Source organism: Passer domesticus, chromosome 29, assembly GCF_036417665.1.
Source record: "Passer domesticus isolate bPasDom1 chromosome 29, bPasDom1.hap1, whole genome shotgun sequence".
Lineage (NCBI taxonomy): Eukaryota > Metazoa > Chordata > Aves > Passeriformes > Passeridae > Passer > Passer domesticus.
The window spans coordinates 1,132,200-1,202,697 of NC_087502.1; the positions used below are offsets into that span (position 1 = coordinate 1,132,200).

General features: G+C 53.7%; 1 protein-coding gene across 1 annotated transcript; it reads right to left on the minus strand.

The window, feature by feature from the left end:
* Positions 1 to 46,362: 46,362 nt before the first annotated feature.
* Positions 46,363 to 54,622, minus strand: LOC135287251 (uncharacterized). The gene is made up of 19 exons (XM_064400607.1): positions 54,302 to 54,622; positions 53,760 to 53,839; positions 53,520 to 53,645; positions 53,323 to 53,402; positions 53,103 to 53,220; positions 52,729 to 52,803; positions 52,268 to 52,372; positions 51,720 to 51,885; positions 50,487 to 50,584; positions 50,242 to 50,391; positions 49,922 to 50,073; positions 49,483 to 49,627; positions 49,210 to 49,359; positions 48,890 to 49,066; positions 47,846 to 48,001; positions 47,359 to 47,460; positions 46,996 to 47,098; positions 46,794 to 46,853; positions 46,363 to 46,714 (listed from the first exon to the last, which is right to left on the minus strand). The coding sequence occupies exons 1-19, from the start codon at positions 54,417 to 54,419 to the stop codon at positions 46,578 to 46,580; spliced, it is 2,298 nt and encodes a 765-aa protein (XP_064256677.1). The 5' UTR covers positions 54,420 to 54,622; the 3' UTR covers positions 46,363 to 46,577.
* Positions 54,623 to 70,498: the final 15,876 nt, after the last annotated feature.

Genomic DNA, 70,498 nt, shown 5'->3' on the forward strand with positions numbered 1-70,498 from the left:
GGTAACAGAGGTGCCCTGTGAGGAGCAGGGGTGTTGGTCCCTTATCAGCATCTCGGACAAGCCCTGTTTACCCAGGCCCTGAGGCAGCAGGAAGTCATTCAGATATCTTGGACTTTCTGGGACTGCCTGGTGCATGGTGGTCTGTGCATGGGGGAGCTGAGACCAGATGGATCCCTGGTGGGGACAACCCCCACTCCAACACAATCCATCCTCCAACAGCCCCCAGAGCCACATACCCCCATCTCCTGCTGCCCCCTCACTACCAGAGCTTTCCCTGTGGGACACCCCAGCGCTGAGCCCATCCCAAAATCTGTTGGGCCCCAGCAGAATTGTCCCTCTTCCTGCTCTGGCACTTGGAGGAAACAGTGGTGAGCACTGACCGTTCTTCCAGGGGCATCAGGACCCCAGACTCAGGGAAAGCAGGAATGTGGCAGGACTTTGAGTCAAGGGCAGGCAGGTGATTGGGATCTGCAGCCCCTGGAGACAATGGGAGCACTGGGCAGTGTTGATCACCTGTTGATCACCTTGCAGACAAGGCTGAGCCTTGGGCAATGCTTCAGGTGTGCTTGTTCTCTCAGCCAGACCACTCCATTTCCCTTTCCCTGCTGGCCCCAAACCAGTCCCATCTCCAGCCCCAGAGCAGAGTGCAGAGGCCAATGTCCCCTGCCCTGCCCCTCAGCCTGTCCCACCCACGGCCACCGTGCCCACCCAGAGCACCCGTGTCCCGCTCTGCACAGCTGCCACATGCAGGGTGCCAGGGACCCCATCCCCAGCGAGGCTCAAACTCCAGCCCTGGCCCTGGCTGCCATGGGCTGCAGCTCCCCAGGGCCCTTGGCCCCACACAGGGTCTCTGCAATGCCCTGGCCCTGAACTGAGGCCAGTGCTGGCCCTGAGCAGGATGTGCCCATCCCAGGGGACATGGGGAAGGGGGCACCTGTCCCCAGGCAGCCACTCGCAGCTAATTGGGGTAACAGAGGTGCCCTGTGAGGAGCAGGGGTGTTGGTCCCTTATCAGCATCTCTGACAAGCCCTGTTTACCCAGGCCCTGAGGCACCAGGAAGACATTCAGATATCTTGGGCTTCCAGGAAAGAAAAGCCATGGTGAAGTGATTCCCGAGAGCTGTCCTTGGCAGTGACTCCTGTTTGACATTCCAGGACATTAGTGAAGGGTTGTGCACCTCTCTTTCCCCAGGGACAATGTGGATCCATCCCAGACGTGTTGTAGCCCAGCTTTGAAAACATTTCAGGCCACTGCCTTAACTGTTTGCTCTGGAACTTGCCCAAGGAGCTGCAGGGTCCAGGAAGATTTTCCTGTGGAGTGCCCCAGGACTCAGAGACCAGAGTGTCCCCATGGGGGATCCTTGACCAGAGGCACAAGTGCTGTGACATCACTGCTGTGCTGACATGCTCTTGGGATGGAATTGATGAAGTGTCCACAGGGTTCCAATTGCAGAATAATGGCCAAGGAGAGATGCAGACCTCCTTGGAGATCAGCGCCAGTCACGGGGGTGGCAGTGGACAGCCACTGACCACGTGCTAACAGCCCGGGCAGAAGGAAGTGGACATGGCCAGAGGCTCCCAGTGTGGGCAGATTGGCCCTGCAGCTTCAGGAACCCCATGGGAATGTCCCTGCCCCCCTCGGGGCTGTGGATGAGCTGTGCAGAAACTGTCCCTCCAGCTCTCAGCAGCATTTCAGCAATGAGGTTATTTCCCCTCCATTGTATCCACTGTGATCCCCATGGCAGGAGAAATGATGAAGAGGACTCCTTGGCTATCAGAAGGGTAATTAATTACTATATTATACTACGATATTACATACTATATTACACTATATTACACTACATCTAAACTGAATCTGCCAAGCACTCAACTCTGCTCTCAACTGCCGACAATCCCGACACACACACACGCTTGGCCCTGATAGGCCAGGGAAACAAAACACCATCACTTTGGGTAGACAGTCTGCATATTGCATTCAACTTCTGCACAAACACAGGCACAGCAAATGAGATAAGAATTGTTTTTCCTTTTTCTGAGGTTCAAAGAATGTGGATCTCAGAAATATTCTTGGGAAGTTGTGCCTTGCTTTTCTCTGTGAAGAGACATGTCTGCTGCTTTTGCATCAACCTTTTACAGTGGGGTCCTCAGCACAGGAAAGGCTCAGACTTCGTGGAGCAGTTCCAGAGGAGGCTGAGATGCTCCAAATGCTTGCAGCACCTCTGTGACAGAGGCAGGCTGTGGGAGTTGGGGCAGTTCAGCCTAGATCAGAAAAGGCCATGGGAAGACCCCACAGTGACCTTGCAGGACTTGAAGGAACCTCACAGGAAACGTGGGGAGAAATGTTTTAGTAGGGTCTGTCTCAGCTGGAGAAGAGGAAATGGTTTTAAAGCAGAAGAGGATAAATTCAGACTAGCGATAAGGAAGAAATCTTTGATGCTGTGGTTGGTGAAACACTGGCACAGGTTTCCCAGACACCTGGTGCATGCCCCATCCTTGGAAATATTCCTGGTTGGATGAGCTCTGAGCAACATGATGGAGGAAAAGATGTCTCTGCTCCCACCCCCCAGGAGGCCCTGTGGTGTCAGCTACAGGAGTGGTCGGTGTCTCTTGTAGGATTCAATTCCCCCCGGGGAGCGGAGGGAACACACAGCAGCACAGATGGCAGGAACGTCCTCCCATGGAGAAGGGAATATTCTGGATCAACAGGCTCAGGCTGCCCAGTTTTGTGTCTCTGTAGATGGACTCAAGTGTCAGAAGAGACTGAGAACCAGGAGGCCCTGCGGTGTCTCTGAGTCTCCTTGGTTCCAGGAGGCCCCACAGAATCCCGGGGTGTAGTAGTAAGTTCCTTTGTTATGAAACTGTTGTGTTATAAGTGAAAGTAGTTTGTTCTGGTTGTTCCCCATGCATACTGGTTTGCACCGGAGATGTACCTTCCCATCCCCTGGTCCATCTACCTCAAGACCTACCCCTTATTCCAGACCCTTCCCTGCCACTCAGGAAACCCTGTCCACCTCCCTTGTCCATTACAGAAACCACACCTTGAGCTCTAGAATCTTCTGTGTCCATCTTGTATCCCTCGAATACCTATTGGTATGCTCAGTCTGCTCTCCTGCCCTGTTGTTCCCCATTGGTTGTCATAATGTGGACGCTGCCCTGTGCTCCTGCCCAGGTTTCCTGCCATTGGTCCTGGTTTGTATCCACCCCATGTTCTCTCCCCCGTACTGCAGCTGTTGTAACCCTGGACTTGCTGTCAGTTGTCCCTGGACCCTGTCAGATATTAAAGCCTCTTGGGAACCTACACAAGCGACCCCTCTCTTTCCTTCGCTCTGGATTTCTCGGCTCGGGACATCAGTAGCTGCACAGAGCAGCCTGCTGCTTCTGGGAGACAAGCAGCCCTGCTTGTACCAGCAGCCAAACGGGCCCAAAGGGCAGATAGGGAGTGGCCACTCTTGGCACGGGCCAGGAGACAGGGCTAGCCACAGACATCGCCGAGCAGCCACCGTGTCACCAGGGCCCCTTTGGTTCCATGAGGCCCCACAGAATCCCAGGGCCCCTTTGGCTCTATGAGGCCCCACAGAATCCCAAGACCCCTTTGGTCTCATGACGTCCCACAGTGTCGCAAGGACCCCTGGACTCCACAAGGCCCTGAGGTATCCCAATGGATCCTTGATGATTCCAACTGGCCTGGCTGTGTCACGAGGGCCCCTGGATTCCCTGAGACGCCATAGTGTCGCAGTGTCCCCTTGTTTCCACAAGCCACAGGGTCACAACGGCGCCTGGGCATCTTTAGGCACCAGAGTGTCACAGCATCCCCTCAGTTCCATGAACTCCACAGTGTCACAATGTCCCCTTGGTTCCATTCAGTCCTACAGAGTCACAATGGTTCCTGGGAACCATGAGGCCCTGAGTGATCACAGTGGATGGTTTCATGAAGCCCCACAGGTTGGCAGACTCCTCTTGACTCCATGAGGGCCCATGGCCTTAAAGTGGCCTCTGGATTCTAATAGGGCCTGGAGTGTCACAGGGCCCCTGTGATCTCATCAGTCTCAGCAGTGTCACCATGTCCCCAGGAGGCCCTGTGGTGTCACCATGTCTCCATGAATCTCTGCAGTTTCACAGTGTCCCCAGGAGGCCCTGCAGTGTCACAATGTCCCCAGGAGGCCCTGCAGTGTCACAGAGGAGCAGCACTGGAGTGGGCACAGCACCAGGGGAGGTTTGGCAGTGTTCTCTGCTCTGTGAGACCACAGCAGTGGCAATTCCAACATTTCCCTCTCTGTGAGACCACAAGGGTGGCAGTTCCAAAATTCCACTCTTTATGACCCCACATCAACGGCTGCCCCAACATTTCCTTCTCTGTTACACCAGAGCAGTAGCAGCACCAGCATTCCCCTCTCTGTGACGCCACAGTGGTGGCAATCCCAACATTCCTCTCTCTATGACACCACAGCAGTTACAGCCCCCACGTTCCCCTCTCTGTGACAACACAGCTGTGGCCCTCCCCCTAGTCCCCCTCTCTCTGACACCATAGGTGGCACCCCCAGCGTTCCCCTCTGTCTGACACCAGCACAGTGGCAAACCAAAGATTCCCCTCTCTATGAGAAATCAGTGGTGACAGACCCAAGGTTCCAATTTCTCTGACACCACATGGGTGGCAGACCCAACGTTCCCTAGTCTATGAAAACACAGAAGTAGCAGCTCCAGCGATCACCTCTCTGTGACACCACAGCACTGGCAGTCCCAGTGTTCCCCTGTCAGTGACACTATAGTGTTGTCAAGCTCGGTGTTCCACCTTTGTGACACGACAGCAGTGGCAATACCAGTGTCACCTTGTCTGTGACACTGAAGCAGTTGTAAGCCCAGTGTTCCCTTCTCTGTGAAACCCCAGTGGTGGCAGCCCCAAAGTTCCCCTCTCTGTGACACTGCAGGGGTGGCCATCCAAAGTTCTACTCCCTATGACAGCACCACAGTGGCAGTTCCAACATTCCCCTCTCTGTGACACCTCAGCATCTGCAGCCCCAGTGTTCCCCTGTCAGTGACATGACAGCAGTAGCAATACCCTGTCTATGACACCAAAGCAGTTGCACCCGCAGCGTTCCCCTCTCTGAGACACCACAGAGGTGGCACTCCCAGCATTCTCCTCTCTATGACAGCATTGCAGTGGCAGCCCCAACACTCCCCTCTCTATGACACCGCAAGGGAGGCAGCCCCAAATGTTCCCCTGTTTGTGACAGCACAGCAGTGGCAGCCCCAGCGTTCCCTTCTATGACACCACAGCAGCTGCCCCAACCTTCCTCTCTCTGTGACACCACAGCTGTGGCAGTTCCCTTGTCTTAGTCTCTGTGACACCACAGTGGGTGATGCCTGAACGTTCCCCTCTCCGTGACACTGCAGCTGTGGCAGCAGCACTGGAACAGAAGCAGCAGCCATGGAACAACAGGGGAGCAGGGGAGGAGCAGAGACAGAGCTCTGGAAGAGCAGGAGATGAGCAGTGCTGGAGCAGTGGTGGAACTGTGGTGGAACTGTGGTGGACAAGCAGAGGAACTGTGCTCAGAGTTCAGAGGAAGATCCCCAGAGCAGCACTGGAGCAGCTTTTGAGCAGCAGTGGAGTAACCATGGAAAAGGTGGAACAGTGGTGGAACAGGAACCATAGCCATGAACTGTTGCTACGTTTCCTTTCATAGAGAAAAGCAAGGCACAATTCTTTCCAAGGATTTCTGAGATTAACATTCTCTGAAGCTCAGAGAAAGGGAAGACACAATTCTTATCTCATTTGCTGTGTGTGTGTTGTGCCAAAGTAGAATGCAATATGGAGATTGTTTACCCAAAGTGAGGATGTTTTGTTTCCTGGGCCTATTAGGGCCAAGAGAGTGTGTGTGTCGGACTGTCGGCTGCCAGTCAGGGGAGAGTCACGAGATGAGTGCAGTTCTGTGCAGTTGTGTGAAGAGATGAGTGCTTGGCAGATTCAGTTTAGATGTAATGCATACAGTATAGTATAATAAAGTAATAAATTAGCTTTCTGATATTAATGGAGTCCACCTCTTCATTCCCTCAGCAACATCAGAGACACCTTTGATTTACAGTAATGAACATTGGTAGCTCAGCCATGGACAGTGGTGGCAGATAGGTGGCACACTGGTGGCACAATGGTGGAACATTGGTGGCACATTGCAGGCTCATTGGTGTCACATTGGTGGCACATTGGTGGCACAGGCCCCACGGCCGTGGAGCGGCACAGGAGATGCCGACGCTGCGGGACACAGAGCGGCTCCGAGCGCTTTGTCCTGCAGGGACTGGCTCTGCACACCAGAGCGATCCCAGCAGGCTGACCCAGAGCGGGGGAAGCAGCAGGAATTGCTGCTGGACTCTGGAAGGCAGGGATGGAGAGCATTGAATGGTGACCTGGAGGTTTGATCCTGCTCATTGTGGCCGCTTTTGGGGTGCCAGGACCGTTCCAGTCGATCTGAAGTCATGAACTCAAGAGATACTCAGGACAAAGGCAATCACACTGCCTTCTTTACTGCAGGGAAACACAGCTTGGGAGAAGTTTCATGATTCTGATTTAGGAACCAAAGTGGGTCAATTATTGGCCTGTGGTTTGTTCTAGTCCTGGAACTATTCCCAAAGTGCTGCGTTTTGGCGTTAAAAAGGAGCACTGGGCCTCATCACCTGGATACTGCACAAGGAGTACAGAGCTATTTGTGGTTGTTATGACTGAGAAAACAACTGGAATTTTTTCCCGATTTCACTCTTCCTTCCTCTCTCTCTCTCTCTGGGATGAGGACTCCGAGACTCCCTGCAGGTCTGCTTTCCAGAGTCTGCTCTTCTGGAGTTGGGATGGAAGAAACAAGCATTGGGAAGTGGGAGGAAAATGGACCATTCAAACTGCAAACTCTGTTGTTGTAGCCTCTGCATTTCCAGTGTTTAGAAACTGTCATGTGTTCAACTCTCAGATCAACTTCCACATTTCTCCCTTTTGCCCTGGCAGAAAACCTTCCTTTGGCCCTATTTAGGATCTGACCCTCAGAAACACCTCAGTGCAGATGCTTTTTGGTTGGTTTTGCTAACAGATCACGAGAAAATCAGCACAAGGGGAGGGATGAGGGAGAGGGCAGAAACAATTCCTTTCTTTTCTCTTCCAGGTGCAAAGTCTCCTGTGCAGGTTGTGCTGCAGCCAGAGACTTCCCAGGCCAAGGGCTGAGGGAAGCGATTCAGCTGAGGCAGCTGAGACATCTCCTCCCTGCTTTGCAGCCCTGGGGCTGGCAGGGGACACAGCTGCCCCCTGTGCACCCCACACAGCCCCTGGAATGGGGGATTCTTCCTCCCTCTGCCAGATGCTCCTTCTCCATTCCTGGCCTGACTGCTCCTGCTCTGAGCTCCCTGCCATGGTCATTGCTGGGGCTGGGGAGCAGGAGGGAGGAGCTCAGCGCCAACCTGGGAGGTGCCAGCGGGGTCAGAGATGTGTGGAGGTGACAGTGACACTATGATGGGATGAGCACATGGACACAGAGACAAGAGAACATCTCTGGAGAAAACCTCTTCAAAATCTGGGGCATTTTTGTTTGTAAAATACCTATAGATATGGATACACACACACACAGTGTGACTTTGCTGAAAGGGTTTATTGATTATTGATTATTGAAGGGAAATGGCCCAGGGCTCCCAGGGGATCAGAGGGTTCCTCCAGGGATGATCATCTCCTCATGCCACCAGAGGGGATCGGGACACCGGTGTCCCCACAGCTTCCAATCCTAAAAGACAAACGCCAGAACGTGACTCTGGAGCACACTGGGCCATGGATGGGCTTTGTCTCCACCCCTGTCCCTGCAGGCACGGCTCACCTAGGCATCCAGAGAGGCAGCCAGGCGCTTCAAACGCAGAAGATCCCGCACGTTTTCATACAGGGGGGGCTGTGGACAAAGGCAGCATGAGAGACCCACTGGGGGCACTGGGCTGGACTGGGAGGCAGGGGAGAGCAGGGGGCCCTTGGGGAAGGGGCTGCAGGAGCAATGGGCTGCAGGAGCTGCTGTGCTCCTGCCCAGAAGCACTGGGCTCCTGGCCAAGAGGCACAGCTGGGGCAGGGGCTGCGTCCTGGCTCATGCAGGGGGTCCTGGGGTGACAGGGACGGGAATGCAGCAGGGGCCCTGGGCAAAGGCTTCCCTGGCGAGGAGCCATGGGGCAGGGCGTTGTCTGGGCTGTCAGTAGGGGTGCACTGGGCTGTGCTGGGACAGACTGGGATGGCCTGGGCTGTGGTGGCCATGCAAGGGGAGGATCTGACACCGGCAGAACTCATGGTACCCACCAGAGGCGTCTCCAGGACCACGACGTTGTCTAAATCCAACTGCAGAGAGAGCAGGAGACCTGGCTGGTCACTGGGATGTCCCCAGTGCCAGCGAGGGATGGGGGGACTGAACTGCCACCCAGTTCCCTGAGGGGATGCCCTCCAATGCCAGCAGCCCACTCACCTCCCGGAGGTCATCTTGGGTTCCTTCCAGGAGTGCCTGGAAAGGAGAACAAAGGCTTGGTCTGGACTGGCCCTTGTGGGGTTCTGGGGGGACACGGGTGCAGGGAGCAGGGCCCAGGCAGAGGGATGGGAATTCAGGGCCTCCAAGAAAATCTGTGTGAGGTGGGGGGAGACCCAAAGACACTGATCTGGGGTCAACTGAGGGCCCATGAGACAGGGCTGGGGGCGTGGAAGGAGCAGGGTGTGAGGTACAGGGGAGGAGAAAGGAATTGCAGTGTAGGGACATGGGAGTGCAAGAGAGGGGCTTGGTAGGGACAGAAGAATGAGGACGGGTAGGGACAAAAGCAACAGGACAGAGAGATGGTGTGGGAGTGGGGAGTGAGTCAGGGAATTGTACAGGGAGACCCACCTGCATTGGACAGGAAGAAATGCAAAGGACTGAGGGGAAACACGGAAGGAAAGGCCTCAGGTATGGTCAGGGGCACAGAGAGAGGTACAAAGAGGTGGGATGGGAGGGCAGAAAGGGCAGGATGTGGGGACAGCGTTTGGCTGGTGCCGCACCTTGGCCTGTGCCGGGGGGCACAGCAGGATGCAGAGGAGCAGGGCCACACTGAGCACAGCCACCTTCATCTTCCTCTGGCTCTGGGCAGCGCTGCCTGAGGCTGCAGCAGGTGAGGAGCACCTTTATCCCCGCTGGGACTCCTCCCTGCACCCTCCCTGCCAGCCCCCAGGCCAAAGCCAGGCTTGGCACAGCCCCCTGCCCTGGCCACAAGCCCAGCCCTGGCACAGAGTCCACCCCACCTGTGGCACGGATCCAGCCCCCTTGCCCGGCATCCCTCCAACTTCCTGCATGGGGCAGCTGCCCCTGGAAGGGCCCAGGCACCTGGGGGGCCAAGGTGGGTAGGCAGGGAGCCAAAGGCTTCTGGGGACCCTGTGGGGACAACCCCCAGTCCAACACAATCCATCCTCCAACACCCCCAGTGCCAGATCCCCCATCTCCTGCTGCCCCTCTCCTCCCAGAGCTTTCCCTGTGGGACAGCCCAGAGCTGAGCCCAGCCCCAAACCCAACATGTGGGAGAACAAGGGGAACAAGGGACAAGTGATCAGCTGGGTGATTGGCATCTCCAGTCACTGCAGACACTGGGAGCACTGGGCAATGCTGATCACCGGCAGACAAGGCTGAGGGTTGGGGAATGGCTCAGGCATGGCAATTCCCACATGCACACAACCTGATATCCCATTCCCTGCAGATGCCAATCCCATCCAATCTCCATGCCCAGAGCACTGTCCAGAGGGGAATATGCCCTGCCCTGACCCTCATCCTGTCACACCTGCAGCCACTGAGCCCTCCCAGAGCACCGGGGGCATGGCCCTGGCTCTGGGCCCAGGCCAGCACTGGCCCTGAGCAGGATGTGCCCATCCCAGGGACATGGGGAAGGGGGCACCTGTCCCCAAGCAGCCACTCGCAGCTAATTGGGGTAACAGAGGTGCCCTGTGAGGAGCAGGGGTGTTGGTCCCTTATCAGCATCTCTGACAAGCCCTGTTTACCCAGGCCCTGAGGCACCAGGAAGATATTCAGATATCTTGGGCTTCCAGGAAGGAAAAGCCATGGTGAAGTGATTCCCGAGAGCTGTCCTTGGCAGTGACTCCTGTTTGACATTCCAGGCCATTAGTGAAGGCTTCTGCACCTCTCTTTCCCCAGGGACAATGTGGATCCATCCCAGATGTGTTGTGGCCCAGCTATGAAAACATTTCATGCCACTGCCTTAACTGTTTGCTCTGGAACTTGCCCAAGGAGCTGCAGGGTCCAGGAAGATTTTCCTGTGGAGTGCCCCAGGACTCAGAGACCAGAGTGTCCCCATGGGGGATCCTTGACCAGAGGCACAAGTGCTGTGACATCACTGCTGTGCTGACATGGTCTTGGAATGGGATTGAGGAAGTGTCCACAGGGTTCCAATTGCAGAATAATGGCCAAGGAGAGATGCAGACCTCCTTGGAGATCAGCACCAGTCAGGGGGGTGGCAGTGGACAGCCACTGACCACGTGCTAACAGCCTGGGCAGAAGGAGCTGGACATGGCCAGAGGCTCCCAGTGTGGGCAGATTGGCCCTGCAGCTTCAGGGACACCATGGGAATGTCCCTGCCCCCCTCGGGGCTGTGGATGAGCTGTGCAGAAACTGTCCCTCCATCTCTCAGCAGCATTTCAGCAATGAGGTTATTTCCCCTCATTGTATCCACTGTGATCCCCATGGCAGGGGAAATGATGAAGAGGACTCCATGGATATCAGAAGGGTAATTAATTACTATATTATACTACAATATTATATACTATATTATACTATATTACATTACATCTAAACTGAATCTGCCAAGCACTCAACTCTGCTCTCATCTGCCGACAGTCCCGACACACACATACACATACTTGGCCCTGATAGGCCAGGGAAACAAAACACCATCACTTTGGGTAGACAGTCTGCATATTGCATTCAACTTCTGCACAAACACAGGCACAGCAAATGAGATAAGAATTGTGTTTCCTTTTTCTGGGGTTCAGAGAATGTGAATCTCAGAAATATTCTTGGGAAGTTGTGCCTTGCTTTTCTCTGTGAAGAGACATGACTGGTGCTTTGCATCAACCTTTTACAGTGGGGTCCTCAGCACAGGAAAGGCTCAGAGTTTGTAAACACTTCCGGAGGAGGCTGAGATGCTCCAAATGCTTGGAGCACCTCTGTGACAGAGACAGGCTGTGGGAGTTGGGGCAGTTCAGCCTAGATCACAAAAGGCCATGGGAAGACCCCACAGTGACCTTGCAGGACTTGAAGGAACCTCACAGGAAACGTGGGGAGAAATGTGTTAGTAGGATCTGTCTCAGCTGGAGAAAAGGAAATGGTTTTAAAGCAGAAGAGGATAAATTTTAAAGCAGATGGAGATAAGGAAGAAATCTTTGATGCTCTGGTCGGTGAAAGACTGGCACAGGTTTCCCAGACACCTGGTGCATGCCCCATGCTTGGAAACATTCCTGGTTGGATGGGCTCTGAGCAACATGATGGAGGAAAAGATGTCTCTGCTCCCACCCCACAGGAGGCCCTGTGGTGTCAGCTACAGGAGTGGTCGGTGTCTCTTGTAGGATTCAATTCCCCCCGGGGAGCGGAGGGAACACACAGCAGCACAGATGGCAGGAACGTCCTCCCATGGAGAAGGGAATATTCTGGATCAACAGGCTCAGGCTGCCCAGTTTTGTGTCTCTTTAGATGGCCACAAGTGTCAGAAGAGACTGAGAACCAGGAGGCCCTGCAGTGTCTCTGAGTCCCCTTTGGCTCCATGAGGCCCCACAGAATCCCAAGGCCCCTTTGGTCTCATGAGGTCTCACAATGTCACAAGGACCCCTGGACACCACAATGCCTTGAGGAATCCCAATGGATCCTTGCTTCCAACTGGCCTGGCTGTGTCACAAGGGCCCCTGGATTCCCTGAGACCTCACAATGTCACAATGTCCCCTTGTTTCCACAAGCCACAGGGTCACAACAGCCCCTGGTCATCTTTAGGCACCAGAGTGTCACAGCATCCCCTCAGTTCTATGAACTCCTCAGTGTCACAATGTCCCCTTGGATCCATTCAGTCCTGCAGTGTCAGAGTGTCCCCCTGGTTCCATTTAGTTCTGCAGAATCACAGTGCTCCCTTGCTTCCATTCAGTCCTGCAGAGTCACAATGGTTCCTGGGAACCATGAGGCCCTGAGTGATCACAGTGGAAGTTTTCATGAAGCCCCACAGATTGGCAGTCTCCTCTTGATTCCATGAGGGTCCATGGCCCCAAAGGGGCCTCTGGATTCTACAAGGTGTAGAATGGAGTGTCACAGGCCCCCTGTGATCCCATCAGTCTCAGCAGTGTCTCCTTGACCCCAGGAGGCCCTGTGGTGTCACCATGTCTCCATGAATCCCTGAGATGTCACAGTGTCCTCAGGAAACACCGCAGTGTCACCATGTCCCCAAGAATCCCTGCAGTTTCACAGTTTCCCCAGGAGGCCCTGCAGTGTCACAGAGGAGCAGCACTGGAGTGGGCACAGCACCAGGGGAGGTTTGGCAGCGTTCCCCTCTCTGTGACATCACAGCAGTGGCAATTCCAATATTCCCCTCTCTGTGAGACCACAAGGGTGGCAGTCGCAAAATTCCACTCATTATGACCCCACAGCAATGGCTGCCCCAACATTCCCTTCTCTGTCACACCAGAGCCATAGCAGCACCAGCATTCCCCTCTCTGTGACGCCACAGTGGTGGCAATCCCAACATTCCTCTCTCTATGACACCACAGCAGTTACAGCCCCCACGTTCCCCTCTCTGTGACAACACAGCTGTGGCACTCCCCCTAGTCCCCCTCTCTCTGACACCACAGCTGGCACCCCCAGCGTTCCCCTCTGTCTGACACCAGCACAGTGGCAAACCAAAGATTCCCCTCTCTATGAGAAAACAGTGGTGGCAGCCCCAAGGTTCCAATCTCTCTGACACCACATCGGTGGCAGACCCAACGTTCCCTGGTGTATGAAAACACAGAAGTAGCAGCTCCAGCCTTCGCCTCTCTGTGACACTGCAGCACTGGCAGTCCCAGTGTTCCCCTGTCAGTGACACTACAGTGTTGGCAAGCTCAGTGTTCCCCCCTTTGTGACATGACAGCAGTGGCAATACCAACATCACCTTGTCTATGACACTGAAGCAGTTGTAAGCCCAGTGTTCCCTTCTCTGTGAAACCCCAGTGGAGGCAGCCCCAAAGTTCCCCTCTCTGTGACACTACTACAGGGGTGGCCATCCAAAGTTCTACTCTCTATTGACAGCACCACAGTGGCACTTCCAACATTCCCCTCTCTGTGACACCTCAACATCTGCATCCCCAGTGTTCCCCTGTCAGTGACATTACAGCAGTGCCAATACCAATGTAACCCTCTCTATGACACCAAAGTGATTGCAACACCAGTGTTACCCCCTCTGTAACACCACCGAGGTGGTGGTGTCATCTTATTGCAGGAGTTCCATACTGTTGTCTTTTTATCACAAAAGTATCATACCTTCTCGGTGCTTTCTCATGGGCAGCTCCTCAGAGCACACTTTCTTCCTTTTGAAGCAGCCAGTAGACTCCATTCCCTCACCAAGTAGCCAATGACTCTAGCTTCCTTTACAACCAGCCAACCCACCCTTTTATAGTACTCTTCTTCTCATTGGTCACAGCTGTGGCCTGTTCAAGTCAGGCCTGGTCCTAATCTTTGGTAATTGGCCCAGCTGCAACTCCTTAGGGGTGAGATTACTTTCTGAACTATTTTTATTTTCTTATATTCTATCCCCCCACAAGGTGGCCCCTCCCAGTGTTCTGTCTATGACAGCATTGCAGTGGCAGCCCAACACTCCCCTCTCTATGACACTGCAGGGGTAGCAGCCCCAAATGTTCCCCTTGTTTGTGACACCACAGCCTTGGCAGCCCCATTGTCCCCCTCTCTGTGACACCACAGCTGTGGCATTCCCGTTGTCCTGGTCTCTGTGACACCTGCCCAAACGTTCCCCTTTCTGTGACACTGCAGCTGTGGGAGAAGCACTGGAACAGAAGCAGCAGCCGTGGAACAGCAGGGGAGCAGGGGAGGAGCAGAGATGGAGCTCTGGAACAGTGGGAGATGAGCAGTGCGGAAGCAGTGCTGGAGCAGTGGTGGAACTGTGGTGGAGCAGTGCTGGAGCTGTGGTGGAGCAGTGCTGGAGCAGTGGTGGACGAGCAGGGGAACTGTGCTGGACCATGGTCAGAGCAGCACTGGAGCAGCTTTTGAACAGCAGTGGAGTAACCATGGAAAAGGTTCCATAGTGGTGGCACAGGAACCACAGCCATGTGTGGTATTAACGCACCCTCTGAACAGAGAGAGACATAATTCTCTCTCTCAGGTTTTTTCTGGGAGAAGCACAGAGGGAAAACAATTTTGATCTCTGCTTACTGCTCCTGGTGTTTTGCACATGTGGAATGTGTTGGGAAGGTTGTTTACCTCCAGGAATTTGGTAATTGGAATCGGGTGGAGGTTCTTTATGTCAATTCGCTTATCAGGTCCAAGCTGTGTGGACTGTGGGTCTGCATACAGTCCCGATTTTTAAGTTAGTAGTAAGTATTCTTGAGTATTCTATGTAGTGTAGTTATAGTAGAGTATAATGTAATATAATACAGTTTTAATAAAGCAAGTGTTCAGTATTCCAAAGCCTTGGAGTCAGATGCCAATAATTTCCTGCCTCAGGGGTTGCCTGATTTTACTATAACCATGAACAGTGGTGGGATAGGAACTACAACCATGAAGAGTGGTGGCACAAAACCCACGGCCATGAACAGTGGTGGCGTATTGGTGGCACATTGCCAGTGCATTAGTGTCACATTGGTGGCACATGGTGGCACAGGCCCCACGGCCGTGGAGCGGCACAGGAGATGCCGACGCTGCGGGACACAGAGCGGCTCCGAGCGCTTTGTCCTGCAGGGACTGGCTCTGCACACCAGAGCGATCCCAGCAGGCTGACCCAGAGCGGGGACAGAAGCAGGAATTGCTGCTGGGCTCTGGAAGGCAGGGATGTAGCACATTTAATGGTGAGCTGGGGGTTTGATCCTGCTCATTGGGGCCGCTTTTGGGCTGCCAGGACCGTTCCAGTCCATTTGAAGTCATCAACTCAGGAGATACTCAGAATAAAAGCAATCAAACTGCCTTCTTTACTGCAGGGAAGCACAGCTTGGGACAAGTTTCATGATTTCTGATTTAGGAACGAAACTGGGTCAATTATTGGCCTGTGGTATGTTCTAGTCCTGAAACTATTCCCAAAGTACTGGGATTTGGCGTTAAAAACGAGCAATGTGCCTCATCACCTGGATATTGCACAAGGAGCACACAGCTATATCGTGGTCATTACGATCCAGCAAACAAATGGATATCTTTCCCTGATTTCACTCTTCCTTCCTCTCTCTCTGGGATGAGGCCTCCAAGACTCCCTGCAGGTCTGCTTTCCAGAATCTGCTCCTCTGGAGTTGGGATGGGACAAATGAGCATTGGGAAGAGGGAGGAAAATGGACCGTTCAAACTGCAAACTCTGTTGTTGTAGCCTCTGCATTTCCAGTGTTTAGAAACTGTCATGTGTGCAACTCTCAGATCAACTCCCACATTTCTCTCTTTTGCCCTGGCAGAAAACCTTCCTTTGGACCTATTTAGGAACTGACCCTCGGAAACACCTCAGTGCAGATGCTTTTTGGTTGGTTTTGCTAACAGATGACAAGAAAATCAGCGGAAGGGGAGAGATGAGTGAGAGGGCAGAAACAATTCCTTTCTTTTCTCTTCCAGGTGCAAAGTCTCCTGTGCAGGTTGTGCTGCTGCCAGAGACTTCCCAGGCCAAGGGCTGTGGGAAGCGATTCAGCTGAGGCAGCTGAGACATCTCCTCCCTGCTTTGCAGCCCTGGGGCTGGCAGGGGACACAGCTGCCCCCCGTGCACGCCACACAGCCCCTGGAATGGGGGATTCTTCCTGCCTCTGCCAGATGCTCCTTCTCCATCCCTGGCCTGGCTGCTCCTGCTCTGAGCTCCCTGCCATGGTCATTGCTGGGGCTGGGGAGCAGGAGGGAGGAGCTCAGCGCCAACCTGGGAGGTGCCAGCGGGGTCAGAGATGTGTGGAAGTGTCAGTGACAGAGTGACGGGATGTGCAGATGGACACAGGGACAAGAGAACATCTCTGGAGAAAACCTCTTCAAACTCTGGGGCATTTTTGTTTGTAAAATACATATAGACATGGATACACGGACACACAGTGTGACTGCTGAAAGGGTTTATTGATTATTGAAGGGAAATGGCCCAGGGCTCACAGGTGATCAGAGGGTTCCTCCAGGGATGATCATCTCCTCATGCCACCAGAGGGGATCGGGACACCGGTGTCCGCACAGCTTCCAATCCTAAAAGACAAAGCCCAGAACGTGACTCTGGAGCACACTGGGCCATGGATGGGCTTTGTCCCCACCCCTGTCCCTGCAGGCACGGCTCACCTAGGCATCCAGAGAGGCAGCCAGGCGCTTCACACGCAGATCCAGCAGCTTTCCAGGCAGAGGGGGCTGGGGACAAAGGCAGCATTAGAGACCCACTGGGGGCACTGGGCTGGACTGGGAGGCAGGGAGAGCAGGGGGGCCTTGGGGAAGGGGCTGCAGGAGCAATGGGGTGCAGGAGCTGCTGTGCTCCTGCCCAGAAGCACTGGGCTCCTGGCCAAGAGGCACAGCTGGGGCAGGGGCTGCGTCCTGGCTGATCCAGGGGGTCCTGGGGTGACAGGGACGGGAATGCAGCAGGGGCCAGGGGCAAAGGCTTCCCTGGCGAGGAGCCGTGGGGCAGGCTGCTGTCTGGGCTGTCAGGAGGGGTGCACTGGGCTGTGCTGGGACAGACTGGGATGGGCTGGGCTGTGGTGGGCATGCAAGGGGAGGGTCTGACACCGGCAGAACTCGTGGTACCCACCAGAGGCGTCTCCAGGTCCACGACATTGCCTAAATCCACCTGCAGAGAGACCAGGAGACCTGACTGGTCACTGGGATGTCCCCAGTGCCAGCGAGGGATGGGGGGACTGAACTGCCACCCAATTCCCTGAGGGGATGCCCTCCAATGCCAGCAGCCCACTCACCTCCCGGAGATCATCTTGGGTTCCTTCGAGGAGTGCCTGGAAAGGAGAACAAAGGCTTGGTCTGGACTGGCCCTTGTGGGGCTCTGGGGGGACACGGGTGCAGGGAGCAGGGCCCAGGCAGAGGGATGGGAATTCAGGGCCTCCAGGGAAATCTGCTGGAGGTGGGGAGAGACCCAAAGATACTGATCTGGGGTCAAATGAGGGCCCATGAGACAGGGCTGGGGGCATGGAAGGAGCAGGGTGTGAGGTACAGGGGAGGAGAAAGGAATTGAGGTGTAGGGACATGGGAGTGCAAGGGCCGGGCTAAGTGGGGACAGAAGAATGAGGACAGGTAGGGACAAAAGGACTGAGAGATGGTGTGGGAGTGGGGAGTGAGTCAGGGAATTGTACAGGGGGACCCTCCTGCATTGGACAGGAAGAAATGCAAAGGACTGAGGGGAAACATGGAAGGAAAGGCCTCAGGAATGGCCAGGGGCACAGAGGAGGGACCAAAAGAGTGGGAAGGGAGGGCAGAAAGGGCAGGATGTGGGGACAGCGTTTGGCTGGTGCCTCACCTTGGCCTGTGCCGGGGGGCACAGCAGGATGCAGAAGAGCAGGGCCACGCTGAGCACAGCCACCTTCATCTTCCTCTGGCTCTGGGCAGCAATGCCTGAGGCTGCAGCAGGTGAGGAGCACCTTTATCCCCGCTGGGACTCCTCCCTGCACCCTCCCTGCCAGCCCCCAGGCCAAAGCCCGGCTTGGCACAGCCCCCAGCCCTGGCCACAAGCCCAGCCCTGGCACAGAGTCCACCCCACCTGTGGCACGGATCCAGCCCCCTTGCCCGGCATCCCTCCAGCTTCCTGCACAGGGCAGCTGCCCCTGGAAGGGCCCAGGCACCTGGGGGGCCAAGGGGGGCAGGCAGGGAGCCAAAGGCATCTGGGGACCCTGTGGGGACAACCCCCAGTCCAACACAATCCATCCTCCAACACCCCCAGTGCCAGATCCCCCATCTCCTGCTGCCCCTTCCCTCCCAGAGCTTTCCCTGTGGGACAGCCCAGAGCTGAGCCCATCCCAAAATCTGTTGGGCCCCAGCAGAATTGCCCCTGTTCCTGCTCTGGCACTTTGAGGAAACAGTGGTGAGCACTGACCGTTCTTCCAGGGGCATCAGGACCCCAGACTCAGGGAAAGCAGGAATGTGGCAGGACTTTGAGTCAAGGGCAGGCAGGTGATTGGGATCTGCAGCCCCTGGAGACACTGGGAGCACTGGGCAGTGTTGATCACCTGTTGATCACCTTGCAGACAAGGCTGAGCCTTGGGCAATGCCTCAGGTGTGCTTGTTCCCTCAGCCAGACCACTCCATTTCCCTTTCCCTGCTGGCCCCAAACCAGTCCCATCTCCAGCCCCAGAGCAGAGTGCAGAGGCCAATGTGCCCTGCCCTGCCCCTCAGCCTGTCCCACCCACGGCCACCGTGTCCACCCAGAGCACCCGTGTCCCGCTCTGCACAGCTGCCACATGCAGGGTGCCAGGGACCCCATCCCCAGCGAGGCTCAAACTCCAGCCCTGGCCCTGGCTGCCATGGGCTGCAGCTCCCCAGGGCCCTTGGCCCCACACAGGGTCTCTGCAATGGCCTGGCCCTGAACTGAGGCCAGCACTGGCCCAGAGCAGGATGTGCCCATCCCAGGGACATGGGGAAGGGGGCACCTGTCCCCAGGCAGCCACTCACAGCTAATTGGGGTAACAGAGGTGCCCTGTGAGGAGCAGGGGTGTTGGTCCCTTATCAGCATCTCTGACAAGCCCTGTTTACCCAGGCCCTGAGGCACCAGGAAGACATTCAGATATCTTGGGTTTCCAGGAAGGAAAATCCATGGTGAAGTGATTCCCAAGAGCTGTCCTTGGCAGTGACTCCTGTTTGACATTCCAGGGCATTAGTGAAGGGTTGTGCACCTCTCTTTCCCCAGGGACAATGTGGATCCATCCCAGATGTGTTGTGGCCCAGCTATGAAAACATTTCAGGCCACTGCCTTAACTGTTTGCTCTGGAACTTGCCCAAGGAGCTGCAGGGTCCAGGAAGATTTTCCTGTGGAGTGCCCCAGGACTCAGAGACCAGAGTGTCCCCATGGGGGATCCTTGACCAGAGGCACAAGTGCTGTGACATCACTGCTGTGCTGACATGGTCTTGGGATGGAATTGATGAAGTGTCCACAGGGTTCCAATTGCAGAATATTAACCAGGGAGAGATGCAGACCACCTTGGAGATCAGCACCAGTCAGGGAGGTGGCAGTGGACAGCCACTGACCACGTGCTAACAGCCCGGGCAGAAGGAAGTGGACATGGCCAGAGGCTCCCAGTGTGGGCAGATTGGCCCTGCAGCTTCAGGAACCCCATGTGAATGTCCCTGCCCCCCTCGGGGCTGTGGATGAGCTGTGCAGAAACTGTCCCTCCAGCTCTCAGCAGCATTTCAGAAATGAGGTTATTTCCCCTCCATTGTATTCACTGTGATCCCCATGGCAGGAGAAATGATGAAGAGGACTCCTTAGCTATCAAAGGGCAATTAATTACTATATTATACTACGATATTATATACTATATTACACTATATTTCACTACATCTAAACTGAATCTGCCAAGCACTCAACTCTGCTCTCAACTGCCGACAATCCCGACACACACACACGCTTGGCCCTGATAGGCCAGGGAAACAAAACACCATCACTTTGGGTAGACAGTCTGCATATTGCATTCAACTTCTGCACAAACACAGGCACAGCAAATGAGATAAGAATTGTTTTTCCTTTTTCTGAGGTTCAAAGAATGTGGATCTCAGAAATATTCTTGGGAAGTTGTGCCTTGCTTTTCTCTGTGAAGAGACATGTCTGCTGCTTTTGCATCAACCTTTTACAGTGGGGTCCTCAGCACAGGAAAGGCTCAGACTTCGTGGAGCAGTTCCAGAGGAGGCTGGGATGCTCCAAATGCTTGGAGCACCTCTGTGGCAGAGACAGGCTGTGGGAGTTGGGGCAGTTCAGCCTAGATCAGAAAAGGCCATGGGAAGACCCCACAGTGACCTTGCAGGACTTCAAGGAACTTCACAGGAAACGTGGGGAGAAATGTTTTAGTAGGGTCTGTCTCAGCTGGAGAAGAGGAAATGGTTTTAAAGCAGAAGAGGATAAATTCAGACTAGCGATAAGGAAGAAATCTTCGATGCTCTGGTTGGTGAAACACTGGCACAGGTTTCCCAGACACCTGGTGCATGCCCCATCCTTGGAAATATTCCTGGTTGGATGAGCTCTGAGCAACATGATGGAGGAAAAGATGTCTCTGCTCCCACCCCCCAGGAGGCCCTGTGGTGTCAGCTACAGGAGTGGTCGGTGTCTCTTGTAGGATTCAATTCCCCCCGGGGAGCGGAGGGAACACACAGCAGCACAGATGGCAGGAACGTCCTCCCATGGAGATGGGAATATTCTGGATCAACAGGCTCAGGCTGCCCAGTTTTGTGTCTCTGTAGATGGACACAAGTGTCAGAAGAGACTGAGAACCAGGAGGCCCTGCAGCGTCTCTGAGTTCCCTTGGTTCCAGGAGGCCCCACAGTATCCTAGGGTGTAGTAGTAAGTTCCTTTGTTATGAAACAGTTGTGTTATAAGTGAAAGTAGTTTGTTCTGGTTGTTCTCCATGCATACTGGTTTGCACCGGAGATGTACCTTCCCATCCCCCTGTCCATCTACCTCAAGACCTACTCCTTATTCCAGATCCTTCCCTGCCACTCAGGGAAACCCTGTCCACCTCCCTTGTCCATTACAGAAACCCCACCTTTAGCTCTAGAATCTTCTGTGTCCATCTTGTATCCCTCGAATACCTATTGGTATGCTCAGTCTACTCTCCTGCCCTGTTGTTCCCCATTGGTTGTCATAATGTGGATGCCGCCCTGTGCTCCTGCCCAGGTTTCCTGCATTGGTCCTGGTTTGTATCCTCCCCATGTTCACTCCCCCGTACTGCAGCTGTTGTAACCCTGGATTTGCTGTCAGTTGTCCCTGGACCCTGTCAGATATTAAAGCCTCTTGGGAACCTACACAAGCGATCCCTCACTTTCCTTTGCTCTGGATTTCTGGGCTCGGGACATCAGTAGCTGCACAGAGCAGCCTGCTGCTTCTGGGAGACAATCAGCCCTGCTTGTACCAGCAGCCAAACGGGCCCAAAGGGCAGATAGGGAGTGGCCACTCTTGGCACGGGCCAGGAGACAGGGCTAGCCACAGACATCTCCGAGCAGCCACCGTGTCACCAGGGCCCCTTTGGCTCCATGAGGCCCCACAGAATCCCAGGGCCCCTTTGGTCTCATCAGGTCCCACAGTGTCACAAGGACCCCTGGTCTCCACAAAGCCCTGAGGTATCCCAATGGATCCTTGATGATTCCAACTGGCCTGGCTGTGTCACGAGGGCCCCTGAATTCCCTGAGACCCCACAGTGTCACAGTGTCCCCTTGTTTCCACAAGCCACAGGTTTACAAGGGCCCCATGGCATCTTTAGGCACCAGAGTGTAACATTATCCCCTCAGTTCCATGAACTCCTCAGTGTCACAATGTCTCCTTGGTTCCATTCAGTCCTGCAGTGTCACAGTGTCCCGTTTATTCCATTTAGGTCTGCAGTGTCACAATGTCTCCTGGGAACCATGATGCCCTGAGGGATCACAGTGGAAGGTTTCATGAAGCCCCACAGGTTGGCAGTCTCCTCTTGATTCCATGAGGGTCCATGGCCCCAAAGGGGCCTCTGGATTCTACAAGGGCCTGGAGTGTCACAGGGCCCCTGTGATCCCATCAGTCTCAGCAGTGTCTCCATGACCCAGGAGGCCCTGTGGTGTCTCCATGAATCTCTGCAGTTTCACAGTGTCCCCAGGAGACCCTGCAGTGTCACAGTATCTCCATGAGTCCCTGAGGTGTCACAGTGACCTCAGGAAACACCGCAGTGTCACCATGTCTCCATGAATCCCTGCAGTTTCACAGTGTCCCCAGGAGACCCTGCAGTGTCACAGAGGAGCAGCACTGGAGTGGGCACAGCACCAGGGGAGGTTTGGCAGTGTTCCCCTCTCTGTGAAACCACAGCAGTTGCAATTCCAACATTCGCCTCTCTGGGACACCACAAGGGTGGCAGCTCCAAAATTCCACTCTTTATGACCCCACATCAATGGCTGCCCCAGTGTTCCTTTCTCTGTCACACCAGAGCGGTAGCAGTGCCAGCATTCCCCTCTCTGTGACACCACAGTGGTAGCAATCCTGACCTTCCCCTCTCTGTGACACCACAGCAGTTACAGCACCAGTGTTCCCCTCTCTCTGACAACAGAGCTGTGACACCCCTAGTCCCCTCCTCTCTCTGACACCAGAAGTGGCACCCCCAGCGTTCCCCTCTGTCTGACACCAACACAGTGGCAAACCAAAGATTCCCCTCTCTATGAGAAAACAGTGGTGGCAGCCCCAAGGTTCCAATCTCTCTGACCCCACATCGGTTGCAGACCAAACATTCCCCTGTCTATGGAAACACAGAAGTAGCAGCTCCAGCGTTCACCTCTCTGTGACACCCCAGCAGTGTCAGCCCCAGTGTTCCCCTGTCAGTGACACTACAGTGTTGGCAAGCTCAGTGTTCCCCGCTTTGTGACATGACAGCATTGGCAATACCAACGTCACCTTGTCTATGACACTGAAGCAGTTGTAAGCCCAGTGTTCCCTTCTCTGTAAAACCCCAGTGGTGGCAGCCCCAAAGTTCCCCTCTCTGTGACACTACAGGGGTGGCCATCCAAAGTTCTACTCTCTATGACAGCACCACAGTGGCAGTTCCAACATTCCCCTCTCTGTGACACCTCAACATCTGCAGCCCCAGTGTTCCCCTGTCAGTGACATGACAGCAGTGCCAATACCAACGTAACCCTCTCTATGACACCAAAGTGATTGCAACACCAGTGTTACCCCCTCTGTAACACCACCGAGGTGGTGGTGTCATCTTAGTGCAGGAGTTCCATACTGTTGTCTTTTTATCGCAAAAGTATCATACCTTCTTGGTGCTTTCTCATGGGCAGCTCCTCAGAGCACACTTTCTTCTTTTGAAGCAGCCAGTAGACTCCATTCCCTCAACAAGTAGCCAATGACTCTAGCTTCCTCTACAACCAGCCAAACCACTCTTTTATAGTACTCTTCTTCTCATTGGTCACAGCTGTGGCCTGTTCAAGTCAGGCCTGGTCCTAATCTTTGGTAATTGGCCCAGCTGCAACTCCTTAGGGGTGAGATTACTTTCTGAACTATTTTTATTATTTTCTTATATTCTATCCCCCCACAAGGTGGCCCCTCCCAGTGTTCTGTCTATGACAGCATTGCAGTGGCAGCCCAACACTCCCCTCTCTATGACACTGCAGGGGTAGCAGCCCCAAATGTTCACCTGCTTGTGACACCACAGCCCTGGCAGCCCCATTGTCCCCCTCTCTGTGACACCACAGCTGTGGCATTCCCGTTGTCCTGGTCTCTGTGACACCTGCCCAAATGTTCCCCTTTCTGTGACACTGCAGCTGTGGGAGAAGCACTGGAACAGAAGCAGCAGCCGTGGAACAACAGGGGAGCAGGGGATGAGCAGAGATGGAGCTCTGGAACAGTGGGAGATGAGCAGTGCGGAAGCAGTGCTGGAGCAGTGGTGGAACTGTGGTGGAGCAGTGCTGGAGCTGTGGTGGAGCAGTGCTGGAGCAGTGGTGGACGAGCAGGGGAACTGTGCTGGACCATGCTCAGAGCAGCACTGGAGCAGCTTTTGAACAGCAGTGGAGTAACCATGGAAAAGGTTCCACAGTGGTGGCACCGGAACCACAGCCATGTGTGGTATTCACGCGCCCTCTGAACAGAGAGAGACATAATTCTCTCTCTCAGGTTTTTTCTGGGAGAAGCACAGAGGGAAAACAATTTTGATCTCTGCTTACTGCTCCTGGTGTTTTGCACATGTGGAATGTGTTGGGAAGGTTGTTTACCTCCAGGAATTTGGTAATTGGAATCGGGTGGAGGTTCTTTATGTCAATTCGCTTATCAGGTCATAGCTGTGTGGACTGTGGGTCTGCATACAGTCCCAAGTTTTAAGTTAGTAGTAAGTATTCTTGAGTGTTCTATGTAGTGTAGTTATAGTAGAGTATAATGTAATATAATACAGTTTTAATAAAGCAAGTTTGTTCAGTATTCCAAAGCCTTGGAGTCAGATGCCAATAATTTCCTGCCTCCGGGGTTGCCTGATTTTACTATAACCATGAACAGTGGTGGGATAGGAACTACAACCTTGAACAGTGGTGGCACAAAACCCACGGCCATGAACAGTGGTGGCGTATTGGTGGCACATTGCCAGTGCATTAGTGTCACATTGGAGGCACACTGGTGGCACAGGCCCCACGGCCGTGGAGCGGCACAGGAGATGCCGACGCTGCAGGACAGAGCGGCTCCGAGCGCTTTGTCCTGCAGGGGCTGGCTCTGCACACCAGAGCGATCCCAGCAGGCTGATCCAGAGTGGGGACAGAAGCAGGAATTGCTGCTGGGCTCTGGAAGGCAGGGATGGAGAACATTGAATGGTGAGCTGGGGGTTTGATCCTGCTCATTGTGGCCGCTTTTCGGGTGCCAGGACCGTTCCAGTCCATCTGAAGTCATGAACTCAGGAGATACTCAGGACAAAAGCAATCAAACTGCCTTCTTTACTGCAGGGAAGCACAGCTTGGGACAAGTTTCATGATTTCTGATTTAGGAACGAAACTGGGTCAATTATTGGCCTGTGGTATGTTCTAGTCCTGAAACTATTCCCAAAGTGCTGGGATTTGGCGTTAAAAAGGAGCAATGTGCCTCATCACCTGGATATTGCACAAGGAGTACAGAGCTATTTGTGGTCATTACGATCCAGAAAACAAATGGATATCTTTCCCTGATTTCACTCTTCCTTCCTCTCTCTCTGGGATGAGGCGTCCAAGACTCCCTGCAGGTCTGCTTTCCAGAATCTGCTCCTCTGGAGTTGGGATGGAACAAATGAGCATTGGGAAGAGGGAGGAAAATGGACCGTTCAAACTGCAAACTCTGTTGTTGTAGCCTCTGCATTTCCAGTGTTTAGAAACTGTCATGTGTGCAACTCTCAGATCAACTCCCACATTTCTCTCTTTTGCCCTGGCAGAAAACCTTCCTTTAGCCCTATTTAGGAACTGACCCTCGGAAACACCTCAGTGCAGATGCTTTTTGGTTGGTTTTGCTAACAGATGACGAGAAAATCAGCACAAGGGGAGGGATGAGGGAGAGGGCAGAAACAATTCCTTTCTTTTCTCTTCCAGGTGCAAAGTCTCCTATGCAGGTTGTGCTGCAGCCAGAGACTTCCCAGGCCAAGGGCTGAGGGAAGCGATTCAGCTGAGGCAGCTGAGACATCTCCTCCCTGCTTTGCAGCCCTGGGGCTGGCAGGGGACACAGCTGCCCCCCGTGCACGCCACACAGCCCCTGGAATGGGGGATTCTTCCTGCCTCTGCCAGATGCTCCTTCTCCATCCCTGGTCTGGCTCCTCCTGCTCTGAGCTCCCTGCCATGGTCATTGCTGGGGCTGGGGAGCAGGAGGGAGGAGCTCAGCGCCAACCTGGGAGGTGCCAGCGGGGTCAGAGATGTGTGGAGGTGACAGTGACAGAGTGACGGGATGTGCAGATGGACACAGGGACAAGAGAACACCTCTGGAGGAAACCTCTTCAAAATTTGGGGGATTTTTGTTTGTAAAATACATATAGACATGGATTCACAGACACACAGTGTGACTTTGCTGAAAGGGTTTATTGATTATTGATTATTGAGGGGAAATGGCCCAGGGCTCCCAGGGGATCAGAGGGTTCCTCCAGGGATGATCATCTCCTCATGCCACCAGAGGGGATCGGGACACGGGTGTCCCCACAGCTTCCAATCCTAAAAGACAAACGCCAGAACGTGACTCTGGAGCACACTGGGCCATGGATGGGCTTTGTCCCCACCCCTGTCCCTGCAGGCACGGCTCACCTAGGCATCCAGAGAGGCAGCCAGGCGCTTCACACGCAGAAGATGCTCTATTCTTTCAGGCAGAGGGGGCTGGGGACAAAGGCAGCGTTAGAGACACACTGGGGGCACTGGGCTGGACTGGGAGGCAGGGGAGAGCAGGGGGCCCTTGGGGAAGGGGCTGCAGGAGCAATGGGGTGCAGGAGCTGCTGTGCTCCTGCCCAGAAGCACTGGGCTCCTGGCCAAGAGGCACAGCTGGGGCAGGGGCTGCGTCCTGGCTCATCCAGGGGGTCCTGGGGTGACAGGGACGGGAATGCAGCAGGGGCCCTGGGCAAAGGCTTCCCTGGCGAGGAGCCGTGGGGCAGGGCGTTGTCTGGGCTGTCAGTAGGGGTGCACTGGGCTGTGCTGGGACAGACTGGGATGGGCTGGGCTGTGGTGGCCATGCAAGGGGAGGGTCTGACACCGGCAGAACTCGTGGTACCCACCAGAGGCGTCTCCAGGTCCACGACATTGCCTAAATCCACCTGCAGAGAGACCAGGAGACCTGACTGGTCACTGGGATGTCCCCAGTGCCAGCGAGGGATGGGGGGACTGAACTGCCACCCAATTCCCTGAGGGGATGCCCTCCAATGCCAGCAGCCCACTCACCTCCCGGAGATCATCTTGGGTTCCTTCCAGGAGAGCCTGGAAAGGAGAACAAAGGCTTGGTCTGGACTGGCCCTTGTGGGGCTGTGGGGGGACACGGGTGCAGGGAGCAGGGCCCAGGCAGAGGGATAGGAATTCAGGGCCTCCAAGGAAATCTGCTGGAGGTGGGGGAGACCCAAAGACACTGATCTGGGGTCAACTGAGGGCCCATGAGACAGGGCTGGGGGCATGGAAGGAGCAGGGTGTGAGGTACAGGGGAGGAGAAAGGAATTGAGGTGTGGGGACATGGGAGTGCAAGAGAGGGGCTTGATGGGGACAGAAGAATGAGGACGGGTAGGGACAAAAGCAACAGGACTGAGAGATGGTGTGGGAGTGGGGAGTGAGTCAGGGAATTGTACAGGGGGACCCTCCTGCATTGGACAGGAAGAAATGCAAAGGACTGAGGGGAAACACGGAAGGAAAGGACTCAGGAATGGTCAGGGGCACAGAGGAAGGTTCAAAAGAGTGGGAAGGGAGGGCAGAAAGGGCAGGATGTGGGGACAGCGTTTGGCTGGTGCCTCACCTTGGCCTGTGCCGGGGGGCACAGCAGGATGCAGAAGAGCAGGGCCACGCTGAGCACAGCCACCTTCATCTTCCTCTGGCTCTGGGCAGCGCTGCCTGAGGCTGCAGCAGGTGAGGAGCACCTTTATCCCTGCTGGGACTCCTCCCTGCACCCTCCCTGCCAGCCCCCAGGCCAAAGCCCGGCTTGGCACAGCCACCAGCCCTGGCCACAAGCCCAGCCCTGGCACAGAGTCCACCCCACCTGTGGCATGGATCCAGCCCCCTTGCCCAGCATCCATCCAGCTTCCTGCATGGGGCAGCTGCCCCTGAAAGGGCCCAGGCACCTGGGGGGCCAAGGGGGGCAGGCAGGGAGCCAAAGGCATCTGGGGACCCTGTGGGGACAACCCCCAGTCCAACACAATCCATCCTCCAACACCCCCAGTGCCAGATCCCCCATCTCCTGCTGCCCCTTCCCTCCCAGAGCTTTCCCTGTGGGACAGCCCAGAGCTGAGCCCATCCCAAAATCTGTTGGGCCCCAGCAGAATTGTCCCTCTTCCTGCTCTGGCACTTGGAGGAAACAGTGGTGAGCACTGACCGTTCTTCCAGGGGCATCAGGACCCCAGACTCAGGGAAAGCAGGAATGTGGCAGGACTTTGAGTCAAGGGCAGGCAGGTGATTGGGATCTGCAGCCCCTGGAGACACTGGGAGCACTGGGCAGTGTTGATCACCTGTTGATCACCTTGCAGACAAGGCTGAGCCTTTGGCAATGCCTCAGGTGTGCTTGTTCTCTCAGCCAGACCACTCCATTTCCCTTTCCCTGCTGGCCCCAAAGCAGTCCCATCTCCAGCCCCAGAGCAGAGTGCAGAGGCCAATGTGCCCTGCCCTGCCCCTCAGCCTGTCCCACCCACGGCCACCGTGTCCACCCAGAGCACCCGTGTCCCGCTCTGCACAGCTGCCACATGCAGGGTGCCAGGGACCCCATCCCCAGCGAGGCTCAAACTCCAGCCCTGGTCCTGGCTGCCATGGGCTGCAGCTCCCCAGGGCCCTTGGCCCCACACAGGGTCTCTGCAATGGCCTGGCCCTGAACTGAGGCCAGCACTGGCCCAGAGCAGGATGTGCCCATCCCAGGGACATGGGGAAGGGGGCACCTGTCCCCAGGCAGCCACTCGCAGCTCATTGGGGTAACAGAGGTGCCCTGTGAGGAGCAGGGCTGTTGGTCCCCTGCCAGCATCTCTGACAAGAGCTGTTTACCCAGGCACTGAGGCACTAGGAAGACATTCAGATATCTTGGGCTTCCAGGAAGGAAAAGCCATGGTGAAGTGATTCCCGAGAGCTGTCCTTGGCAGTGACTCCTGTTTGACATTCCAGGCCTTTAGTGAAGGGTTGTGCACCTCTCTTTCCCCAGTGACAATGTGGATCCATCCCAGACGTGTTGTAGCCCAGCTATGAAAACATTTCAGGCCACTGCCTTAACTGTTTGCTCTGGAACTTGCCCAAGGAGCTGCAGGGTCCAGGAAGATTTTCCTGTGGAGTGCCCCAGGACTCAGAGACCAGAGTGTCCCCATGGGGGATCCTTGACCAGAGGCACAAGTGCTGTGACATCACTGCTGTGCTGACATGCTCTTGGGATGGAATTGATGAAGTGTCCACAGGGTTCCAATTGCAGAATAATGGCCAAGGAGAGATGCAGACCTCCTTGGAGATCAGCGCCAGTCACGGGGGTGGCAGTGGACAGCCACTGACCACGTGCTAACAGCCCGGGCAGAAGGAAGTGGACATGGCCAGAGGCTCCCAGTGTGGGCAGATTGGCCCTGCAGCTTCAGGGACCCCATGGGAATGTCCCTGCCCCCCTCGGGGCTGTGGATGAGCTGTGCAGAAACTGTCCCTCCGGCTCTCAGCAGCATTTCAGCAATGAGGTTATTTCCCCTCCATTGTATTCACTGTGATGCCCATGGCAGGAGAAATGATGAAGAGGACTCCTTGGCTATCAGAAGCATAATTAATTACTATATTATACTACGATATTACATACTATATTACACTATATTACACTACATCTAAACTGAATCTGCCAAGCACTCAACTCTGCTCTCAACTGCCGACAGTCCCGACACACACACACGCTTGGCCCTGATAGGCCAGGGAAACAAAACACCATCACTTTGGGTAGACAGTCTACATATTGCATTCAACTTCTGCACAAACACAGGCACAGCAAATGAGATAAGAATTGTGTTTCCTTTTTCTGGGTTCAGAGAATGTGAATCTCAGAAATATTCTTGGGAAGTCGTGCCTTGCTTTTCTCTGTGAAGAGACATGACTGGTGCTTTTGCATCAACCTTTTACAGTGGGGTCCTCAGCACAGGAAAGGCTCAGACTTTGTGGAGCAGTTCCAGAAGAGGCTGAGATGCTCCAAATGCTTGGAGCACCTCTGTGGCAGAGACAGGCTGTGGGAGTTGGGGCAGTTCAGCCTAGATCAGAAAAGGCCATGGGAAGACCCCACAGTGACCTTGCAGGACTTCAAGGAACTTCACAGGAAACATGGGGAGAAATGTTTTAGTAGGGTCTGTCTCAGCTGGAGAAGACAAAATGGATTTAAAGCAGAAGAGGATAAATTCAGACTAGCGATAAGGAAGAAATCTTTGATGCTGTGGTTGGTGAAACACTGGCACACGTTTCCCAGACACCTGGTGCATGCCCCATCCTTGGAAATATTCCTGGTTGGATGAGCTCTGAGCAACATGATGGAGGAAAAGATGTCTCTGCTCCCACCCCACAGGAGGCCCTGTGGTGTCAGCTACAGGAGTGGTCGGTGTCTCTTGTAGGCTTCAATTCCCCCCGGGGAGCGGAGGGAACACACAGCAGCACAGATGGCAGGAATGTCCTCCCATGGAGATGGGAATATTCTGGACCAACAGGCTCAGGCTGCCCAGTTTTGTGTCTCTGTAGATGGACACAAGTGTCAGAAGAGACTGAGAACCAGGAGGCCCTGCAGTGTCTCTGAGTCCCCTTGGTTCCAGGAGGCCCCACAGAATCCCAGGGAGCAGTAGTAAGTTCCTTTGTTATGAAACAGTTGTGTTATAAGTGAAAGTAGTTTGTTCTGGTTGTTCCCCATGCATACTGGTTTGCACCGGAGATGTACCTTCCCATCCCCTGGTCCATCTACCTCAAGACCTACCCCTTATTCCAGACCCTTCCCTGCCACTCAGGAAACCCTGTCCACCTCCCTTGTCCATTACATAAACCCCACCTTTAGCTCTAGAATCTTCTGTGTCCATCTTGTATCCCTCGAATACCTATTGGTATGCTCAGTCTGCTCTCCTGCCCTGTTGTTCCCCATTGGTTGTCATAATGTGGACGCCGCCCTGTGCTCCTGCCCAGGTTTCCTGCGTTGGTCCTGGTTTGTATCCTCCCCATGTTCTCTCCCCCGTACTGCAGCTGTTGTAACCCTGGATTTGCTGTCAGTTGTCCCTGGACCCTGTCAGATATTAAAGCCTCTTGGGAACCTACACAAGCGATCCCTCTCTTTCCTTTGCTCTGGATTTCTCGGCTCGGGACATCAGTAGCTGCACAGAGCAGCCTGCTGCTTCTGGGAGACAAGCAGCCCTGCTTGTACCAGCAGCCAAACGGGCCCAAAGGGCAGATAGGGAGTGGCCACTCTTGGCACGGGCCAGGAGACAGGGCTAGCCACAGACATCTCTGAGCAGCCACCGTGTCACCAGGGCCCCTTTGGCTCCATGAGGCCCCACAGAGGCCCAGGGCCCCTTTGGTCTCATGAGGTCCCGCAATGTCTCAAGGACTCTTGGACACCACAAAGCCCTGAGGTATCCCAATGGATCCTTTCTTCCAACTGGCCTGACTGTGTCACGAGGGTCCCTGGATTCCCTGAGACCCCACAGTGTCACAGTGTCCCCTTGTTTCCACAAGCCACAGGGTCACAACGGCCCCTGGGCATCTTTAGGCACCAGAGTGTCACAGCATCCCCTCAATTCCACAGTGTCACAATGTCACCTTGGTTCCATTCAGTCCTGCAGTGTCACAGTGTCCCCTTGGTTCCATTCAGTCCTGAAGTGTCACAATGGTTCCTGGGAACCATGAGGCCCTGAGGGATCACAGTGGAAGGTTTCCTGAAGCCCCACAGGTTGGCAGTCTCCTCTTGACTCCATGAGGGCCCATGGCCTTAAAGTGGCCTCTGGATTCTACAAGGGCCTGGAGTGTCACAGGGCCCCTGTGATCTCATCAGTCTCAGCAGTGTCACCATGTCCCCAGGAGGCCCTGTGGTGTCACCATGTCTCCATGAATCCCTGCAGTTTCACAGTGTCCCCAGGAGGCCCTGCAGTGTCACAATGTCCCCAGGAGGCCCTGCAGTGTCACAGAGGAGCAGCACTGGAGTGGGCACAGCACCAGGGGAGGTTTGGCAGTGTTCTCTGCTCTGTGAGACCACAGCAGTGGCAATTCCAACATTTCCCTCTCTGTGAGACCACAAGGGTGGCAGTTCCAAAATTCCACTCTTTATGACCCCACATCAATGGCTGCACCAACATTTCCTTCTCTGTCACACCAGAGCAGTAGCAGCACCAGCATTCCCCTCTCTGTGACGCCACAGTGGTGGCAATCCCAACATTCCTCTCTCTATGACACCACAGCAGTTACAGCCCCCACGTTCCCCTCTCTGTGACAACACAGCTGTGGCCCTCCCCCTAGTCCCCCTCTCTCTGACACCATAGGTGGCACCCCCAGCGTTCCCCTCTGTCTGACACCAGCACAGTGGCAAACCAAAGATTCCCCTCTCTATGAGAAATCAGTGGTGACAGACCCAAGGTTCCAATTCCTCTGACACCACATCGGTGGCAGACCCAGCGTTCCCCTGGTCTATGAAAACACAGAAGTAGCAGCTCCAGCGATCACCTCTCTGTGACACCACAGCACTGGCAGCCCCAGTGTTCCCCTGTCAGTGACACTACAGTGTTGTCAAGCTCATTGTTCCCCCATTGTGACATGACAGCAGTGGCAATACCAACGTCACCTTGTCTATGACACTGAAGCAGTTGTAAGCCCAGTTTCCCTTCTCTGTGAAACCCCAGGAGTGGCAGCCCCAAAGTTCCCCTCTCTGTGACACTGCAGGGGTGGCCATCCAAAGTTGTACTCCCTATGACAGCACCACAGTGGCAGTTCCAACATTCCCCTCTCTGTGACACCTCAACATCTGCAGCCCCAGTGTTCCCCTGTCAGTGACATGATAGCAGTAGCAATACCCTGTCTATGACACCAAAGCAGTTGCACCCCCAGCGTTCCCCTCTCTGTGACACCACAGAGGTGGCACTCCCAGCATTCTCCTCTCTATGACAGCATTGCAGTGGCAGCCCCAACACTCCCCTCTCTATGACACCGCAGGGGAGGCAGCCCCAAATGTTCCCCTCTTTGTGACAGCACAGCGGTGGCAACCCCAGTGTTCCCTTCTATGACACCACAGCAGCAGCCGCCCCAACCTTCCTCTCTCTGTGACACCACAGCTGTGGCAGTTCCCTTGTCCTGGTCTCTGTGACACCACAGTGGGTGATGCCTGAACGTTCCCCTCTCCGTGACACTGCAGCTGTGGCGGCAGCACTGGAACAGAAGCAGCAGCCGTGGAACAACAGGGGAGCAGGGGAGGAGCAGAGACGGAGCTCTGGATCAGCGGGAGATGAGCAGTGCTGGAGCAGTGCTGGAGCTGTGGTGGAACTGTGGTGGATGAGCAGAGGAACTGTGCTCAGAGTTCAGAGGAAGATCCCCAGAGCAGCACTGGAGCAGCTTTGGAGCAGCAGAGGAGTAACCATGGAAAAGGTGGAACAGTGGTGGAACAGGAACCACAGCCATGAACTGTTGCCACATTTCCTTTCATAGAGAAAAGCAAGGCACAATTCTTCCCAAGGATTTCTAAGATTAATATTCTCTGAAGCTCAGAGAAAGGGAAAACACAATTCTTATCTCATTTGCTGTGCCTACGTTGTGCCAAAGTAGAATGCAATATGGAGATTGTTTACGCAAAGTGAGGATGTTTTGTTTCCTGGGCCTATTAGGGCCAAGAGAGTGTGTGTGTCGGACTGTCGGCTGACAGTCAGGGGAGAGTCACGAGATAATTCAGTTCTGTGCAGTTGTGTGCAGAGATGAGTGCTTGGCAGATTCAGTTTAGATGTAATGCATACAGCATAGTATAATAAAGTAATTAATTAGCTTTCTGATATTAATGGAGTCCACTTCTTCATTCCCTCACCAACATTGGAGACACCTTTGATTTACAATAATGAACATTGGTGGCACAGGAACCAAAGCCATGAACAGTGGTGTCACAGGAACCACAGCCATGGACAGTGGTGGCAGATAGGTGGCACACTGATGGCACAATGGTGGAACATTGGTGGCACATTGGTGGCAGAGGCCCCACGGCCGTGGAGCGGCACAGGAGATGCCGACACCGTGGGACACAGAGCGGCTCCGAGCGCTTTGTCCTGCAGGGGCTGGCTCTGCACACCAGAGCGATCCCATCAGGCTGATCCAGATTGAGGGAAGCAGCAGGAATTGCTGCAGGGCTCTAGAAGGCGTAGGTGGAGAACATTTAATGGGCCTCTGGATTCTACAAGGGCCTGGAGTGTGACAGGGCCCCTGTGATCCCATGAGTCCCTGCAGTGTCACTATGTCCCCAGGAGGCCCTGTAGTGTCACAATGTTCTCAGGAGGCCCTGCAGTGTCACAGAGGAGCAGCACTGGAGTGGGCACAGTACCAGGGGAGGTTTGGCAGCGTTCCTCTGTCAGTGACACCACATCTGTGGCAATTCCAACATTCCTCTCTCTGTGAGACCACAAGGGTGGCAGCTCCAAAATTCCACTCTTTATGACCCCACATCAATGGCTGCCCCAACATTCCCTTCTCTGTCACACCAGAGCAGTAGCAGCGCCAGCATTCCCTTCTCTGTGACACCACAGTGGTGGCAATCCCAACATTCCCCTCTCTCTGACTCCACAGCAGTTACAGCCCCAGCGTTCCCTTCTCTGTGACAACACAGCTGTGGCACTCCCCCTAGTCCCCCTCGCTGTGACACCAGAGGTGACACCCCCAGCGTTCCCCTCTGTCTGACACCAGCACAGTGGCAAACCAAAGATTCCCCTCTCTATGAGAAAACTGTGGTGGCAGCCCCAAGGTGCCAATCTCTCTGACACCACATTGGTGGCAGACCCAACGTTTCCCTCTCCATGAAAACAGAAGCAGCAGCCCCAGCATTCGCCTCTCTGTGACAACACAGCAGTGGCAGCCCCAGTCTTCCACTGTCTGTGACACCACAGCGGTCACAACCTCAACTTTCCCCTCCTTGTGACACCGCAGCTGTGGAAGCCCCAATGTTCTCCTGTCTGTGATACCACAGTGGTGGTGCCGAGCTGCTCTCCGAGGTTTTTTTCTCTACTCCCCCAGGCTGGGGAGGAGGCTGCACCGGCCGAGCTGAAGGCACAGCAGCTGACAGCCGGGGGGGCACTGCCCAGATGCGCCGGGGGCATCCGGGGAGCGCCTCAGCAGGAGGCAGCAGTGATCAGCAGGAAGGCGAAGTAAGAAAAGAGGGACTCGTCTCGGGGGCAAAGTCCAGAGTTTAATGTCTCCAGGGCAGCCAGCCGAGTCGAGACCACGAGGTGGGGGTACAGCCGATTATAAAGGGGGCGGAACATACAACACATCAACCAATGAGGGAGAACTTGGGAGGGAACAAACTCGTGAGAAACATGCCGGCTCGCCAATAGGGAATGTGACAGGGAGGGACTCTTGTTCCCGATCCAATCACCCACCGAAGAGGGGAGAACTTTCTGGAAAGAGGGAAGGGGACAGTGGGTGATGGACAGGAACTCAGGGAAGGATTGACAGAGGGTAACCAGTGGAACAGGGGTGGAGACAATAAACTGACACTCTCAAAAGGAGGGGTTGCCAGGGGAGGAAGTGGGGAGGGGGGGACCCCAGGACTGAACCATTATAACTTTAGGGGGAAACAGAACAAACCAAATGAACCATGCACCACAACAGGTGGCAGCCCCAAAATTCTCTCAGTGACACCACTGCTGTGGTAGCCCCAACGTCCCCCTCTCTGTGGCACTGCAGCGGTGGAAGCTCCAATGTTCCCCTCTCTGTGACACTACAGGGGTGACCGCCCAAAGTTCTACTCTCTATGACAGCACCCCAGGGGCAGTTCCAACATTCCTGTCTCTGTGACACATGAACATTTGCAGCCCTAGTTTTCTCCTCCTATCAGTGACACTACAGTGCTAGCAACCTCAGGGTTCTCCTCTCTGTGACATGACAGCAGTGGCAATACCAATGTCACCTTGTCTATGACACCAAAGCAATTGTAACGCCAGCGTTCCCCTCTCTGTGACACTACAGAGGTGGCACTCCCAGCATCTCCTCTCTATGACGACAGCATTGCAGTGGCAGCCCCAACATTCCCCTCTCTATGACACTGCAGGGATGGCAGCCCCAAATGTTCCCCTTTGTGACACCACAGCCCTGGCAGCTACTGTGTTCCCCTTTCTGCGACACCACAGCGGTGGCATTTCTCTTGTCCTGGTGTCTGTGACACCACAGCTTTGCTGCCTGAACATTACCCTCTCTGTGACACTGCAGCTGTGGCAGCAGCACTGGAACAGAAGCAGCAGCCGTGGAACAACAGGGGAGCAGGGGAGGAGCAGAGACGGAGCTCTGGATCAGCGGGAGATGAGCAGTGCTGGAGCAGTGCTGGAGCTGTGGTGGAACTGTGGTGGACGAGTAGAGGAACTGTGCTCAGAGTTCAGAGGAACATCCCCAGAGCAGCACTGGAGCAGCTTTGGAGCAGCAGTGGAGTAACCATGGAAAAAGTGGAACAGTGGTGGAACTGGAACCATAGCCATGAACTGTTGCCACGTTTCCTTTCATAGAGAAAAGCAAGGCACAATTCTTCCCAAGGATTTCTGAGATTAACAGTCTCTGAAACTGAGAGAAAGGGAAAACACAATTCTTATCTCATTTGCTGTGTGTGTGTTGTGCCAAAGTAGAATGCAATATGGAGATTGTTTACCCAAAGTGAGGATGTTTTGTTTCCTGGGCCTACCCCGGATGGAACAGGAGGCTACCAAATCTGCCACCCTCCCAAATAGCAACTGGTTCTGCTACCTACCCAACGACTCAATGAAATTTGGGAACAACCTCGAATCAACTAGTATCGCCCCCGGGGATCAAGACCCCTGGGTGGCCCTGGCCGTAGAATGCAATAACCCTCCCATAGTGTGGGGAAGTTGCTGCCTTTACGATGTTCCCCTCTACAAGTTCCCCCAGAATTCCCCTTCAGACAACATCATCATCAACATCCCCTTTCTGATCGATACTGGAGTGGACATTATGGTTATCCCAGAAACAAACTGGCCTTCACGCTGGAAATTGGAAGAAGCTCCCCCGGTAGGCGGAGTCGGGGGATCGTCCTGAGCCTGCAAGAGTACCCAACTAATAGCTATAACGCTCCTTACGGAGAATGGACCTGAAAAAACCATCACTCTCTTCCCATATGTCATGTCAGGAGTTCCGCCTTTGCTAGGAAGAGATGCCCTAGCCCAAATAAAAGTCAGGGTGACAAATTTAGCTTGAGTGCCACTGCCGCACACCCACCCTTCCCAATCAAGCTGACATGGAAGTCCCATAACCCGGTGTGGGTCGAGCAGTGGTCCTTGCCAGACCCTCGAATGACTGCCCTTCTTGAGTTACTTGATTGTCAGCTGCAACAAGGTCACATAGAGCCCTCCACCAGCTCCTGGAACACCCCAATCTTCGTGATTCCCAAGGAGCTATCAGCTCTTTCATGATTTGTGTGAAGTAAACAAGAAAATTCAACCAATGGCCCTGTCCAAACCCTGCTGCCTGCAAACTCCATGATACCAGAAGGACAGCATTGCGCAGTGCTTGACATTAAAGGCTGTTTTTTCTCAATACCACTGCACAAGGAAGACAAAGAGCGGTTTGCCTTTTCCGTCATGTTCCTGAACAGCCAGCATCCCAATCTGCGTTTTCAGGGGACAGTGTCGACCCAAGGCATGGTCACTCCCCCACTATCTGCCAAATCACAGTAGATCGAGCATTGACATCAGTCCGAGGTGAAGACCCCACCGCCACCATCATCCAGTATATGGATGACATCTTGATCGCCGCACAATCAGCAAGTCAAGTAGACCGATTAGTGTCTTCTGTTTCACAAACCTTGCAAGCAAGTGGGTTCGAAATTGCAGACGCCAAAATAAAAAAGGGACCCTGCGTGACCATTTTAGGAGTGCAAATCATGGGCTCCTATGTAACTCCTCCACAAATAAAAATCCGTAGGAACGTCAAGATGCTCCACGATGAACAACAGCTGGTGGGATCTCTACAATGGCTTCGCAACATTTTTTTAATTCCCCCTGAAATTATGTCTCCGCTATATCTTCTTTTGCAAGGGAAGCAGGCATGGGAGAAAGTCTCTAGCCCCAGAGGCAATAAACTTGCTTGATTTCGTTGAATGCTAGATGTCCTCTGGCTCACTCTCAAGATGGAATCCGAGCATAACGCTTGATCTGTATGTCTGCTTCACAGAAGGAGGGGGGTTAGGAGTGCTAGCTCAAGGAACTCCTAATGAAGCTAGGCCCATACAGTGGGTAGTTTTGGGAAAGCCACTACGCGCATTCTCCCCGGGTGTTGAGTGTCTCGGCAACCTCATCATGAAAGGTAGAAAACTCACCCTGAGTCACTTAGTCGTTGAGCCTGCTAGAATACATCTACCTTTCCGCAGGCAGCTTCCCACCCTATCAACAGCAATGTCAGAACACCTGGCCTTAGTTCTCCTTAGGTTTGCCGTTGAGCTCCAATACGCCGCGAAACCTCTGTGGACCAAGCTGCTAAGAGTCATAGACATTGACCTCCCACAGAAAGTGATGGACCGACCTTTGCTGGGACCGACTGTTTTCACCGACGCATCCTCAGCGTCTTCGACAGCAGCAGTGGTATGGCAAGCTGAAGAACAATGGCGCTGCATTAAAATGCCGATCATGCACTCTCAGTCCAGCAATTAGAAGCAGTGGCCCTAGTACTGGCATGCGGGCTGTTCACCACAGAGCATCTTAACGTGGTGACTGACTCCATGTTCGTTGCCAAGCTCAGCCTAGCCATGTCTAGGCTCGGCATGTCAACATCCGACATGGCAGCGAAAATTGAAGAAGCACTCTGTTCCCAAGAAGGCACCACATTCGTTATCTGTATCAACAGCCATGACCCGATTAAAGGGTTTTTTCAAATCGGCAATGATAAAGAGATGCCGCAGCAAAGAGGCTATGGACACTATGTTTTGTGCCCATCAGTTGCACAAAACACTTCACATTGGAGCCAAAGCATTAACAAAGAAGTGCGGAATCCCTATCACTGATGCAAAACACATTGTTGCTCCATGCCCACATTGTCAGAAGGCCCCACTATGGTCCAGTGGAGTCAATCCTAGAGGCCTTAAAGCCTCCGAGGTGTGGCAAACGGATTTCACCCTTTGCCAACTGTTGAAGCCTCGAGCCTGGTTAGCAGTAACCATAGATACATACAGTGCAGTGATCGTAGCCACACAACACTCCAAAACTAACTCCAAGGCAACTATCCAACATTGGTTAACAGCTATGGCATGGCTTGGTGTCCCAAACCAAATTAAAACGGACAATGGCCCAAACTTCACCTCTAAGTCTGCCCAAGCATTTGCTTCCAAGTGGAACATCACTCTGGTACATGGCATTCCATACAATAGCACAGGGCAGGCCATAGTCGCGCGGGCGAACCAGACTTTAAAAAACAAGTTAGAGGTATTAGCTAAAGCAGAGGGCTTCACCAATGCTATTCCCCCAGGAGACCAGGTGCGCCTGCTAGCTACTGCAATGCTAGCATTAAACCAGTTCTCTAGAGGTGATGAGGCAAAAAGCCCAACCCAGAAACGTTGGGCCACCCAAGCTTTGGAAGAAGGCCCACCAGTCATTATTAAGAACGAGCTTGGAGAGTGGGAACAAGGGTGGAAGATAGTCCTAATGGGGCGAGGGTATGCCACAGTTAAATAAGACGATAGAATTAAGTGGTGTCCGCTCAAGTCCATTAAGCCAGAGATGCAGAATCAAGCTAATGAAAGCTGTGAGTTTCTTTTTGCAGGACTGGATCTGTGGTTGTCCTCGTAACCCATATGACCACATGCCGGAAAAAGACACAGTGCCTTGGCAGCACCCAGGACTCCTAGAGCCAAAGAACAACAACAAGCCATCGGACGGCGCAACAGCATCCAAGGACCCCGTATGGGCGATGATGAAACGGCAACGGTACCTTTGCATCATTGTGTTGTTAGGGTTTGTCAGCACAACTGATGCTGAGCATTACCCTCATCAGCCATTCAGGTGAGTCCTGCATCACCTTTCAGGTGATGTGGCAATCAAAGAAACTGTAGGACCAGGCAGCCCGTCTTTTAAATTTAAGCTAAAGGACATATTCCCTTCACAGATGGGGTTTCCCAATTTCGGGGAGTCATCATTGTATCAGACCTATTGGTGCCCCACCTCTAACCCAGGCAAAAGCTATTGTAATTACCCAGGATACGGCTACTGTGGATACTGGGGGTGCGAAACCATTGTGACAAGTGACAGACGGCAGCCACAGCAGCCTGACAGGTTTCTTCCAGTTAACTATGCTCCCAATGGCTGTCAGGAACCTAAATTAGCGATGGATGGATCATACAGACCCCAAGATGGAACTAAACACACCTGCAAAAGCTATACAATGACTATCCAGCAGCCAACACACAAAAGTTGGGCTACTGGTAAAGTTTGGTCAGTATTCGTCTGCGCCTTTGGTGACCATTGGGTGAACATTCAAATCATTAGACTCCCACAGGTGACGCCCATCTCTCTTGGACCTAACCCAATCCTTGCAGGAAACAGGGCCGGAGAAAGAACCGCAGTTACTGTCAAACCCACGCATGAGACACACGCACCTAATCCCACCTCTACACCACCCGCCCTTTCAGCGCCCAAGCCAGCTTTTTATGACCCACTGTTTAACATGCTAAATACTACCTTTTTGTCCCTGAACCAATCAAATCTGGATCTCACTGAGTCGTGCTGGCTGTGTTATGACTCAAAACCACCCTTTTATGAGGGCGTTGCCTTGAATGTCTCCTTCAACTACTGAACATTACAAAATCCACCCCAGTGTAGGTGGGATACCTCCCGAAGAGGAATCACTTTGAGTCAGATTACGGGTCTGGGCAAATGTTTGGGTAACGCAAGTGTAGCTAGACAAAAAGGTGTCATTTGTGACGAGTTCACACAGCCCCAAAGTTTGGACAAATGGGCGATCCCTTCTGGGCCAGGAATGTGGATATGTCAGCAATCTGGGGTCAGCCCTTGTGTGTACCTTGATCATTTCAATTTTTCCGTTGACATTTGTGTCCAACTTCTTATTGTCCCTAGGGTCCTGTATCATCAAGAGGAAGAAATGTATCTTCTGTCTGACGAGCCTTGCCAGCTCCACAAAAGGGAAGTGATGACCAGTCTCACCTTTGCAGTGCTCCTCGCTTTGGGAGCTTCCAGCACAGGTACAGGCGGTTCAGCCCTTATAACCCAGCGTCAAGAACTTTCCCAGCTACAGGCAACCATTGGCAAGGACTTGCAAAAAATTGAAGAATCCATCTCCCTTTTAGAAAAATCCCTCTCTTCTCTTTCAGAGGTCATCTTGCAAAACAGACAAGGCCTGGACCTCTTGCTTATGCAACAGGGAGGTCTGTGTGTTGCCCTGAGAGAGGAATGCTGTTTTTACGCAGACCATACGGGAGTCATACAGGACTCAATGGCCGAACTGAGAGAAAGACTGGCCTCAAGGAAGAAAGAGAGCGAAAGCCAACAGGGATGGTTTGAGTCATGGTTCAACCAATCCCTGTGGCTAACCCACCCTTATCTCCACTCTCATAGGCCCTTGTATTATGATACTTTTGGCATTAATCTTTGGACCCTGTATTTTAAACAAGTTAGTGTTGTTTGTTAGAAATCGTTTAGATTCAATTAACATCATGCTAGTTGAACTAGCAAAACATTTTGAACAGCTAACAGTGATATTAAAGTTTGATAACTCAGGTTTGAATAGCTTGATAGCTTACAGTTTAATACCGTTGGATTACAAGTGGTTACTTTATGGATGTTACTGCCTTTGGTTAAACATGGAGAAGGGGGAAGTGTGGGAAGATAGGGACAGGTGGTCGGAAGATTACGTGCTGTAGGGAAAGACGGGATCCCCCCTATGTTACGAAAGTTACGCGAGTTACATGGAAGTGATGTAGCCCCAGGCTATATAATGCTGTGCAACTCAGAAATAAATGCCATTTTACCGTCCACCACATTGGTGTCTGCGAGTAATTGGCCCGTGCAGTCTGAGGTGGCTGCGGTGCTGTTCCTGAACCACGTCGTCACACCCCAGTGGAGGCAACAACCTTCTCTCCCCATGTGGTATCCATCTGCATTGGATACCAGAACCTCTGATCTGTACTGCCGAGATTTGGAGAAGGTCCTCTTTAGTCTCCCTGAGTTTCTTTATGATTCTGCTCTATCTTCTCCTGTGATTTCTGCAGACATGGTTCCACCGCTGTGATTCTGGCATGTGTTGGGCCATGTAAAGCATCTGCATATGCTTGGAGCTTCTTGGCCATATCAATCATGGTCTCATCCCTGTCATCCCCTTTCATTATGGCTAAAGTAGAAGCATATTTATGTGGCCCAAATTGTACAATTTTTTGCCACATCACAGATGTACATGGTACCAAGTCTGCATTCCTAGTTGTTATGTTATCTGAGAAGATAATCTTTGCCACTGCCATTTCTCTCAGGTGTTGGATCCCTTGTTCTATAGTCTTCCACTGGGTTTGCTGCATGTAGAGATCATCTGCACACGGATATCTTTGTGCTGCACCTTCCAGGATGTGTGCCCAGAGGCTGTGAGGGCTAGCCCTCCTTGGTCGATGACAGGATCATGTGACAGGAATCCCAAATGCCTCACTTCAGTGCCATTCAGAACTGTAGCCTCACCTGCAGTAATCCAAAGACAGACTAACCAACTATAAATGCATCAGGTCGTAGAGTGTAATCTTTTCTTAGGCCATGAAGGTCCTTCAGGGAAAATGACTCAAGATTGGCTTCTGATCTTGTGCCAGTTGCTTTGACTCCTGATTTCATGTCAGGAAGCATTGAGGGTCCTTCTTCTGCATCATCATCATCTACTGGTCGATGGGTCTTGTTTGTGCACTTTCAGCTTATTGTGCTAGTAGCAACAGCCATTGGTTGAGGCTCACTGTCAGGTTTAGCTACTGGCTATGTAACTGGGGTGTTGGCTGCAGCCTGAGTGACTGGGATAGCTGCTGATTGATCTCTCTGCCTCCCTTCCTCTGTCTTCTGCCCTACAGTATCTAGCAGTGTGTAATAAGCATATGCCAGGGCCCAGCTTACGCAGTGATCTTTTTCTCCTTAGGGTCATCATGGCACTTCTCTTTCAGGTATTTCCCCACCTCAGCTGGGTTCTGAATTTGTTCATGTGGAAAGTCCCAGACTATAGGGTCAGAAAATTCCTTCAGGATTTGGCCCATATCCTCCAACTTCCCACACCACTCAGGATTTTCCACGCCTGGGTCTACTCCTGGCTCAGGGGTCGCATCAGCCCCACTAGAAATCTCAGCCCTCATTCTAGAGAAGCTGCAGACTGTATAGAGGAAGCTTACCAGATTAAATACCAGAAAAAATGATCTCTAACATTCAGGGAATGCTGAACATTCTCCAATAGGCATGTAACAGATTCAGAGGAGAAGAAGGAAAACAAAGGCTAAAAAGCCTCATCCCCTGGTCCTCCTCTAAAAAAACTGGGTGCATAACCATAACCATGAACCATTCATACCTGGAACAGACCTGAGCAGCTTTATAAACTTCCTACAAGTCATTGCCACCAAACCCAGCAGGATAGCTATTCTAGTCCGTGCCCCTCTACTGCAAAAACTACGTAGGGACAATACCAGAGCTATTTCTTGATAAGAAAATAAACCTAGAGGCTATAGAGCTATTAAGATCTCAAAAAAACCTAGGGACTAGAAATGCATGCAAGCCTCCACCCCAAGAGACATGATGAATTCATGGCTATTAACTGCTTTATACCAACACAGAGTAATGGCGACCAAAATGCCATCAGACCAGGGTTTTTTCCACTCTCTCTCATCTCATGTTGGGCACCAAGCATTTGTCCTGGTTTAGGGCAAATTTGGGAGAAAACCTGCAAAGGAGGCCCCTCCAGAAAGCAAACCCACACGGCTCCCTCCCTTAACCAGTTTTGGAAGGATTCCTTGGAGAGAAGGGAAAAGAACCTCTTTATTTAACAGGCAGAGCACTCCCCAGCACACAGAATGAACAATACTGGATGACCAAACTCATTCACTGCTCTGAAGAGATGACGAATTCAGAAAGTCTCTCTGGTGGGTGGTTGCTCTGCTTTCAGTCCCTCTGGCACTGGGAAAGGCTGCAGAGTGGGCCCCGACAGGCTGCAAAGTGTTCCTGGTGTTTTCCCAGGCTCCAGTCTGGAGCAGGTTCGAATGGTTCAAAGAGGGAAAGAAAAACAGTCCAGGGAAAGCTCGGACTGCCTCAGCTAGCTAAACTAACTAACTAAAAAGCAAAAGGAGCACCATGTTCTGCCCTGGCTGTTCCCAGACATCAACAGTTCAGCCAAATGTGAGAGAGTGAGTGAGGCTGCTAACAAAAACTCTGTGCTTTTCTCCCTGCCTTTGCTCTGAGAACCAATTTTGAAGGCACAGAATAGAATATCCATCATAAATAGAACACATGATTGGGGATACGACCATCATAAAGTCACCCTAGGGCATTGGGAACCAAGATTACAACATCCAGAGGTGGGGTTGCAGGATGATGTCATGCAGGGAGGGAACATGGAGGAAGGGGTGTCCGAGGGAAGGAAGGGGCTGTGGGACTGGAAGGGGTTGGAGGAGGGGATAGGCAGGCAAAAGGGATTGTGGGAAGAAGAAAGGGAAGCTGGGGGGCCCGCCATGTGCCTGCCGCCATCTTGGATCCTGACCACACGGTTGCCGCCATTTTGGGGATGGGGGTGTTGTGATATGACCAGGAAGTGAGTTTCTGAGAAAGTTGTGGTCAAACTAATTAGATTTGAAAATTGGCACCTGGTGTGGCCACTAGGGACCTGGATACGCCTCTGAGAACACACAGGGGTTAAAAGCAGAGGATTCCCAGAGGGACTCTCGTTTTTGAGTCCGGTTGGTGAGTGGATCTGACCTCTCCCCTGCCCAGCTGCGTCTGGGTGGGGCAGGGGAGGCCATGTGGCCTGTGGGAAGGGAGGCCGGAGCCCTGCAAGGTGCAGGGGTGGAGGAGACCTGGGATGTTTGGGCAGCACCCCCTCTGGGAGAGAGTGAGAGAGACTGTGCTGGCTTGAAATTTGATATTTTGTGCGGGCACCATGGCCAGGAGAAGAAGGTGGGGCGAGGTGCCCCCAGCAGACCGTGGCTGAAGTTTTAACCCCTTTGGTGCTGAGACAATGGAAGCTGTAAAAACACTGATCCTCCCCAGCTGAGAATTGAGAGGGGACGGAGGATGGGCAAGTGAAAAGAAGGTTTGAGTGAGTGAAGAAATGCCAGCAGCTGAGAAGCACCGTGGATGGAGGAGATGATTGCAGTGGCCTTTTGGCTGGACTTCCCTCTTACATGGCCATGGGACAGAACCAATTTCTTCCTGTAATGTAGACACTGCACCTTGGGAGAGGTGGTTGGCCAGAAGCCAGAAGTGACAAAGCTGTTATAAGAAGTAGAGGGAACAGAGACTGATGGGGAGGGTGTGGTGGAGCCCTCTGCCTTCAGTGAAGGATCTCTGTTCATGAGGCCCCCAGGCCCCAAGGGAGTAAATATGGGGGGGACAGGTGTCCCAAATGGTGAGAGGCGGCCACTTCTTGGAACTGGGCAAGACATTCTTAAAAGGACCTAAGAAGAAGTTTGGATCCATGGCCAGTGGTGAGAGCACTGGACATGGAAGGAAGATGGTCACCACGGCAGATTCTCTCCGGGCGGCTGCCACGTGTGACATGGAAGCACAGGAGGTTCCAACTGTGTTTCCTGGGGAGGCCCATGGTGCAAGAGGGAGACTCCTCTCTCCTGATGAACTGGGGGGAGGTTGTGTGAAGGATGGTATTGGACTGAGAATTGAGTGTCAGAGGGGACTGAGTGTTGGGGGGGGAGGGGGGGGAGGAGGAGTGTTCCATTGTGGATTGTTGTATGTGTTTTTTGGTGTGTTTTTTTTTTTTTTTCTTTTTGTTTCTATGTTATAGATTAATAAAGTGTTGTCTTTTCCCTCCATTCCCAAGTTGGAGCCTGGTTTGTTCTGTTTCCAGGTCACATCTCACAGTAACCATTTTGGAAATATACCTTTCATGGGGGCACTGGCATTGTGCCAGGGTCAAACCATGACACCGTACATCCTGGATTGCCCCATCCCGGGGGCAGAATCCATCCCCTGTGTTTGTTGGTCTCCACATGGTTGGTGGTTGTCCCTTTGTCCCCTGTGTCCAGGTCTCTCCAAGGGCCTTCAGGCCTTCCAGGGAGCCAATAGCTCTTCCCATTTTGTACTGGCTGTGCGCTGCTCAGGATCCCTCCCAGTCCTGTGTCCAAGCCATTTATGGAGATGTTGGGGAGCACAGGGCCGAGGATGGAGCCCTGCAGAACCCCACTAGTGACCGGTGCCAGCCTGATGCCACCCCAGTCACTGTCACCCTTTGTGCCCAAGCCTTGTGCCCATTGTCACCCATCACATGGCAAGTTTATCCAGCTGGGGCTGGACAGTTTGTCCTGAAGGATCCTGCCAGAGACAGTCTGCAAATCTTTGCTGGAATCCCAGTCTTTTGGGATTTTTTTACTGGCTTTCCTTGATGAACCAGATGGGTCACCTTGTCTTAAAAAGAAATTGACAAGCTATTATTTAAACACAAAACTAACTTTATTTACAAATAAACTATTTACAGCTATAGTTGGTTTGCCAACCATAATCCTCAGAACAATGTGATGTCCAGGCTCAACGATGTATGACGAAGTGCTGACCAAGCCTGGATCCAACCACACGCAGAGCCTTCTCTGATAAGAACCTCAGGAAGTCAGGAGTCCTTTCTGCACCTTGTGAATCAGCGGGAGGGTGTTCCTGCTCAGTCTGGCCTGAATGTGCCACTCTGGACACAAGAGGCCCCCAGCTCAGCGGTGCCAGCACCACAGAGAGCATCGGGACCCTGCTGGTGATTGCTGCTCCCTCAGCCTGCTCAGGATGAAGCTGGTCTGAGCTGCCAGGCAACAGATGAATTCACAGCCATCTTTCTCCAAGGCCTGAAGCTCTGTGACCAAAACAGAGCCGAGCTGAGTTCCTGTGTTTACAGAGACCCCCCAGTCTCCCAGCCCTCGCTCCCCACTCACCTCTGACAATCAGAGCAGGCACCTCCGTGCTTTGGTCCTTGACATGCCGCATGATGGTCCCTGGGCACAGAGCTCTGTCAGCCCCTGCTGTTCCCCAGCATGCTCCCAGCAGCCAGGGCCCACCAGTAGCCTGGATGTGACACTGGGCAAGGGCTGGGGGAGACAGGAGCTGCCCAAAGTGGGAGCCTGGGCTGGGGCTTACCGATGAACCTGATAGTCGAGTCTCGCACGCATTCCTGAGGGTCCTTCAGGTACTTCAGGCTCTGAAGAAGGTACTGCTCAGCCCTGCTGCTGTCCTTTTTCATCTGGAGAGACCAGAAAGGTGTGAGCATTGCCACATACCCTCCAGGTGGCTGGAGCAGCCCCTCCTGCCAGCACCTCCATCACCAAGAGCTCTGTTCCCTCCCCCTGGGTGCAGGAAGGGGAGATGGGCCTGGAGATGAGCCTGGAGAAGAGCCCTGTTCTTGAGCCAGGAACAAGGATGCAGCTCCAGGCTGTGGGGTCTCTTCCCTAGGCCCAGCTGCAGAGCCCATGGCCTGGCACAGTCCCTGGGGTGCATCCTCACCAAGCACTCAGCCATCTTCCAGGTCTGCCGTGTCTTCACCACATGCTTCATCTCCTTCCACTTGAGGAGCTCTGCGATGGCAAGGAGGGCATTCCTGGAGGCCTGTGGAACAGCAGAAGCTGGGACATGGCTCCAGGGCCTGGGAAAGGTGACTCTGCCTTTAGGGAGCTGGGACACGCCCCTGCCAAAGCATCTGGGAATGGCCCCTAGGTACAGGGATAGAGGCTCAAATCCCTGCTCTCCAACACCTTTGGGGATCACATAGCACACATCCCACACCTTGGTGGTGCTGGGCTGGGGCTGAGCCCTGCTGCAGTAGGCAGGGCAGGGGTTGGGAATGGCCGTGCCAGCTTGTCCAGCCCTGCTGCACTGATTCTGCAGGGACCCTTCCCAGGGTCTGTGCTGGGGGGTGCTGCCCAGTGCCCCGGAGCCCCAGGGAGTGTCAGCCACCCCTCTCTGTGTCACTGCTCAGCCTTGACATCAGTACCTGGCCCACTTTGGGGGCCTCGTCGTTCATGTGAAGGATGAGCGGGGCCAGGACAGTGTGCACGAAGTTCTTCATCCACTTCTTCTCCTTCCCCACCACTGTCCTCACCAGGTCTCTGAAGGAGCTGATGCAGCTCTCCCGCACCCAGCTTTCCTCCTGGAAGGAACAAGGAGAGGTGAGCTTGGGAAACAGCAGCTGCCACCCATAATGAGGGGTGTAGCAAGAGCCTGAAGGAGAGATGTGGGACTTCAGGAGGCTCTTCAAAATGCAGTTTATTGTATCCAAGATGTTACAGCAGTCCAGGGTCGTGGGCGACAGAGCCTGTGCCTACAGCTGTCAGCTCCAGCTGTAGGCAAGCCTGAAGACCCTTTAATTTTGGTTCCAATGTATTATATACTTTTCTTTGCTTAATAGCATCTTAATACAGAAGAACCAATCTATATCTTAACTTTTGCCCATAGCTTAGCATAACTACTATAATTACCATATTTGTGTTACTATTCTCCAATCACTAAAAGTTAATATGTTACAGTTTAACATAGAAGTTGTTTTCCAGTTTTCTTGCAGTGGAAAATTCGGAGACCTTTTTTCTACTTGCAACGTTGGCAATCTTGTTTGCCTGTGCTATCTTTCTGCTTGGTAAAAATATCTTCTTGTTTGAGGTGGGTTTATCCTTTGCTCTAAGTGATAAAAACCCCCTTCTAACTAACATACCCTTTGCTTTCTTAGTTATCCAGTAAGAGTGGCTGGGCAATTCTTTTCTTCTGTATCAAAACTTGCTTCCATCCCTATTTCATTCTCAAGTTCTACATTCAGAAATCTTTCTGCCAAGCATCCATATCTGTGAGACTTTCTTGTCAAACTTTCATCCTTCCCAGCAGGGTGTGACAGCAGCTGAGGTGAGGGGCAATGCTCGGGGGCCAGATTGCAGAGTGGGGAGAAGCAGAATCCATGCCAGGAGAGCCCAGGGGAGCGGAGCCTGCCCCGAGTGCTGCTGACACAGCCCAGTGCCCCTCTCAGGGCTCGGGCTCACATTGGCCTCACCTCATCAAAGTGGTACCAGAGTACCCTCGCCACATCCGCAGCAATTAAACTGGCCTCGGTCCTCTTCAAGCACTTCATCATGTTCTGGAGGACCATCAGGGCCATCATCACCAGAGACGTGCAGTTCTGCCGCAACAGGTTCATCAGGTCTGGCAGCAGGACCTTCATTTTTCTCGCCTGCAGGAAAGACAGTTTCCATTTGGTGAGCAGGCCCTGCCAGTCAGGGAGGCTGTTTGGAGCCGTGAGCCCTTGTCCTGACTCCCAGGCCAGGGTTGAAAGGCTGGCTTCCCCGTGTGTGCCCCTGACAGCACCCTGCTCACCCTGTCCTCTCTGTTGGACAGTGTGATGAGGGCCCTGAGCAGCAGGGAGGTTATCTCTCTGTCTGTGCTGTTGGCTGAATACAGCAGAAACCTGCAGGTTTTGTACAATGGAGCGAATTCCTCCTCTTGCACATCTTCGGAGGCCAGCAGCTGAAAGAAACCCTGCAGTGAGCAACTTTGCCCCTGGCAAAGCCAGCAGGGCTCCTCTGGCACAGCTTCTGCTTCCCCCCACAGCTGAGGACAAGGGCACCGGAGCTTTTGCTGCTCACTCACAGCCAAGTAAGAGAGGCAGTCGTTTTCAGGAAAGGTGCGAAAAATGCCATTCTTCAGGTCCTGGAGTTGGACACGAAGCTCCTTCAAGACCTTCTCTACCGTCTGGGGCACCGAGAACATCACCTCCCACAAACTGAGGGCATTCCTGCAAGGCAGAGCACTGTCAGCAGGGCCTGGCCCAGCGCTGCAGGATGTGGGCTGCCTGGGGATCCTGCCCAGGCAGGCAGGAGATGCCTGAGGAGCAGCGTGCTGGCTCTGGGCTAGCTCTGGCAGGCCCAGCCAGCTTTGGCTGTTGCAGGCCTGAATGACCCCCATCAGGGCTGGAAAGGGTGGAGGGATGGGGGGCCTGGCTCCTTGGTGGGGTCCTGCAGTGTTCTTGGGTTTGCCAGCCAGAGGGTCTCAGGGTCCCTCTCCCCACAGGGGCTTTTGGCACCAGTACCTATCTCCTCGTGGGGCGATCTGCAGCAGTGTTGTGACCACCTGCCCAGGACTCCTGTCAGCCACCAAGAGAAGCAGGCAGTGGAGGCTGTGCTGGACTTGGATGTCTGTGACCAACCCAGTGTGGTAGATGTGGCTCACGATTTTTGGCACCTGGAGGGACACAGGTGAGGATGGTGTTGCCACTGGAGCCGAGCTGCCCTTCCCATCCCTCTCTGCTGCCTCAGGGCAGCTCCAGGTGCCCAAAACATCTGGATTTGGGAGGGATGGAGGGAGGCAGGAAGCCAATATGGCAGGGCAATCCAGACACAGGCCACTTACATCCATCAGCCACCAGTCAGGGTCTCTCCCAATCACCTCCAGCATGCTGAGAGCCACCTGATGATTGCAGGGAGATGAGTAGCGGAACATCGTAATGGTTGAGAGGATGATGTATGTCCTCTCAGAAGGTCCCAGGTATTTTCCAACAGCCTGTGGCAGGAGGGAAAGGAACCCTGCTGATTCTGGGCCCCTTTGCTTACAGAAATGCTGTGGACAAGAGTCCCAGCAAGGGGAGCTCTCGGTACCTCGATGAAGTCCTTGGCATTAGGAGAATGAAGTGAGGAGCTGATCCCATCTTCCCAGTGTGCTTGGAGCTGTGCATTGTCCTCTGGCAGTGTCACACCTGAAGAGTGGGGAAACTTGGACACATCAGTGAGACACAGCTGCTGTGCCAGCAAGCCAACCACATCCTTGCTGGACTTCTGGATGCTAAGAATTTTAGACTTTCTGTGCTAACAGAGTCTTACACCCAGGAGAGCACTACATCTAACCTGAGGCCGTGAAAAAGACTTCCAAAATTAATTGATAGCACTGGGATTACAGGTGTATAGTTAATTAGAAATGTGTAATATCACAGGCTAGAAAACTTCAGAGTTTAAGGTTTTAGAATACAGAAATATATATAGGGCAAGATAGAAGTTTTAGGGCAGAGACAGGTTGTTCTTCTTGACCTTCTTCCTTCTCCTTCAGAAGTTTGAGTAGTATTTTGTAAGTGGACAGAAAAGTTCGCATTGCGGACTTCAAGTGATTAGTTATTAGCTTAAAAGAGAAAATCATTTAGGTGTCATTTCTTAATTAGATATTTTAGCCTTAAGAGACCTTGTGATGAGAGATAACCATTTTTTGCCTTGTTAATGAAAGACTACAGAAGTCACTGCCTGTGAGACTGGAAAATTGATAAATTAAACACAAGTCTTAAATGAGTCTAAACATGAACTATCGTCTCAAGTACCTTCAGTCTTGATCTCAACAGAAGAAAAAAAAAGCTGAAAACCAGCACATCCTGACAGAGTTTGGGAACTGGGAATTGCTGGGGAGGAGTTGGTTGCAGCAGGAGGTGGTGCACGGGTGTAAGGGGCAGCCTTCCTCCAGTGTCTCCAGCCAGTGCTGCTGGCCCAGGAGGCTGCGAGCCCCTGGAGCTCTGCACGCAGCCCCCAGCTGCACTGTGGCTGCAGTACTGGTCAGGGGGAAGGGCCCGTGGGGCTGGCGTGTGGCAGGGAAGGACACAAGCTCTCCAGGGCAGCTGGGGAATGGACGGAATGGGGCTGAGTCCTGTGTGGACGAGCAGCTTAGCTGCACAGGACCATCAAGAAGCTGGGACAGAGAATGTGGGGAAGGAATAGAGATGATAGCAGTGCTGGGGACATGGTGGCACCTGCACCAGGCACAAGGGTCCATCAAAATGCCAGGGAAGACCAGCAGATAGATCAGGGGGTGTCACTGTGCAGGGGGATGCAGCCCAGCACAGCTTCTCTTACGTTGCTGCTGAGAGATGAAATTGAGGAGGGCGTAGAGAGCATCCAGAGCCACATGGTTGGTCTTTTCTTCCTCAAATGCCATGAGGATGAGACGTCCAAACAACTTCCCAAGGACTGGGATCTGGATCTGTCCACAGTCATCATCTCTATCCTCATATTGACCAGCCTGGGGGAGGCAGGCAGAAGAGCAGAATGGCTGAAGAAGAAGAATGGCTGAAGAAGAGCAGCTGAGGCCAAAAGCCTGACCCACACAGTGTATCCCAGGCTGGAGGTGGCTCAGAGCTTGGTAGGGCCCTGCAGGCCCCATCTCAGAGAATCACTGGACAGCAGCCCCAGCAGGGAGAGCTCCCTCCATGCTCCTTGGGCACTCCCATCCGACAGAGGGCTGGGGCAGAGCCGGCTCCTGGCTGGGAAGCCCAGGGAAAATGGAGGGACCAAGACCTTTCAGCTCAGAGCCTGAGCCCAGGCTGGCCTTGAAGGCACCTCAGAGCTGCCAGCTCTACTGGCCATGGGGACAGGGAGATGGCTGGAGGGTGCCTGCTCCTCACCTCCAGAGTGGAACAGCTGGCCAGCCAATGGCTCAGGCTGCAAATCCTCTGCAAGGCCCTCTCCCGCACAACGGCTCTCTCAGAGCTGGTGAAGGTGAGCAGCACCTGGGCACAGAGAGGCTTAGGTGAGCCCTGGGAGCAGACACCAGCTCCTGTGCGATCAGCGTGGCTCTCTCCTCCTGGGCTGGACTCCTACCATCCTTCAAGGCTTCCTTTCACCTCGAGCTCAGCCTCAGGAGCCTCCTGTGCCTGGGACAAAGACCCCGGGCCAACCTTGTGGCCAGGCAGGTGCCACTCTCTGCAGCCCCTGTACTCCAGCTGAGCTCCAGGGCAGGGCAGCGCCCTCCCTGCAGTGTGCTCTGCCTGCTCACAACTGGGCTGAGGACCACCCAGCCAGGAGTGGGCAACCCCCCCAGGGTAAGGAACAGTGCCCATACCCCCACTCTTTGCACAGGCCAGACCTCCAAGACGTCCTGCAGCACCTCGCCAGATTTGAGCACCACAGCCTTCAGCAGGATGTCCATGGCATCCACGGTCTGCAGGGAAGACAGAGAGTGATGGCAGGGATTCTGCTGCCCCTCCCACCGTGGAGACTGATCAGAATTCCCAGGGCAGGATGCCCTCACTGCCTGGGAGATTCAGGGACAGGCAGTGTCCTGCATGCACTAGCCTGTGATGCTGGACATGGCCCAGCCCTGGGAAGGGGATGGAAGGATGAAGGTGGGAAAGCAAAGCAAGAGCCTGCCATGCCTTGGATCTCTGATCATGAGGGAGCATGCGGTGGCCAAGAGCAGCCCAGAGGGCCTGGGGTTCCTGCAGCTCACCCAGCACTCACCTGAGTGTAGAGGGAAGCCTCCAGGCCTGTCATTTCCTCTTCTGGAGGCAGAAGAAGAACCCTCCGAAAGCAGGAGCTGATCAGCTGTGTGTTGTCCAGCAGCTCGGGCAGCACAGAGCTGCAGAGAGAGAGGTTCCAGTTGGATACTGCTGATGGCAGCAGCATCTCAGGGCCTTGTGCAGGTGGACGCAGAGCGTCCCTCAGAGGCACAAGCAGGTACCTCAGTTGGGTGATGGCCAGCATGGCAAGCAGCTGCAGCTCTGTGCGCATCTGCTTCTGGGGCTCCTCGCTCAGCAGCGCCTGTGGAGCACAGCTGGGCTGGGACCTGGCAGCTGCCAGCACCCAGTGCCACCAGCTCCTCACCCTGCACAAGCACTGCCCTCACAGGGTGCTGGGGCTCCCCAGGTGTGCCCTCACCTCGATCTTCTCTGCCAGCTCATGTCTGCGACAGAAGCGCTCCAGGCCTGCTAACGAGCCACGGTTCGTGGCACTGCTGCACAGGCTGCGGATGCTCTCCAGGAACTGCAGCTTGTCATCCTGCATCTGGCAGCAAAGGACAGAGAGACCATGGGGCGTCTGAGAGGGGACACATGGCCAGCAGGACCAGAGCCCTGGGGGAGTACAGGGCACAGCCACCAGCCCATGGACTGCATTTACCGGGCAAGAGAGCCTGACAAAGGCCTGGATGAATGCCATGGCTTCCTGCTCCTCCTCACACACAGCTAACCCAGCGGCACCTGACAGAGAGAAGGAAGGGCTGCAGAGAATCTGGCAATGGCAGAGAGCAGGGGAAGATCTGCCCTCCACCCAGGCCTGTGCCTCTTCTGCTGGCACGGCCTTCCCAGGCGGATCCTGGCTGGAGGGTGCCCAGCAGAGGAGCTGCCATGCTGGAGCACAGCACGGAGGGGAAAGCCCCAGAGCCTTGGGCTGAGGAATGCACTGGCAGAGGGACAGCAAAGGTGCAGGGCCTCATGGCATCCCTGCCTGCTGCCGGCCCCGCCGCGGCTCACTGCCCTCACCCTAGAGCAGGAGTTGGGGCCCCTCTGCTCACTCCCTCCTTGGCAGAGATTGTGCTGGGGCTGCCATTCAGCCCTGAGCAGCCTCAGCCTGAGGCATCACAGCCAGCCCTGGGCTGCTGTGAGCCAGGGAAACAGGCTGGGCTCCCAGCCCTGCCCAGCCCAGCAGGGCCTCTCACTCACCCGTCTGCAGGGGCTGCACCATTGTCACCTCGTAGGGCTCCACTGGGGAGCTGCTTTCCTGGGGAGCCCCATCCTCCTCCCAGGCCACCCTGGGCTGCCTCGGGGCTCTCCTCTCCATGCTTTGATAGAAAAGGCTGGTAGCGGAGAAAAGGGGAAATAAGAATCGTTTGGGAAAAACCTCAGCACCACGGGGCTGCTGAAGAAGCAGGGAAACTCTGGAGCTTGTGTGTAGAGGCTCCTGGCCAGCTCTGTATTCCCAAACTATCCTGTTCTCTCCCTGTCCAGCTGGACACTGACCACAGGGGCAGCAGTGGGGTGTCACAAAGGGCTCCCCTGTGACACAGCACCTGCCCCCAGAAATGGATCCAGGTAACCATTGACATGGAACCTGCCCCCAGCAACGGGCCAGGGACCTGGGCAGGGAGGCTCTGGCTGTCCCTGGGGGCATGGGCACAGCTCAGTCCTGGGCACACTAAGTGCTCCCAAAGTACTTCCAGGCCCCCTTTGCCCTCCTGTCCCCTCCGCACATCCCTGGTGCCCTCCAGCATGCCCCAGAGCCCTGTGTTCAGACACCCCCACATGCCCCCAGGATGTCCCTGTGTGAAAAACAAGGTTCACTCTCCTGTAAAACATTCAAAGTTTAATAAAGGACAAGAGGAGACAAAGACAAGAAAGCACAGATTTACAGCTGGGTGCGTCTTGGCACTTAGCCAAGAGCACACCTGCTATTTTGGAAACACCCTTTAGATACCATTTCTACTGCATCAGCCTATTCATAAACAATTATGCATAGTAAACTTTTCCCAAGCTAGTTTACATATTCCAAGAACTGTTTGAAATGGCTCCTCCTCAGGTCCGCCTTTTTAGAGCATGTGGATTCCTTGGCTGTGGTTTTAGTGCTTTTTTATCATCACCTTCAGTTCTGGGCCTTGGTGCATACTTTTCTACTGATGGCAAGTGTTGATAGTTGGCATATCTGTACAGGTGTCCTCATCTTGTGTTCTTTGGGTTTTATCCCATTCAGGCAGGCATTTTAATACAAGCATACTTATATCAGCTATTTCTAAGTTTTAGTAAACAACAGAAATAAAAACTATATCTTTATAGTCATGTTATTTTAACACCACACATACAGAATCCATTTTAATATTTGTGACTTGGTATTAATTCCGATGCCTGAGCACTTCTGTTTGTTAATATCTCGAAAACTGCTTGGAGTCTTATCATAGAATTCAGCACATAAATTTGGGTTAATAATGAGTTAGATTGCTGTGCTGGTTTTACCTTTTTGTTTACTAATTGTTTTTTTCCCGAATCTTGAACTACACCCCTAAGGGCAAATGGGAAACAAATCCATCTCTCTCCTTTTGGATATTCAATTCCCAGTCTATAAGCACTTTTTCCTAAGTTTCTTGCAATCCAATATTTTTTCCTGTTTTGCCTACAGGTACTTCATTTGGATGGGTTATAACAGTGCCTGTTGACATGGGGGCGTGCAATAAAAGAAGAACTTTGGTTTCTTTCTGTGTAATGCTTTCAGTAGCATTTGTGATACAATCTTGCCATTATCCCAAAAGGGAAAAGACAAAAGATGAGTGACAGAAAAAGGAATAACAGAGGTCTGGTATGGCTTATATCCCCACCTCCCATGCCCATGGGGTTGCAGCCTGTTGGAACCCTGCATGCTGAGAATTTTAGATTTTCTGTACAGACAGACTCTGACAACCTGGAGAGCACTGCATTTGACCTGAGGCCGTGGAAAAGGCTTCCAAAATTGATTGATAGCACTGGGGTCATGGGTGTGTAATTGGTTAGAGGTGTGTAATATCACAGGGTGGAAAATGTAGAGTTTGGGTTTTAGAATATCGTAATAAATATGAAGCAAGATGGAGGTTTTAGGGCAGAGGCAGGCTGTTCTTCTTTACTTTCTTTTTCCTTCTTCTCCATGCATTTGGGTGGTCTTTTGTAATTAGACAGAAAAGTCCACACTGTGGGCTTTGAGGGATTAGTTATTGGGTTAAATGGGAAAATAATTTAGGTGTCATTTCTTAATTGGATATTTTAGCCTTAAAAGACCTTGCAACAAGAGATAGCGAGCCATTTTGTGCCTTGCTAATGAAAGACTGGAGAACTCACGGCTGTGAGGCTGTCACATTGATAAGAAATAATAAACACCTGAGTCTGAACGTGAACTATTGTCTCAAGTGCCTTCATTTCTGACCTCGACAGAGGTAGAAAAAGGAAGCTGAAAACTGTCAGCAAGCCATTGCAGGTGTATTTGATCTTCTCGGAGGCAAGTACAGCGGCCAGCCTGGTCTTGCCCTCTTTTTCCCTTGTCACTTCCTTTTTCCTAATTTCCAGGCAAATAATTTTTGACATTCCTTAACTGTTTCCCTGCATTCCTCAGGTATCTCCCATTCAACAGGCACTAATAATTCCCATCTACAAAGCAAAGTTATTATTTCAGCTGTTTCTGGTGTTTGGATAGCAGGACCAATTAGGTCCAGGTGTACCGTAACTTTCTATAAAAGCAATGGGTCTCTTAATAATGATATATAGAATAAAGAGATTGGTCAGCCTTCTGTGACTCATGGAGTCAATGCTAATTGTTACCAGTTCAGGCACGCCCTGCTGCGACACTGACAAGACACCAGGCAGCCACCAAATCTGCTCTGTCACTGCCCTCCACAGCTGGACCCCCATTTTGTACTGGCTGTGCGCTGCTCAGGATCCCTCCCAGTCCTGTGTCCAAGCCATTTATGGAGATGTTGGGGAGCACAGGGCCGAGGATGGAGCCCTGCAGAACCTCACTAGTGACCGGTGCCAGCCTGATGCCACCCCAGTCACTGTCACCCTTTGTGCCCAAGCCTTGTGCCCATTGTCACCCAGCACATGGCAGGTTTATCCAGCTGGGGCTGGATAAACAGTTTGTCCTGAAGGATCCTGGCAGAGACAGTCTGGAAAGCCTTGCTGGAATGCAGATTCTCCACCTGCACCCCGTGGGCAGCCAGGGGTCACCATGTCCCAGGAGGAATCCGAGACGCGCTGGCTCTGACCGGGGCCGGCCTCGTCCTCCAGGGCTTTGTAACAGCTCCCAGGAAAATCTTTTCCAGGATTTTTCCAGGAAGTGAGACTGAAAGGCTTGTACTGGTCCCGTGCTGCTCCTGTACTGGTCTCCTATTGGCCTGTGCTGGTCTTTAATGTTCCCTTACTGGTCCCGGTCTGTTCCGTACCGGTGTGTACTGGTCCCATCCTGCTTCCATATGGGTCCTCACTGCTCTCATCCTGATTCCATACTGATCCTGCAATGGCCCATTCCTGGTCCAGTACTGGTCCCACACTGGCCTGTACTGGTCACATTCTGCTCCTGCAGTCACCCACAGTGCTCTCATACTGGCCCAGTGCTTGCCTGTAGTGGCCTATACAGCTCCTTACTGGTTCCCGCACTGGTCCAGTACAATCCAGCACTGGCTCATGCAGGGCTCTGCTGGCCCCATGCTGCTGCCATACTGCTCCACAGTGTTTGTACAGTGCTCACACTAGCCCTCACACTGGGCTGTACTGGCCTGCACTGGTCCCACACTGGTTTGTGCTGTTCTCTACTGGCTCCTACTGGTTTGTACTGGCCTGTGTTTGTCTGCACTGGCCCATCATGTTCCAGCAGCAGTCCCATAAAGGTCCTGCATTTGCTTGGCTTGGTCTCTACTGGTCCCACACTGCCCTGTACTGGTCCTACATCAGTCCAATCCTGGTCAAGTACTGGTCCCATCCTGGTGTCATACTGGTCCCATGCTAGCCCTACTGGCTGCATACTGGTCCTGTATTGGTCTAGTACCAATCCCTTCCTGTTTCCATACTGGTTCTTACTGGTCCCATACTGGTTCAATACCAGCCCTTTTAATCATTTTGGAAGCAACTGAGCCATTTGGAGTGGGATTTGAATAATTTTGGAGCTGCTCCATTTTTAGGAGTCATTGAAATATTTTGAGTAATTGTGTAAGTTTGAGTGATTATTCAGAGCTTGAGGCAGGTTCTCTACAGGAAAAGAGTTTGGTCTTTGGGACCTTTTCCTCTTTTTTCCCCTGTTATGTTTTAATCCCAGAACTGATAGATGAACAGAAGGAATTTGAAGTCAGCACCTGGAAATTCACTCTGGAAGAGATAATTCCCATTGCTGAGCAGTACAGTGAGACCAGAGAGGTAAATCCAACGTGATCAATGCATCTTTCCCTTCACCTGTGTAAAATTTGAGGTGGTTTTTGGGATTTTCCCAGTTCCAGTATCTCATGTTGCTCATTCAAAGGGCCTGGCAATTCAGGCTGACAAATTCCACATCCTAGAGAGCTGCAATGTTCCTGTTTAATCCCAAAAATCACCCAAAAGAAGGATTCCAGGGGAGATTTAGGTGTAAAATTGTGGATTATTTTAGAAAGCACCAACTGCACCTAGAGCAATCCCGAAGGTACCTGCGGGCAGGTGGGCACACACAGGTGTGATGGAACTGGGTGGGATCAGGCCAGGAATCAGACCCTGATTTTGTGATTTACAGCAGGATTTCTCCCCTGATCCCAATTCCCAGTGTTGTGGTGGTGCCAGGTGTGCTGGTGGTGGGTCTGGGACGCTCAAACTGGGATCTGGGACCCCTAAACTGGGCTTTGGGTCCCTCAGATTAAGGGTTCAAGACCTGGACTCCCAAACTGGGGTCAGGGACCCTCAAACTGTAATCTGGATTCTTTAAACTGGGTGTGGGACTCTCAAACTGAGAACTGGTACCCCCAAATGGGGGTCTGCAGCCCTCCAGCAGGATCTGGGATACTCACACTGGGGTCTCAGCTCTCCAAAATGGGTCTGGATCCCCCCCACCCACCTGGAGTTTGGGCCCCTCAAAGAGGGGTTTGGGATTCTCCAGCTGGGTGTGGGACACTTGAAGTGAGATCTGGGACCCCTCAACTGGGTCTGAGCCCTTTAAACTCTTGTCCCAACTATGGGCTCATTCCCCAGGTGCAAATTCCCACATCAAGGCAAAGGATTTTTATTTTTCATTCCAGTTACTCTGGGAGGAGATGGGAGTTCCTTGCAAAAGGCCCATCCCAGACGGAGCAGCAGAACTGACACTGGTTTGGAGTAGGGGCTCAACAGGTCAGTGGGCACAACCCCCCCTTTTGTTGGTTCTAAAGTGGCTGGTTTTGCATCGAGTGCAAAACCTGAGGGTTTTGAGGGTGGCACCCTGAAAAAACTGGAGGGACATGGGGGAGTGAGGTAGGGGTTTATTTGGGGGTACAAAGAGAAAAGGGGGAAGGAGACACCTCAGGATGGAATTTTCGGTCCACCTTAGAGGGAGGAGGTGAGTGGGAGGACCCCAGGATGGAGATTTGGGATCCCCAGGGTGGGCTTTGTGGGGTCTCAGGGGAGATTTGGGGGTCCCAGGGTAGGTTTTGGAGGGGCCCAGGGTGGATTTTTGGGGTTCCTGAATTGATTTAGGGGTTCCAAGATAGATTTTGGGGTCCAAAATAGATTTTGTGGTTCCCAAGATGGATTTTGGAGACCCAGAATCTGGGGAGGTCACAGACATTGGTGCCTCTGGCAGATGGGAAGACTCAGTATCAGATTTTACAGTCCCCTCAGCAGGGTGACCTTTGGGATTTGAGGATTCCCAGGGTGGATTTTGGAGTTTCACAGTGAGTTTTTCTCTCCCTGGGATTGATTTGGGCATCTCAGGTTGGGTTTTGGGGTTGTGGAGTAGGTTTTTGTAGGTCCCAGGTTGGATTTTGGGGGTTCTAGGGTGGGTTTTCAGGGTCCTGGGATGGATTTTAGGGTTCCAGCCCCCACAGTGCGAAGTCCAGGGCGGGGGCACTGTGGGTCAGACACCCCATGGACACCACGTCGATGTGGGGCACCAAGAACTGGGGGAGGGTCTCCAAAACGATGCCCCCACTGGCCTCCACCATCACCCCGGGGTGTGCAGCCTTGACCTGCGCCGCCGCCGCCTGCAGCTCCTGGGGGGGACACCCCGTGAGCAGGGAGCTCGCCCTCCCCAAAATTTGGGGACACACGGGACATCAGGATGTACAATGCTCGGGAGTCCTGGCATGCAGCCAAAGACCCCTGCGGCTTTGAGTTCCACCCATGGAGCAAATTACCAACTTTATATGAAGAATAACAAGTCATAAAATTTTAAGCAGCATAACAGCAGTTGTCACAGGGTGAAAGGTGGAATTTGGAAGAATTCTACTATGGGGGTCCAGGGGACAAGATGGAGGGATTTGGGCATTGTCCTGTTCTTCTTCCTTCTTCTTCCTAGCCTCCATCTTCTTGGTGATGGTAGCACCCTGGGATTGGTGTAAAGTAGAAAGTCACTGTCCAACATAGATGATAGGTAATGGAAAATAACTGCAAATAAAGTACATGTAGTTTTTAGTATAAAGAGATTGCACCGCCTCAGGGCAGAGTAGCGTGTCTCGGACTGACCTGCTGAACAGACGTCGGCAGGCCAGACAGAAAATGCTTTAGATAGGAAATAATAAACAACCTTGAGAATGCAAGCTGAAGACTTCTGACTCCTTCTTTGACAGCTGGGTTGGAAAAAGAGACTTTTAACACACCTCGGGCTCACCTTGACCAGAGGAGATCCCGAGAGGGCAGGGGCACGAGAGCAGCACTGGCAACACCAAGTGCTGCTGCTGCTCCTGGGCACAGCTGCTGTGCCAGCACTGATCTGCCCCAGCTCTGCACACAGACATTGCTGCTGCAGCTCCAGAGAAGGCAACAAAAGGAGGATCTCTGGTGGGAAATACTTTCTTTCATTTAAAACCACTGAGAGTGCAGCCCCTCATTGACACAGTCTGTGGCCACAGGGAAGGTGGAGAGAAACAAAATGAGCCATGGCACAAACAATGGCATTTCTTTGCGGAAAATATTAAGAAGGAAAACAAAGAAATAGGGTCTCCAAAATGAAACCAACAAGCAGTATCAAAAATTACTTCTATTACAAGAGATTTGCAGAAACTGGCCAGCAGTTCAGTGTTTCTGAAACCTCCGCTCATCACTCTCAACACTGCAGCCTTGAGCTCCTGGTTCCTCAGGCTGTAGATGAGGGGGTTCAGGGCTGGAGGCACCACTGAGTACAGAACTGACACCACCAGATCCAGGGATGGGGAGGACATGGAGGAGGATTCAGGTAGGCAAAGGCTGCAGTGCTGAGGAATAGGGAGAGCATGGCCAGGTGAGGAAGGCAGGTGGAAAAGGCTTTGTGCCGACCCTGCTCAGAGGGGATCCTCAGCACAGCCCTGAAGATCTGCACGTAGGAGAAAACAATGAACACAAAGCATGCAGAGGCTAAAAAGACACTAATCATGATAAGCCCAAGTTCCCTGAGGTAGGATTTGGAGCAGGAGAACTTGAGAATTGCTGGGATTTCCCAGAAGAACTGGCCCACGGCATTGCCATGGCACAGGAGCAGGGAAGATGTATTGGCTGTGTGCAGCAGAGCAGTGAGAAAGGCACTGGCCCAGGCAGCTGCTGCCATGTGGGCACAAGCTCTGCTGCCCAGGAGGGTCCCGTAGTGCAGGGGTTTGCAGATGGACACGTAGCGGTCAAAGCACATGATGGTCAGGAGGAAATACTCTGCTCCATTGAAGAAGATAAACAGAAAGAGCTGTACAGCACATCCTGAGTAGGAGATGGTGCTGGTGTCCCAGAGGGAATTGTGCATGGCTTTGGGGACAGTGGTGCAGATGGAGCCCAGGTGAGTGAGGGCCAGGTTGAGCAGGAAGAAGAACATGGGCGTGTGCAGGTGGTGGCTGCAGGGGCAGAGCCCCAGTGTTTCACAGGCAGATGAGAGCTGGCCCTCAGGAAGCCAAAGGAACCTGGACAGTCCTGGCAGCTTTTGTCTGGGAGCTATCCTTGGATATTAGGAATATTAGAGGCAGATTCCCAATTGTGGCCATAGACAGCTGGACTTCAAAGATGCTTTTTTCAATGGAAAGACAAACACATCCCTCCAGTGTTTTGAAGGCAGGTAAGAGGTGGACCCCAAGATGCCAAGGCCATCCAGAGCTGTCTTTGCTGGCAGGTTTCCTATGGGAACAATCTTCAGATATAATCAGATATAGAGGCAGATTCCCAATTTCAGCCATGAACCCCTGGAGGAGAGGGAGAGTTCTTTCCCACAGGAAGAACTCCAGAGTTTTAGGGGCAGATGAGAAGCAACCCTCAACATGCCATCTCAGCTGCACCAGTCAGGCCCAGCCAACCAGACCTGTTCCATGTTCTTGGATCCTTGGGGCCCTGCAACATCACAACTGCCCTTTGGTTCCACAAGTCCCCGTAGTATCACAAGAGATCTTTGTTTCCATGAGGCCCAGTGATATCACAATGGTCTCCTTGGCTCTGCAGTGCCACAATGGCCCCTTGCTTCCATGAGGCCTTGCAGTGTCAAAATGGTTTTCCTTGGTTCCATGGGACTGTGCAGAGTGCCACAATGGTCCCTTGGTTCTATCGGGCTCCCCAGGATCACAATGGCCCCTTGGTTCCACAAGGCCTGGCTGTGGCACACTGGCCATTTGCTTCCATGGGGACCCATAGTGTCACAATGGCCCCTTGGTGCCATGGGGACCTAGAATGCCAGAATGGTCTCATTGCTTCCAGGAGGCCCTGCAGTGTCACAGAGAGCTCCTTGGTTCCACAAATCCCTGCAAACCTCTTGTTTCAACACGGCCTCAAAGTGTCAGAATGGTCTCCAGGATTCTATGAGGTCCTGGAGTGTCACAAGGGCACCGTGCTTCCATGAGGCCCTGAAATATGGAATGGCGCCTTGATTCCATTGGGCTCCTCACTGTTACATGAGTTCTTAGTTCCACGGAGCCCTGCAGTGTCACATGGCCCCTTGGTTCCAAAGGGTCACAAACTATTGTAATGTTCTCCATGATCCCATGAGGTCCCTCAATGTCACAATGGACTTTTGGTTCCATGAGCTTTCATAATGCTCAACAGCAGTCTCCTTGGTTCTGCAGTTTTATAACTGACCCGTGGTTCCAGGAGGTGCCTCGCCTCCCACAGCTTCTCAGGGACCCTTTTCCCCCTCAAGGTCCCTAATAGCCCTTCATGGCCCCTCAGAGCCCCTTATGGCCCCTCAAATCTCCTCATGACTCCTCATGACCCTTCACAGCTCATAGCCCTCATGGCCCCTCACAGCCCCTCATGGCCCCTCACAGCCCCAGGCCTGGGGCTCCTCCCAAAGGAGAAGGGGTCATGCCCTGCTTGTTCTCCTTTGATTTTGGTCCCTTCACAGCGACCAGTAAAGAAAGGCTGAATGGAGCCTTTCCTCAGCGTTTCCCTCAGGGTTAATTGTGGGCTGAAGCTCTGTGCTGGCGCTGGCCCCAGCACCAACATCCCTGCAGCCGCCAGGCCTTTGCTGTCCCCCCGTGTCCGTCGCTGTCCCCGAGTCCCGCCCGGCTCTGGCAGCAGCAGCAGCCGCAGCGCAGCGGGCGCCGGCCCGGCCCAGCCGGGGCTCCCGGGCAGGAGCAGCAGCAGCGCCAGCCCCTTCCCACCTGCTCCTGCCTCGGCTCCCAAGGGCTTTTTCCAGCTGAATCCTGGAGCAGAGCAACCAGCACCCACACACAGCCCTGACTCCTCAGGGCCCGCCTGTGCTGCCCTGAGCCAGCCCTCAGAGGAGGAAAGGATCGGGTTCCAGCGCTGTTTTCAGCACTGTTTTACTCACCCTGAGCTGACAGCAGGAGGCTGCTGCTGCCGCCTTTGCCTTGAGAATTGGAGATCATGGCTGCTCTTGTCCCTCTTCTGCTTGCCACTTGACTTTTATCTGTAAAACTGCAATTGCCTTTTTTGATCAGTGCTCCCCAGAGTGTTTTGAGATGGGGAACTCTGGCTTTTTTTGTCACAGGCATCATGATTAGCAGATCTTGAAATGCTCACAAGTCCCTGAGCACTAAGTCAAGGAGAATTAAAGCCACACAGGCCACATTTGCAGTGCTCAAACACAGCCCTGTTGCTGCTGCTGCTGGAATAGAATCAACTGACAGAGGCCAATACAGAAATTGCCTCTGGAGTGTCAAATCAAATGAAAAAATCCACCAGGAGAAAACAAAACCAGAACTTCTCGACTCGCTTCATTGTTTCTTCTGAGCAGCAGCAGAAATGGAGACGCCCAGAGATATTCCCAGCTGTTGCTGGTCCCAGCTGGAGCCCAGCCTGCTGCCCAGTCCCAGCGGGAACCTGAGCCCAGCCCGGGGAGCTCCCGCGGTGTCGGGAGCTCAGCGCACGCGGGGCCAGGCCCAGAGCCCCGGGCACGGCCGCCCATTGCGGGGCAGCGGTGCAGACGGAATGTCCTGCGGCCCAAACCTCCTGCTCCTGCCACACAGCGCCCAGCCTTCTCCCCCTCCTCCTCCTCTCCCAGCACGGCACAAATTCCAGCTCGGAGGAGGCTTCCCCAGAGAGGGCTCAGGCTCCTGGTTCAGCCTCAGTGTCCCTGCAGAGGAACACGGCATCTTTCAGGCACTTCCACAAGCTCAGGGTTCTCATTTCATGGGGAATTTGGGATGAAAATGGCTTTGTTAGGAAGGACAAAAGCGAAGGGAATGGATTGGAAATCCTTAGGGAAAATGACCATTCTTACAGGCAAAGTTCACCAAGTAATTCCCTGCATTTCTCCTTTTCAGATTCTTTCAGTCATCTTCTGAGAGGTCCAGCTTGTTCTGGTGCTTTCCATGAACTGATTGTACTTGTGATTTATAGCAATGTATGAGATGTAGAAGCATCTGAGCTGAACACAGAAAGAAACTCTGTCTGTCAGCCCATTTTCATCTTCCAGATCACTTTCAAGATGTCCATGGGGATGTTGGAATGATTATCACACAGCTCTCCATTTCTGGCTGCAGGCTCTGGAGATTCTTTTTGTGCATTCAGTCAAGCTTGCATTCCCTAACAATTCCTGGTAGCCCGTCATGTTCTCTTAGGGTAGAACAGTAACAATGAAAACATTACCAATGACACAACTGCCCAGCCCACAAGGGAAAGAAAGAAGAAGCTGTTAAGTTTTTAAATATTTGTCCTGCTTTGCTGCAAGAGTTGTGCTGCACGCACGGCGGGGAAAGCCAAGAGAAGCTGCAGTTGGTGGCACATCTTGTGACAGAAGCTGCTCCTCGTTCTCCAGGAAAGGTTCTTGGAAAGAGCAAACAGGACTGTGGAGAAGATTCTGGGAAAAGTGAAACAGCTTTTAAGAATTGAAATAAGAATGGAAAGAAACAATCCAAGATGTTTTATTTATTTTTATGCTCCCCTTTTCCATCTTGCACTACTTCTCCTTCCCATTAATTCCAAATGGATCTTACCTCTAAGATCCATGACTTGGCAAGTTTTAGACACTCTAAAATACCATGACCTGCACACTGTTTTCCTTCCCCTGTATTTTTTGGAAAGCAATGCTGGAGAGGTAAGTGCAGTGCTTGGGTCAGGTACAAATTCTGCATTGAGGGAATGTGCTCTGATAGTGTTTGACCCTCAGCAGGGACAATGCACAGCAGTGACCGAGGGGATTCCTGTGCCGCTGTGCAGGAGTCCAGACTCTGAGTCTTGGCTGAACACAGCAAAGTTCCCGTGTTTGGACAGGCTCAGGGGCTGCCCCTGGAGATTGTGGGGCTTGGCACGAGGGCAAACGTGTAACGGACAAACAGACACGGGGACAAACTGCCCCAGTGCTTCAGTTGCAGCGGCAGTAGCGGCAGGAGAGGCACAGGGAGTGAAATCAGTGAAAGAAGCGACTCTATCGACTCCCTCTTGCTTCTCCTCTCCCTCTCCCACTGTCCCGCACCCTCTCCCGGTCTCCCTTTCCCGGTGTCCCATCCTCTTCCCGTCTCTCTCCCTCCCTGTGCCAGGCCGAGCCATACCCCAAGCCCACCCCTGGCCCTGGGCGGGGCTGCCCCATGCCCGGCCCCGGGTGTCCCGCCTTGGTCTCGCTTCCGCCCGGCTCTGGCCGTACTGGCAGTGGCGCTGCTGGGCGGGCATCAGTGCCTGGGGCTGGAGCGGCGTCACCTGCCTTTGGCTCTTCCTGGCCCGAGCCTGGCCCCGACCCCAACCCCGACTCCAGCCCCGACCCCAGCCCCGGCCCTGACCCCAGCCTCAGCCCTGGCCCCGGCTCCTCCCGGGGCCCATGGACGACACAGGCAGCACAGCTGCTCCCGTCTCCTCCGCTGCGGCTTTCCCAGCCCGAGCTCCGCCACTCGGCAGTGCAGCTGCCGCCTCAAGCCTCCCGTGTCCTGTTCCAAAGAGCGAATGCCTGGGGATCCTGGCCCGGGGCAGGTGAGGGGTGCTCGGGGCCGATGCTGGCCCCAGGCCGAGCACTGACAACCACAACCTGCCTACAGGGAAGGTGCAGCAGGGCCTGAAGGAGCAGTACCAGCTGGGCTCGCTGCTGGGGCGCGGTGTCTTTGGCAGCGTCTTCTTGGCAACGCAGCTTTTGGACAGTGCCCCGGTGAGCGGCGGACACGGCAGCGGGTGGAGGAGGAGAGAGCGGAGGATGAGGAGGAGGATGGGGCTGGGCAGGGCAGGTGGCGAGCTCAGCCCGCTGCTCCCCATGGCTTGCAGATCGCCATCAAAAGGGTGCCATGGAGCCGCATCCGCCACTGGGACAAGCTGGTGAGTGAGTGGGGCAAGCGGCAGAAGCTGAAGCATGCCGGGCGGGGATGAGCAGAGGCCCAGCAGGGTGGAAGCTGCTGGGACGCCTCGAGGGGGAGCGGGCACGGGGCCAGCTCAGGGCACAGAGCATCCCGGGCTGGGTGAGGGGCTCCCCAGCCCTGGCACAGCATCAGCCCCCACTGATGACATCATGCTCCTCCCACAGCCCGACGGCACCAGTGCACCCCTGGAGATCGTGCTGCTGGACAAGGTGTCCACTAGCTTCCCTGGCATCGTCCAGCTGCTGGAGTGGCTTGAGCTCCCCAAAGACATCTTGATGGTGCTGGAGTGGCCAGAGCGGTCTCAGGACCTGCAGCATTTCATTCGGGCACGGGGGTTCCTGCCCGAGGAGGTGGCGCGGCAGCTGTTCCGCCAGGTGCTGGAGGCCGTGCGGCACTGCACCAGCTGAGGGGTCCCGCACAGGGACATCAAACCAGGGAACATCCTGGCTGACCTGGCCACCGGGCAGGCCAAACTGATCGACTTTGGCTGTGGCACCTACCTGCAAGACACAGCCTACACTCACTTTGCAGGTGAGCCCATGCAGGGGTGTGCTCCTGGTCCCAGCATCTCACAGCCCAACATCTCATAGCCCAAAATGGTTGTGGCAGCAGGGATTCTCCCTTTTGCTGCCCTTCATGGCACTGAGATTGTAGCCGAGTTGCTTTTGAGCAGGGCTGAGTGGGGAGCCAGCTTCCAGCCCTGCTGGCAGCCTTTGCCCACCACTCTGCCCAGAACTGGGGCTGGGGCTGGGGCAGCCAGCCTGACAAAAACACCTGTGCGTGGGGGTAGCAGAGAGAGGGGACCAGAACCAGTGCCCCAGCCAGTCTGGTGTGCAGGTGAGAACTGCTGTGGACTGCTCCACTCACCTGGTTTGCTTTGGGTTCATAATGTTTTTTGGGGCAATGCAGGCAGGGAGGATGAAGACATGGTTTTTCCCCAACTCTCTGTGGGTATTTATTGTCATAGTTGGGCCTTGCCAGGGCTTCCGCTGCCCTCTTCCGACACCAGTGGCTTCTCTTCCAGCCCTGAGTCTGTACACCAGTCCCAGGTGATGGTGAGAGGGCAGTGGGTGACCCCGTGTGCCACTGGTGCAGCCCCCACACGCCCAGGGATGCTGGGGCCAGGCTCTGGAGCAGCAGCATCCCCCTGCTGAACTCCATCTGTATTCCATAGGAACACCATCATACAGCCCCCCGGAATGGGCCGTTTGGCTGACACTGTGGCGAGCCAGCTACCATCTGGTCCCTGGGCATTGTGCTGCACCAGATGGTCTGTGGGAAGATGCCTTTCAGGAGGGGCCAGAACATCAGCTGGGACCATCAGCTCTCGCTGCCACAACGGCTCTCTCCAGGTGGATCCTCATCTCTGGGCATGGGGGGAAAAACAGTGCTGGGAGACAGCAGCAGGCTCGTGAGCATCCTGCTGTGGCAGCTGCTGAGGAGGTGGCACGTGTCCTGCTCTCCTCCAAAACAAGGAATTGATGGGAAAGTTTAGCTCAGCTCTGAGCACATCCAGCATGGCCTGGGCATGGGAATAGTGGGGCAAAGCCAACAGGAGCCTTCTCCAACTGATGGGCAGTTTCTGGTTTCTCTGCCCAGAGTGCCAAGATCTGATCAGGCGGTGTTTATCCATGCTGGACTTGGAAAGGCCCTCATTAGAAGAGCTGTTCTGTGATCCTTGGATGCAGGATATTCTTCTGCCGTAGAAGAAGGGAGAGAGCCACAGGCACACTTTGATCCTGGGCCTGGGTAAGTTAGAGCTCCACACATGCTTTGGCAATGAGAAGCAAAGGAACCCAGACTTTTTTTGTCCTGCCTGTGTCACTGCCCAGGGGTCATCAAATGGGAACACACAGCCCTTGTGCTGGAGCTGAGCTGCTCTGCCCAGCACTGGTGGCCGCCATCCAAGCTGCTTTTGCTTGTCCTGGTTCCCTGACACCTGGGGCCCTGGGCAGAGCCCTGACAGCCTGGTCTGAGCCCAGGGAAGGAGAAGGAGCCCCTGGAGAAGCTGCACCAGGTGGGAATGCTGCTGCTGCTGGAGACAGCGAGGATGACATAAAGGATGACAACCTCTTCCTCCACCTGGCCACTGGCCAGCTGAAGATGATGGACTTCAATTGTGGCACCTTCTTCAAAGCCAGGCTCCACTGCTTTGCAAATTTGCAGATGAGTCCATACCCGGGGAAATGCTCCCAGATTTGGGCATTGCCCAGCCTGGCTGGGAACCAAAGGTTCCTCCTTGGCTGGGGTGGATGCAGCTGATCCTTCAGTCGGCTGCCCAGCTGCTTTTGGCAAGGCTGGGGGATGGGCTGGGTACGAAATGGGAGTGGGCTCCTGGCCCTGCCAGCAGCCCCCAGCACCCACCGTGGCCTGGGCTGGGGCTGGGGCTGGGGCAGCCAGCCCGACACAAACAAACCCCCATGGTGGGAGCAGAGGTAGGACTCCAGAACCTGTGCTGGGGCTGCTTTGCATTGCAGGCAAGGAAGGGCTTGGGCTGCCCCACTGCCCTTGTTTGCTTTGGGATCACTGTTATTTTGTGGGGCAGTGCAGGGGGGAAGAGAGAAAGTGGGCTTCCCTCACCCATGGCTGGGTTTTTCCCTAGCATGTAGGGGTTGGGCCTTCCTGGCAGAGATAAGAGTTTTTAGCAGCTTTTTTCTTGTTTTCCCCTTTTGTCTGTAATCTCTTTTCAATAATTTGTTGTTTGTTTTTCTAGAGGAAGCATTCTAGGTGGGTTCCAGTCTGGATTAGGAAGTGCTTGGGAGCAGCTGTGGCGTGGATGGGCCATGCCCTTGGAGCAGGCTGAGGACATCGTTTGGGACCAGCTTTTCTTCCAGCCGTGGATGGCGTGAGGTGGGTCCCTGTCTGCTTGGCAGGGTGGGATCAGAGCTTTTGGGAGATGGCAGCGAGCACAGGAGCATCCTGCTCTGGGCAGCTGCTGAGGGCTGGAGGTGCCATGGCTGGCTGCAGGCTGGGCATGTGTCCTGCCCTCCTGCTCTGCTCCCCGAGGCAGCAGTGATGGGCAGCTCTGGGCACAGCTCTGGGCACCGCTCTGGGCACGGCCAGCATGGCCTGGGTGCCGCAGGCATTGGAACAAGGGGACAGGAGCCCTCAGCTGACGGGCAGTTTCTGGTTTCTCTCCTTGCAGCCGGGCTCTGCGGGTGCTGAGGCTGCTCTGGGCTCTGCCAGGGCTCTGCTGGAGCTCAGCACCGGGCCAGGATCATCCAAAGAAGAAATGGTGTCACCTGCAGCACCGACTTGCTTGAGCATTTTGGCAACACAGCTCAAGTTTGCAGAGTGTACATCTCCAAGGCAAAACATGATACCCCCTGTAGCCATGATATTTTAGTGAAAATTCCTCTGCTGGGATTTTTCCTGTCCTGAGGAGCTGAGAGCCTCAGGAAAGAAATGTAAACAATAGCTATCTGCTGCTGTGGAAGGCCACAGGTGCATCTTTCATTGGTCCATGTGGATTGTTTTCAATCAGTGACCAATCACAGCCAGCTGTGCC

Coding starts and splice junctions, on each gene's coding strand:
- LOC135287251 (XM_064400607.1), bottom strand. CDS start 54,419: ATGGAGAGGAGAGCCCCGAGGCAGCCCAGGGTGGCCTGGGAGGAGGAT. Junction 52,373..52,728: donor TGCTGCAGGACGTCTTGGAG/GTCTGGCCTGTG, acceptor CTCTGTGCCCAG/GTGCTGCTCACCTTCACCAG. Junction 50,585..51,719: donor TTTCATCTCTCAGCAGCAAC/GTAAGAGAAGCT, acceptor CCCACTCTTCAG/GTGTGACACTGCCAGAGGAC.